General features: G+C 42.3%; 8 protein-coding genes across 11 annotated transcripts; 4 read left to right on the top strand and 4 right to left on the bottom strand.

Moving 5' to 3' along the window:
• The first annotated feature begins 213 nt into the window (after positions 1–213).
• LOC130374945 (uncharacterized protein C16orf52 homolog B) lies at positions 214–11,332 on the top strand. The gene is made up of 3 exons (XM_056581929.1): positions 214–1,199; positions 6,987–7,199; positions 10,613–11,332. The coding sequence occupies exons 1-3, from the start codon at positions 1,094–1,096 to the stop codon at positions 10,795–10,797; spliced, it is 504 nt and encodes a 167-aa protein (XP_056437904.1). The 5' UTR covers positions 214–1,093; the 3' UTR covers positions 10,798–11,332.
• A 5,446-nt stretch (positions 11,333–16,778) lies between these two features.
• Positions 16,779–27,552, bottom strand: si:ch211-256e16.3 (kelch-like protein diablo). 3 transcript variants are annotated; one of them, XM_056581904.1, is made up of 12 exons: positions 27,460–27,552; positions 23,290–23,572; positions 22,930–23,064; positions 21,943–22,134; positions 21,486–21,629; positions 20,638–20,824; positions 20,009–20,155; positions 19,410–19,538; positions 18,844–19,020; positions 18,275–18,421; positions 17,917–18,082; positions 16,779–17,631 (listed from the first exon to the last, which is right to left on the bottom strand). In XM_056581904.1, exons 2-12 carry the CDS (start codon positions 23,551–23,553, stop codon positions 17,478–17,480), a joined length of 1,842 nt encoding a protein of 613 aa, XP_056437879.1. In that variant the 5' UTR covers positions 23,554–23,572; positions 27,460–27,552; the 3' UTR covers positions 16,779–17,477. The 3 variants fall into 3 exon arrangements, with proteins under 3 accessions (XP_056437879.1, XP_056437887.1, XP_056437894.1); XM_056581912.1 differs by lacking the exon at positions 18,844–19,020; XM_056581919.1 differs by lacking the exons at positions 18,844–19,020; positions 19,410–19,538.
• A 6,354-nt stretch (positions 27,553–33,906) lies between these two features.
• anks4b (ankyrin repeat and sterile alpha motif domain containing 4B) lies at positions 33,907–37,292 on the bottom strand. Its single transcript, XM_056607526.1, has 2 exons — positions 36,988–37,292; positions 33,907–35,811 (listed from the first exon to the last, which is right to left on the bottom strand). Exons 1-2 carry the CDS (start codon positions 37,146–37,148, stop codon positions 34,713–34,715), a joined length of 1,260 nt encoding a protein of 419 aa, XP_056463501.1. The 5' UTR covers positions 37,149–37,292; the 3' UTR covers positions 33,907–34,712.
• Positions 37,293–37,705: 413 nt separating this feature from the next.
• Positions 37,706–46,395, top strand: slc25a17l (solute carrier family 25 member 17-like). The gene is made up of 9 exons (XM_056581854.1): positions 37,706–37,970; positions 38,124–38,184; positions 41,554–41,620; positions 42,029–42,183; positions 42,521–42,637; positions 42,900–43,045; positions 43,240–43,335; positions 43,419–43,501; positions 43,980–46,395. The coding sequence occupies exons 1-9, from the start codon at positions 37,902–37,904 to the stop codon at positions 44,125–44,127; spliced, it is 942 nt and encodes a 313-aa protein (XP_056437829.1). The 5' UTR covers positions 37,706–37,901; the 3' UTR covers positions 44,128–46,395.
• dxo (decapping exoribonuclease) lies at positions 43,126–48,929 on the bottom strand. Its single transcript, XM_056581843.1, has 6 exons — positions 48,283–48,929; positions 47,774–48,000; positions 47,373–47,592; positions 46,360–46,495; positions 45,871–45,965; positions 43,126–45,543 (listed from the first exon to the last, which is right to left on the bottom strand). Exons 1-6 carry the CDS (start codon positions 48,741–48,743, stop codon positions 45,426–45,428), a joined length of 1,257 nt encoding a protein of 418 aa, XP_056437818.1. The 5' UTR covers positions 48,744–48,929; the 3' UTR covers positions 43,126–45,425.
• Positions 48,930–48,932: 3 nt separating this feature from the next.
• Positions 48,933–52,241, top strand: stk19 (serine/threonine kinase 19). The gene is made up of 6 exons (XM_056581865.1): positions 48,933–49,334; positions 49,410–49,555; positions 49,640–49,875; positions 50,395–50,492; positions 51,032–51,179; positions 51,351–52,241. Exons 1-6 carry the CDS (start codon positions 49,244–49,246, stop codon positions 51,391–51,393), a joined length of 762 nt encoding a protein of 253 aa, XP_056437840.1. The 5' UTR covers positions 48,933–49,243; the 3' UTR covers positions 51,394–52,241.
• On the bottom strand, positions 50,393–56,570 carry rac1b (Rac family small GTPase 1b). Of its 2 annotated transcripts, none has more exons than XM_056581875.1 (6): positions 56,187–56,570; positions 55,116–55,187; positions 54,577–54,694; positions 54,077–54,139; positions 53,596–53,755; positions 50,393–53,239 (listed from the first exon to the last, which is right to left on the bottom strand). In XM_056581875.1, exons 1-6 carry the CDS (start codon positions 56,219–56,221, stop codon positions 53,112–53,114), a joined length of 576 nt encoding a protein of 191 aa, XP_056437850.1. In that variant the 5' UTR covers positions 56,222–56,570; the 3' UTR covers positions 50,393–53,111. The 2 variants fall into 2 exon arrangements, with proteins under 2 accessions (XP_056437850.1, XP_056437859.1); XM_056581884.1 differs by having other exon boundaries at positions 56,434–56,542.
• A 246-nt stretch (positions 56,571–56,816) lies between these two features.
• LOC130374910 (small integral membrane protein 10-like protein 2A) lies at positions 56,817–58,674 on the top strand. Its single transcript, XM_056581894.1, has 2 exons — positions 56,817–57,222; positions 57,569–58,674. The coding sequence occupies exons 1-2, from the start codon at positions 57,043–57,045 to the stop codon at positions 57,587–57,589; spliced, it is 201 nt and encodes a 66-aa protein (XP_056437869.1). The 5' UTR covers positions 56,817–57,042; the 3' UTR covers positions 57,590–58,674.
• The last annotated feature ends 2,274 nt before the right edge of the window (positions 58,675–60,948 follow it).

The following is a 60,948-nucleotide window of genomic DNA, read 5'->3' as shown; positions in this document are numbered from 1 at the left end:
ACACACACAATATATATATTTTTTTATCATGTGTGATTTAAATGCATACATCCTAAATGTGCAATGCATTTGACTTGTTTATTCGCCCCAAAGAAGTGGGTAATCAAATATTTTTTTCCTTTTTTTTAGTGCATAGTCATGCATGCATTAAATGTCCGAGCGACCCACGCAGCTCGTGAGCGTTTAGTATCGCGATACGAGACCGAAATCCACCCGAACGTGAAAACACAAGCACTGTTGTGTCTGTGGAAGGCACTCTGCGTGGGGGTGAACGCTTGATGCTACTGGTGGTCTTGAGGGGGAGTCGTTCCGATCATGTTTGATTTTTAATTACCAACGGTTTGACGTACAACGGAAATTGAGGGAAACGCTTTGCGAACACTGTTCCTACTGTTTGCCCGTATAGCTGGACTGGACTGGCGGACCTTGTACAGATGCTGCCCCAGCGGAGAAGGTGGCATGAATAAGAAGGAGGGGAGGATGTGTTCTCGTTTTCCATACGGATAACATTTGTCTTGCGGGAAAAACGTGGATATCGTGAGGCGAACCCGTTACTTTTCCTCCCCCGTTTCGCTATGGGACAGTGTGCGCATATTGCTTTGCCGAATGGATTTTTGGGCGTCAAAGTGCCTCTGGGCCGCAGTTTGGCGTACGGAGTCCGAATTCGGGGACTAGATAGCTAGCCGTGCTAGCCGCAGTTACCCGATGCTGCTGCTATCGCGCGGATCCACACGGGAACACAAGCGGCTGGAGTCTTGGGCCCTGGCGTTGCGAGAGCTATTGCTTTATCGGAGGAAGATCCCCAGAGAAATTATTTGTTATGTGATGCTTTGCATGTTGTCTTTCAGACTCTTTTAGCCAGATCAAACGTTGCTATACAGTGGGAAAATGGGTTTTGCTGCAATGTGTGGACAAAATAGTGCAAGGGAGAACACCAACAACAGCAGTCAGAATGGGCGAGTTAAATGAGAACAATCAGCTGGTATCTAAAAGTCGCTCGTTCAACCTTTCTACGTCTATGATACACTGATCGCGCCACGCGTTTCCCCCCTCATATTATACATAACGTACAACCAAGAATTGAAGGGGAAATATGGATAAACTGACTATAATATCAGGGTGCCTCTTTTTGGCTGCAGATATCTTTGCAATAGCCAGTATTGCAAATCCGGATTGGATCAACACTGGTGAATCGGCAGGTAACTATTCGGCTAACTGCTCTTTCTCACTTTGTATTGCATTTGTATAATGTGTAACATTACTTGCCGCTGTTTCAACAACTGTCTTTTTCCGAAGCTTTGTGCGGGGTCATCTAAAGAACAAATCCACATCCATAGGTTTCGTCTGCGGCAGCATCTACTGTTTTGCCTGCATAATGATACAGTAGGACTCATGTTGTGTACTAGGAACCGTTACTCGTGATCAGTCAGAAGTGTAACATGTTTTACTGTTCTTTGAATGCACAGTCACTACTTAAGTAGTTGACTTTTAAATGAGAACCAATTATGTATTGTAATCTAGGGCTGACCTTGTGATTGTGTGTCAATTTAAGGTCAAAACATGAGACGGTATTCGCCAGTAGAGATTGTTGTCGTCGGTTCATGTTCCGGTTGACACAAGCCCAACGGTAATTGGTGATCGGCTATTTTTGTGTCGATCCGCAAAACATCCAGTCTGTTTGATAGCCTTGGCTCTCTTTTGAGTCATCTGCAGGATAACACGTTGATAAGACAGGGTTCCTTTTGTAGGTTTACCCGGTTAATCGTTATGCCATAGTCACTAGATCCAACTACAAGGACAACTACTAGTTACACAAGTGCTGGTTGTGTTTAGTCCCGGGCCTGCTGAATCTAAGTCATCTTTTGTTGGCGAAAATTCTCTTCCGTATATATAGCCTACATAAACAATCGTAACATTATGCATATTGCAATGACGAACCACTAGTTTTGTTTTGTCCTATATGGCTGTTTAAATATATGGTAGCATCAATCGATTTCAACGCCACATAATTGAAGGCAAGATTGGTACAGTGACTGTTAACATATGATGGCGCTCTTCCACTTCATTAAACCGCATGCTATGCAATGTGATCCCCCCCCCATACACTTCACAATACATTATGTACCAAACCTATTGAAAACAGTTAGGTAGGGTTACTCTGTTTTTTCCTGGGTGAAACCTAAGTTTAAATCCATAAAAATGCCACTGTTTTGCTCAAAATGTGATATCAAGGAGGTGTCTTTGGCGAGTTACCTGTGCTGCTAATAAGTTGAACATCAGGCATAATGCCATTGCCCTTACTGATCGTTGTTTAAATTCTTCTTCACACTCCTAGTCCCATGGTCTCCCCTTGCCATTGCCAACAATGGCAAGTATGCTGTGCCTTAGTTTCCACAGTGCTATACCGTTAATGTTTAACAAGTCTTTAGTTTGTGAATTACACTGGGCCCTAGTTTGTTTTGACAGTTCTCTGTGTTGTGTTGTCTTTTTTTTTTGCGTTTGCATTCTGAGGGGTAGAGTTTCATTATCCCCTCAATACTTTTTAACATGTCACACCGCAGCCCTGTTTTGCTTTTGTAAGCAGAAACTATTGCGGTCGTTTAAAAGATTATTCATTTACGGAGCAACACAAATTTGATGTATTCCCCTGACCGAAGCCACATTATTGTTCTTTGGCTTTTAATGTCCTTTTGGGACAACAGCGATGTGAGCTTTGTTGGTTCATGTACATCAATAGACTAAGGTTAAAAGATCCCCTCTCTTAACGGCTAGGTGTGTTGGATATGAAACTGGCAGAGGGACTCACTTGGGGTCTTATTCTTGAGAGCTTGCCGACGGCTGCTCAATTGTTAAAAAGTGGTCTTGAGGCATCAAATAATGAATAAGTTAAAAGGCGACTGAGATCACTGTTTATGATTATTTTACAACATTATATATTTTCTATTTAGCTATGTAGTAGGTAGTTTTCGATTATACAAAATGAAAACCATGAATGCTCCTAGTATAAATTTACTGACCTCTTTTATTGAGAATAGAAAATAAACAAACGACAACAAGGATTTATATGGGTGCCGGAAACCAGTTACAATTTTCAAAAGTCAGAGAAAGCATGGCCTTTTGTGTTAGATTAGATTGATTTTGTTGTGACTTATCTCCTAATTTTGTAATATTAATCAAGAACATTTTGCATCAACCTAAAAATACAAAATAATATAATCGGACACCACTATTGCTGATTTATTCATCTTTAAAATTCAAGCTCAACCATATCACAAAACGCTTTCTGACTCAAGAACAAAAATGTAAATGTAAATATCTGCCTTCTTTGCCAACTACTTACGCTTCTGTCATAATTGGGATTGCCTTTTAGCTTGTGATGTGATGCATTGGTAAGTAACACATGCTATAGTATACACAATTGCCAATTTGGAGAAGTAAGAAGGAAATGACACGTTGAGCGAAGCCATCTCCACACGAACAGATGGTGTGTTATAAAAGATAGGCCGGTTAAGAAAGAAAAATGTGTCCCTATTCTGGCTGCTTGCTTTTCAGTTAAACCAACACTACAGGATTTACATTGTGTACGCCAGGCCGAAAATGTTACATTTGTAAGGTTTGTGCAAAATGCGTTTGTTTAATTTTGCTAACCAGATCATTGTAGTGCCGACATGACATTGGTGTATTAATTAAACATACCATATGGCTCTTCAATGCACAGTATGCAGCATAGGGGGAACGACAGTACAATTGGACCCCACTGATTCCCCTGTGACACACTTCATAGCAGTGACCAGGGCAAGGACAGTGGAGGCTGTCTGTGATAATGTATCTGTACCCCAGAAGAACATAGGCCTTGGACTATTGCCATATTATGTGTTGATTTGTTTGCTCTTTTGTTTAAATTATTCTTGTTGGAAATAGGTGGTGAGCGATGGTCTGTGTTGGCTCAATTTCTTGGGGTTTAAAGTGGTGATTATCCCAGATAGATTGGTCTAAATTCCCACGCGTATTCTTCTCGTGGTAAATGTCCTTGAAGCTTCAGGAAGTGCTCTGGTCCGTTTCAACCCTAGAGAGAATGTTTGCTCAAGCAGTTTGTGAGTCTAAAAGTGGACCATTCTTACTCTACCTCCTGAAACCTCATCGGCCAATTTCCATTTAAGAGGAATATAAGTCTTGGTTACAAAAAAACCAAGCACGTTCTGTAACTGGGGTTATGTCTTCAGAGTTCAAATGTATTCTGTTGGGAGATTCCTACCAAAATCCTGTGCATATTGTCATTGATGAGTTTGTTTCCAATGTCAGATCACACGTACAGTTCAGTTAGAGCATATCGGCATTCTCCCCTTCTAGGGTGCTTGCAACATCTGTCAATCTATTTATTTTTGTATAATTATTAATATTCCTAAAGTCAGATACCTTCCAAGATGGCAAAAAGTGACACATTTTACAGAAATCTACTTTTATAATACTTATCAATGGCCATTATCTGAGTTATATAAAACAAATTGGTATTTTGATCTGATGTTGCTGTAGTTCATATCTTCACATTTGAAACAGTGTTGGTAGAGCTTGTCTTTCTGTTGAATTCTGTGTTCCATGTAGGCTATGTGAAAAATATACTTTATAAAATTCAGGAGCAAGAGTGCCATTGTCTGTTTGAATATACGTGTGCCCTGCCAAGGGCTGAAGTCTGCCTTGATGGGTTATTGAATGCTTTAGACGCTGGTACATTTGGCTTTATACTTGATTTCACCACTTTAGCTATCATTAACATGGTGACCATGACTGCAATAAAAAAATAATAATAATAATAATTGAAAGGGGAAGTGAGAGTTAGGAAGTGGTATAATGTCAATAGCGGACATCTCTTGCTGCTTATTTCTTATAAATAGTGTTACACAACTTTCACAGACTAAATAATGCACGATGGGAAACACTGATCAAAGTCTGGATGGTAACACTCATGGCATTGGCAAAACGTCTTACAAAACAGTTTTTGTGATTAAAATGGGTTAAACAGAATTAAACTAAACGGTTTAGTGCTCAACATTCAATATACAAACCTAGAATGAGTTGCTGTTGCTAATGCACATCTTCCATAGCCATGTTGGTGACTGTCAGACATTTTTATTAAGTTAACTTTTCTGGTCTTCATAGTACATTAATAATTTAGCTATTAGGAACGACAATCCAATGGAAACACTTCACTTTGAAGGAGCATGCAATCTTTCTGAAATTCAGACCTCTCAGGTTGCCAAGAGCTTCTTCATTCTCATCCACTTGGTTGCTATTGATCGAGGACTGCAGGGAACTGAATCATGGCTTATTGTTTTGCTTACTCTGCTAGTAATTCCTTTAGAGAAGATGCACACTAATTGACTGGCTTTCCCCATACACTGACTCCAGAATACACTTTGCTTTGCTTATCGGTAATGTAAGTAAGATAATATATGCATAGGTAATGTCATCTATAGATAAGGAAGTGTCTATATCCGGAGGTATATCTATACACATTGATAATGTATTTGAGAATCAACCTAATCTTGGATTGTGGCCATTCAGTTGATTTAAAACCGTGTGTGTGTGTGTGTGTGTGTGTGTGTGTGTGTGTGTGTGTGTGTGTGTGTGTGTGTGTGTGTGTGTGTGTGTGTGTGTGTGTGTGTGTGTGTGTGTGTGTGTGTGTGTGTGTGAGTGAGAGAGATGGAAAAGCTGAGCATCCATCACCACCATTGAACGGATTATGAAGCAATCTACCATCCATCCTGCTTTACCTCCTTGTTCTCCTTCAGACTGGCTACTCACTCACTCTGGTGTCAGCTGAATCTGAGGCCACCAACCATCTAGCAATGCACATTGCTAGAGGGTTGTTTTGGACAAAAATATAATAAATTAGTTATTGCAAAAGTAAATGGTTGACATGAGACCTCTTCAAGGTTAATAGTGGTATCATTGCTTCGTAAGCGTATATGCCAGAACACATTTATTTATTCATTCAAAATTATTAGTCCTCTTTATTTAATAACACCTTATTTCTACTCTACTATTAATCTGCTACGGTAAAAATATTATTTCCTAAGGCCCTGACCTACAGTTGACCTTGCAATGGGAATGCGTCAATCTAGGCTGATTCTGGACAGCAGTCAGAACATTGCGTCCATGAGAGAAAACATGCTGTATATATTAACAAAAATGTGAAAACGCTCACACCCACTATTGCTTTTATCACATTTGGACCCAACAAGGGTCACAAACATTTGAAAACCCAGCTGACAATTACGTTTTGATTTTATTCAGTTATATATCTGAAATATGCACACATTTCTCTTTGGTTAATTCACGAAAATCCCATCCTTTATTGAAATCCATAATTTTACTCCAACTAACAAGAGTTCTGGTGTTGTAAAGGGGGCACTTAGCAGCTGTGCTTGTGTTGACGTGAAATACATTTTGTACGGTCTCTGACCACCTCGGGTGCTATTTGTGGGTTTTCAATGTCTATTTAAAAAAACAGGACAGTCATTGTTTTCACAAACTGTGGGGGAATGTTGTCCTACCACCTCTGTCCTGACTACGCTGTTGGGTTTTCATAGACACCATGTGCAGTCATTAGTATACATCCATTAATGCACCAAGTATGTATGGGACAAGTATCCTATTATGATATTTGAAACCATAAAGTACACCGGCCATCCCATTCACATTAATCACTATTATAACCTGTGCCTTGCTGTGAAGATCACACCATCAACATATAATGCACTCGCAAATACACTTTCCGCTCCTCGTCATCCGTGTTTGTTTTGGGCATTTTAAGGAGTCATTTAGAAAGATACTTGGATCCAAAGAAACTTGGAGCAATATTCTTTTAGATAAATTTTTTCTAATCGGCAGGTTTTGGGGTTGGGGCTCTCCCAGAACCTTTCAGCCGCTACTCCAAACACTCCACACAGCTGTTCCATCTCACGGCTTGCTTGTTGTGTCCGCAGGTGCGCTGACGGTGGGTCTGGTGCGGCAGTGCCAGACCATCCACGGGCGGGACCGGACCTGCATCCCGCCGCGGCTCCCGCCCGAATGGGTCACCACACTGTTCTTCATCATCATGGGCATCATCTCGCTCACCGTCACCTGTGGCCTCCTGGTGGCGTCACACTGGCGCCGCGAAGCCACCAAGTACGCCCGCTGGATCGCCTTCACCGGCAGTAAGTGGCACGTGACGAAACGCGGTGTCGGCCCTTGGTGTTGTGATATCAGGGCTGGGGATGACTCTGAAGAGCGGGAATGGTTCCGCGTGCGGTTTGCTCAGCGATACGAGGGGAACGGACACACACTCTGGAGGTGGTTCATTAAGCCTCTGTTGGGACAAAGGACATTCTAGTGTAAATATTGGCAGGGATGGCGTGTGAAGAAGTCCCACCTAGAGGGTCTGTTTTATCTCACACAGTTTATTGGTCCTAATGTTGTTTTGACCAATCTCTGTGTGAGCAGGAAGGAGCTGGTCAGAACAGGTGTTTGCTATTCTACTGTGTCGGGTCCAATGAAGTTTTAATGTTAGCTTTGTGGTCTAATTAGGTAATGGATGAAATTAATTGACATCACTCCTTTACTTAGTCTTTCTTATCCCCTGGACTCCACTATACATGCTGCTACATATGTGCTCCACAGGGATTGGAAGCAGCCATTTCTTTGTACTTTGATGCTTTTCAGTGTTATGCAGTCGTCATTTATGAGTGAAGGCGGTGAGTGGCCGCTAGCATTCGCCGGGGGAATTGAAGCCGGGGCGACCTTTTGTTCGGACCAATGGGAGCACCTTCCGTTTACTATCACGGCAGTGTTTCCCAGGCTGAAAGTAAAAGTTGACGGAGCCCTCACACGATGCTGACGGCTGTGGTGGAGCTAAGGAGTTACTCAGTTGAATGATGGTATCCCCTTGTACACAGGCTTGGTTTGGAACCAAAACTAACAATTACACAATGGCAGTTATTTTGAAGTGGCTTCCATATTGGCTTTTTTTATACAATCAGCTCGCTGATGGAGTTGGAGCATTTTCCAATAAACACCTTTGATGTTGTTTCCTGCAGTCTCGAGACTTCAGTTTCATGGAATAGCCAAATGGAAATGACTGTGTATTATTCTCTATTTCTGGAGGGTTTTTTATTCAATCTCAGGGCTCATAATGTGTCTTCCTAAGGATGAGCCGATGAGGTTTTCTTAATGTTATCTTATTGTGCTTTTCTAGTAACCTTGTATGACTGAAAGCAATAGAGGTGTGGCGCATTCTATTTTTAACATGAAGACATGGTTTGCGAGATTCAGGATATATCAATTTTTTTTCTATTTTTTGATGGTGGTTGTAATGGAGGTTCGTCTTGATGGAACAGCCCTAAACTAACTATTACTCACATTGTTTAAGGAGTAAGCAATGTGCTTGTGTGAAATTCAGTTACAATAAATCCTGATTCTTGTGAGATCTAGAGGGTTATGAACGATGTGGGGATTTAGCTGGGCTAGGCTAATCGATGAACCGGTGTGGGTCTGTAGGGAAGGTCCGCGCAGGGGCAAAGGGTCAACCCGGTATCACGCGATTTCGTGTTCATGCGCACAAACGTTATTAATCTATTGAATCGTGTCCCGGATTACGATTGTCCGACTTTTTTAGTGCTACACAGAACGAAATGTAAACCAATGCATTCTGAATGGGAGCGTTCTCCGACAATTGACGTGCTCCACAAAACGAAACGAGAGAGAGAAAGAGAGAAAGGGAGGGACAGAGAGAGAGACCGAGAGAGAGATAAACTTCAGAAGGGGTGAGCGCAGATAGTACAGTGCACCCTCTAGTTATATATCTGTATATATTATTATCTAGTTATGTCAACATTTCTGATTTGTAAGCAGACCTCCTCAAAAACGACGTTAATTGTCGGAGAACGCTCCCATTCAGAATGCATTGGTTTACATTTCGTTCTGTGCAGCACTAAAAAAGTCGGACTATCGTGATCTGGGACACGATGCGCCCAGATTAACGTTTGTGCGCATGAGCACGAAATCGCGGAATACCGGGTTGAAAGGGTACTGACACCAAGCCGGAAGGCACCTGCTCCAACCCCCGATGTCTGCAACCTATTTGTAGTCAAGATCTCGTTACCAGTACCTGCTCATTAATGACATTGACGATGTATTTTGAAATCACTATTATATCGCTTTGGATAAAGGTGTCTACTAAATGATTTCCCATTCAAGATCCTGCACCCGGCCTGTCGTGTCTTCCTCTTTTGATAGCCATGTTGCGAACTTCTGGTGGTAAACATGTGCTGTCTTAATACATGTGGTGGTAGTGTGTGGTTAGGTTAGGTATGCTAGGTTAACTTGGTTGGCTTGTCAAGATACATTATGCTTGAGGCCTTTAGCACCAAGCAATTGAACCGGCTAAATACTAGAGAACGCAATTATTTTCCAAAGCCTGTGAAGTCCCCACATACAGTAAATGCCTAGTGGAATAGCCTCTAGTTTATTTTCTCAAGGGGCCCAATTTCTTGATGGAGCTTCAAATCTTAGTTGTGAATGCAAGACCCTAAACGTCGCTTGAAACTCTAGAGCAACCATTGAATACACTGTGACGAAAATATATGTACAAATTGGTATCACAAGCGATGCCAGGGGCTGAATTACAACGGAAAGAATGGTTGCCGTAGCTACTGGGTTGTTTTTCATCCCCATTGTCTGTGGAGTCTGTTTCATTTCGACGGCAGCCGACAACATGATGGAGGTTTTCCAGGCACATGGCGACATTTAAAGGTTAGCTTTTGATACGGGAGCAGTTGAAGAAAATAGTTACTTGTGTCCGATATGTGTTTCGGTATTCGATTGATTACAATGGGACAATGCCACCAAGGGTCAGACTGTGAGTGTGTGTATTTTACATAAGTAGCACTCCAAGCCCAGCTTACAGACGAATACCACAACAGTGAATAGTTGTTTCAGTGGAAAAATGATCAAAGGAATAAAGTGAGGAGAAAACGAACGGGACGGCCAAAACAATGGACTGAAAGAGGAAACGGCTGTGGGGAAACCGACCAGTCGTTCTTACCTGCTACACACACTCCCTCTCTGAATGCTTATGATTAATGAACGCTGTCAGCTCGCTGACAGCGTTCCATGGGTGCCAGGATGGATTTGGTAGGGATTCAGCCTACCTGGGCCAGTCAGGATGGGATAATTCATTTAGGGCTTGTTGTTGGATGACCAGGTGATCTGGTTGTAAGCAGAAACAAGTTTACCTCTGTTCTCTACCAGTACCTCCAGTGTCCTGTACCACTCCTCCTCCACCCGTCCTGCACCGTGAAGATGAATTACAGACGCAGCCTCGCCTCGCTCTCTCATCTCTCTGCTCACGACGAGACGTTAATGCTAAAGGGAATGGCAGAGGTCGAGTGGCTCAGTGTGAGAGTCATGCTTCTAAAAACAACTATAAACGACATGACCAGCATGGGTTTGTTAGGTTATGGGTTAATCAGTATGTGACACACACCGCAATCAGACAATAACCAAACTGTTTTGATTTCATCTCTCTCCCCCCGCCCCTCTCCCTCCTCACCCCCACCCCACCCCCAAACAGTGATCCTGTTCTGCATGGCGGCGCTCATCTTCCCCATAGGCTTCTACATCAACGAGGTGGGGGGCCAGCCGTACAAGCTGCCCAACAACACGGTGGTGGGCTCCTCCTACGTGCTGTTTGTGCTCTCCATCTTCTTCACCATCGTGGGACTACTGTTTGCTGGGAAGGTCTGCCTCCCGGGCTGACGGCCGTGCCAACGCCCGCCGTCCTGGAGCTACCGAAGGGGGGGCGTTTGGAGGAGCGTTTGTTTTTAGTCCGTTAATTTTTACAGAACAGACGAAAAAAGAAGAATATCAACAAACAAACGAGGAGAACAAACGAGTCGAGCCCGTCCCCGTTTTGTGGCCGGCTCCGCGGGGGGGGGGTTGGAGGGGAGGGAAACGTCTTAAGCGCAGAGGGACGTCTGCCACATCTCCCGAAGGCTGGCTCACCGTCATCGGACGTGAAAAAGGAATAAACGAACCGAGGGAGAGGGAGAGAGAGAGAGAGAGAGAGAGAGGGGGAGGGAAGGGGATCTCCGGACTCAGACCGCTGGAGGGCTGCGGGGACAGCCTAGGCCTTCCCTGCCCAGGTTTATTTAAAACATACTTTGGTCCTCTCCTTATCTCGGTCTATGTTTGTATTTTTTGGGTTGTTCTCTTTCGGTGCACTTTTTTTGGAGCGTGATCTCGGAGACAGCTGGCATTCCTGGGAGACGGGGTGGAGGCGGGGGGGAAAACAGTTGGAGCAAGAACAAGCGGTGGTGGTGGTGGGGAAGGGGGAGGAAGGGGAGGGAGGGTCGTGGGATCTGGCGGCCGCTATGCGCATTAATGCTGCTGTCATGGTTACCGTGCACCCCCCCATAGATGTTACCACCGTTGCTATTTCTGGTTCCTCAAAGCATTTTTTTCAGTTGTGTGTGTTTGTTTTTGGTACTTTCACCCCCCCCCCCCCTACTTCCCCTGCATTTTCACTGAAGCAGTTTTACTGTAGATGCTATTTTTTCATGTTATGTTCTATCCCAAACAAAACGGGAGGGAAAGCGCTGAATGTGGGAGGTCAGGGCGGGTGAGACGGGGCCTCTGACGAAACAAAAAGCAAGGCATTAACACAGGGTGTACCCCCGCCCCTCGCTTCTTTTGTGTCATGGCTCGGGCCCCACCCAAAGCGTGACCTTTTTGACAACGCATGGCAACGCCCCGCGATCTCTCTAGTGGCTGCTTGTGGGAGCTAACTACTTTTGAGGAGGGAAGTGCTTTAAACCAGGAAATGAAATTCCCCACGAGTCCGTATGGTCCGCCAGTACTCACTGGATGTCGAATGGCCAATCGCATGGCCGAACGCTGCAAGACGCACTCATTTGCATAAAGTTAACTGAAGTTCAAATCTCGTCCCGCCTCTTCAACACGCCACAATCCAACGCCCGCAATCTAGCCTTCCCATAATCCCTGGCGAATCCCACGAGAGCACGCATCCAGAACGTGAATTGGAGGTGAGAGCCATTGAATGGGAGGTGGGAGCCACACTCAAGACAAGGTGGGGCAGTGCCGTCAAGTAGACCCTGGGGGGCTCATACACCCTCTGGTGGAGAGTTGCCTCTTTATCCACTACCCACAGGATGGTTGGCCAGGGAGAGGAGTCCATCCGTGGGATACAAAGACATGGGCTGGGCAGGGGGGGGTGAGGAGAAAGGGCTTGAGCACATCTTTCCTAAGAGCCGGATCCGTAAAGTTGAATCCCACTCAATTTAAGAATCCACATGTTATTTTAAGTATCAAAATGGGGCAGCAACCAATAATGATGCGTTAGTGAACATAAACTACAACAATAAATGCAGATGAACAATGCATAGATGACTGTGAACTAAACTCATGTTACTCCAATTAGTTGTAGAGCAGTAGCATTAGTTAACAAGGTCCAAACATGGGGACCTTTGACATGTTTTTTTCTCTGCAGCTGTATACAAGTCTGCTACGGTGGTAAAAAGTGACACAGCAAACTCATAGGATCCTAGGTAGTGTGTAGAGTTGTGAAACAAGCGGGAGAGATGGGGTATGAGAATAACATAGGTACTCTCAAATTAAGTGGTGTTCTCCTGAGAAGTCTGTACACGCAGGGCGGGAAATATGGGAACCAAGAGCATTTCGGTTTGCGTTTCTTTTCTTTTGTTTGTATTTTGTTTTTTAAGAATAATAGAGCCGGGACTGCTGGGCAGTTCCATGCAAAGGGCTGGACCTTGACATGCTGTTCCTGATGCCTGTGCACACTCACATACACACACACTTTCTTTTCAATTTCTTGGATCCAATAAGTATTTCTTGCACACATGCATGGACATACATTATATCCGAGCCACAAGATTTTTCTTGTGCACTAACAGACTAATGCATGTACACGTTGTATTAGCCTAAACTCTTCAAACCACAGTGTTGTTCACAAACGCATGCATGCACACCCATCTATCTGGCTATTCTTTTAGATTCAATGTCCTACACATGAGCGCACAAACGCACGCACGTTCCTTAACTGACTCTACTCTTTGGTCCAAAGAATCGTTATTACAAACACAAACACACACACACACAAAGCCCATGCAAACATATCAGTCCTACCTTTAGATCCCGCACACAGCGGGATCTTCCTGTAAGTGTGGAGGCGGTCACAGGCTCTGGCGTCTAGTCTTTACAGAGGCTCTTGTCACCAACAGATTTTTGTTTTGTTTCACCTTTCTCCCTTTTGGCGTGTGGACGTTTACTGCTAACTGCAGCTCACAGTTCCCTTTCTTGGATTGAGTCAGTATTATGCCATGACCTTTATGATGTTCTAGTTTTTTTTCTTTTGTAATAATGTATAGAAACACAAGACAGGATTTCTGTATTTGGAAGCACTGTGCATTCATGATAGACCATCGCAAAAAGAATCACCACAATTGTATAAAAGCAAAATAACTTCTTACCTCATTGTTTTTTTGTTTTGTTTCTTATTTGTAATTTGTTTCTCATATACTTTTGAGATGGCGGTGGATGAGTGCCCCCTAATTTGTCTTTTGCCTTGATCGGATGTCTACACATAAAGCCTATGATCGTAGGGGATTATTTATCACTGAATAAAAGAGAAAAAACAACATCCGTGTCCGTGTGAGACTGACCCAACCCATCTATAGATTAAAAAACTAAAACTAAAGCTACAGAGCCATTTCCCTCATCCAGTTACCTTCATATTCATTCAGAGACAAAAAATATTGACTTGGTGATTTGAGCGTTATGTTTATTAAAGGGCGCCTATTCAACCATCAGGTGTGATGGGGATTAGCTAAAACACTCCCACGTGTGATTTCACGACCGGGTTGATTTGGAATTTGCTTCTAATGGCTAATCAGAATCACACTTGGTGGGAGTAAAAGAAACCCCCCAACAAAACAGTAGCCATCTTGGCAAATGCATTGTTTAAGAACATCCCTTGATAATATCTGTTATGTCAAACGTCATACATTGTAAGCATTTTATAGTCTTGCTATAAGGTATTTGAAAGGAGGCCTCAATGCAATGCATAATGGAAAGGGCAATTGTGTTATAAATACATACATTGAGCAAATGGCCAGTTAAAAACAAAACAATAAATATGGTTGTTAGTCGTTATGGCCTATCAAAATATGGTATCCTCCACATTTATGAATTCAACCATTTGGAATAATATAAATCATTTCACATTACATGCTCTTAAAAACAGTTTACCTGTTCTGTCATGTAACTTCAATGATAATACTACAATACCTTGAAATATACTTTGAGGAGCTGGAATACTTGTACTTGGTCTTCTGTCATTTGTTTCCCATTTTCAATGTAAAAGGATCACCAATACTGAAAAACATACACACACAGACACACACAGACACACACACACACACATTGATAAACCCACACCGACACACACACAGACACACACACACACACACAATAATGTTTCATTGATTTAATGGTAAACTTGAATAGGAAGCATATAAGTAAATCAAGATAATTAACAAATTAATGTTGCCCTGACATGTGAAGGCTATTGACTATGAAGGTGAGACTTGGATCTATGGAGACCAAACTATGGAGCATGAGATGATCCCGCTTATTCTGGCAGCTAGAATACTACAAATCGCATGAGATGTGTGGGTGCTTTACAGCAGGAGAACATTTCCCCCTACACTACCACTCTCTATAGACCTTCACTGAGCCTGTGTACATTCTGCCGATCGTAAACACAGTATTGATGACAGTGTGGTGTAGCCCTACTGCTGCTCATACAATTTCCACCAATCAATCGATCGGTCGGTCAAATGGTTAGTCAGTCAGCCAGTCATTCAGTCTGCTTTCCTTCCTTCATAATTCAGTTGAATCCCCAACATACACACACACACACACACTTACCGGCGTAGTGACGGCTGGTGGTGATTTTGGGTGGGTGGGCTAACGAATGCATTACATTTATCAATACTTCACAGGGCTCCAGACGCCATGAGGTCACCTTTATATCTCTGTTCATAACTTTCATATAATGTGAATGATTTTTAAACAAGAATAAGGTGTAGAGAAATGCGTGTCTTTATTTGAAGTACAATTATAAATAAAAATAAAAATAAGGTGTTTCAAGTGCTTCACTGAGCTGAAATTGAACATTTTGAACTAAACCATTAAGCAAAATAAAACTTTTTTTGTGCTTAAAGTATTAAACAATTAAAATTGTTGACCGGTCTCCCATTGCGCAAAATGCGGCTGTAGAGGATCACGCACTCTTTGGTATATGAATTGTATATGTATATATATATACATATATATGAGTATATGCAGCACATTAGCATATACTCACCTATGCCGCAGAGATTTGATAATACCCAAGATATCGAATCCAACACATCTCTTACTATTCCTGTGTGACTGTGTGTGTGTGTGTGTGTGTGTGTGTGTGTGTGTGTGTGTGTGTGTGTGTGTGTGTGTGTGTGTGTGTGTGTGTGTGTGTGAGAGAGAGAGATTCATGAAACGGTACCCTACAGTGGTTTTGTTAAGAGGTTCTTGTTTCCTGCTGCTCCTCCCTACAGTGGGGTATGGGGGGGGGGGGGGGGGGGGTGAGATGGGGAGGCTGCAAACACAGCACTCTATTCCAACCGCAGAGCAGTAAGCACAGGCTTGGTTTTCGTGGTTCTGGCCCCCTGCATGTAGGGTTGACTTTGTGGTATTCATGTCTGTTTGGATATCCCAATTGTTTTGATTTGAAGACATTGGGGGTCTGTCCTCTCAGAGAACGATTTACTGCCCATGTAAAAACACACACAAACTTGTTTTGTTGTAATACTGGTCTTGTACTTATTTAGTATGCATTGAAGTTTCTGTCTGCCTCTTCCTATGTCGGGACCCCTATGAGCCATTAGGGGTGCTTCATTAATCCTTGATGTGAAATTAGGGTGTCCTAACACCAGAAAGTACAGGTATTGCAATTTGAAATCGGGTATTCTTGAATTGGGTAAACAATTTCCCACTCTTAAAGACATGCAAGGGAGTTACAAACTACCGTGACCAAGACTCATAGCCAAAGTCTTTGCTCGAGACAAAACTGGAAATGAGCTTGCAAGATTTAGGCTGGCTTTGCTACCAAGCCCACCATCATGAGTCGGCCCCTTGGTGCTATGAACCATGCATATTGCTAGCAAAATTTTTCCATGGATCGTTACCCATTGTCCGCAAGGGACCAAGAATAACTAGTCTTCTTCAGACTTGATCAACCTGGTTGTAGTTGGTGGTTAAAAGAAGACATTTTGCTGCCCTATGCTGTTCCTAACTGAAAAGTGTACAATTATGGACTCAGAATGCCAACCAATGATGCTGAACAGGTTTCGGTATGGGGTTGTGATCCAAATATAATCAGAACGATAAAGTGTAGTGTACTTCTTATAGAAGTACCCTTAAAACTAGTCTTGTTTTACAGACCCTGCGGATTGAATTCATGCATGACCTTCAAGCGCATTTATAAGTATGATGACCAACATGCATTTCTACCAGCCCCATACTGAAAGGTGTAGAAAAGATTTACTGTCTACTACGGCAGGGCCAGGCCCATCCAATGCTCACAGGACCATTTCATTCCCTGCTTTGTTGAGCTTAGCCCATTTTAAGCAATCAATCATAAAATGTTTAATTGAAAAACATTAACAACCGTTTAATGCATTAAACATCTTTATTAAAATTACATAAATCCCAATACATTAAAAAACATGACACGTAACATTCTGAACATACAAATGTTTTCCTTTTTTCAGTCAAGCAATCCTCAAAAATATGAACTCACATTTCTCTAATTTGGCCCATAGAGCAACTTCTGCTATAGCAAATACTTCAAACTTGGCTAAACAACGCAAAAATAAACATTTAGATCTTCAAGTTGGATACAAATATACACTGTTGGCTGAAAGTCAGATCTAAAAAGGTGCATGAACATGCGTAATACGACATTCAGACCTCGTTCACTTTGCACAGACAATAGCTGATCACCTACACTCGTTTTGGCGTGTCCTTTCACAACGGTAACCATGGTTTCATGTGGCGAGTGCTGTCTGTTGTCGAACAGGAGTCCAGGTTCTTCTTTTGCTACTGAAAGAGCAAAACTGGAAATTATAAAAAAAAATATATATATAACAAAAATAAAGGAAAATACATAGACACACGCAGCACGTGGCCCACCAATTCCTATAAGCTTATCTTCAGTGTCCCACGGTTAGGTTTCTGGCAGCACTGCACGCCTACGTCACACGTCCAACAGACGCATGAAGCATAGCCCTCATCCCTAAAATGACAGCTTTGAAGTGTATCTCCTCTTCGTCCCCCTCCTCTTCCTCAGCTGAGAACCATTATGTATCGGTCAGTTCCATGGAGTCTTCGCTTGGCAAGTCCCTCCGCAGTGGCAGGGTGACGCAGCTGAGCCAGCTGCGGCTGGACGGCATCTCGCCCACTATCTCCCACGTGTCAGTCTTGGAGCAGTACCGCTCTATGGTGTCGTGGTACCTGAGGTGGGGGGGTAAAAAAATTAGTTTGTAAAAAACTAAAATAAAGGCATTTAAATGCTTGGTATTCGATCAAGAAATGAAGTCCATTCTTGCCACCCACTGCACCACACATTTGGATAACACATTAAAAAAAAAGAATTACAATGTAAAAATTTGTAAATAAACAATTCACATTTTTGTGGGGATCAGTGCTCTTGCGACCCGACCAAGACTGCTTTTGGTGTGAATTGTGGGATGGAATTTATACTAAAAAGTAAAGCCCCGCCCCCCAGCAGCGCCTCACCTGTCCCAGCCCTCCTCTCCTCCCAACACGTAGATGTGGGCCTCCACCACGGCAACGCCGGGCCGGTAGCGGCGCTCCTTCATGGGGGCGCACTTGGTCCACTTGTTGGTCTCGGGGTTGTAGCACTCCACCTTGTCCGTGTTTTCTGTGGACGCGTGCCAGCCGCCTGCCAAACGATGAAGACAAGCAAAGAACGTCATCGAGTTAAGAGCCTTTTCGCTGTCAAGTTCAGTCCCTGTCATCTCATCACATAAATTAATAAAAACGACGGTATTGAGTAAAACAAGTTTATGTAAGAAATCTCCCGATATGGAACATTCTTATTTTTGTACATCATTTTATTCCACCGGGCTCCTACCTATGACGTAGATCTTTCCGTTCAGAGTACATGCAGCCGAACCGGAGCGGGCGATCTGCATGGGCGCCACCTCTGTCCACATAGCCGTTTTGGGGTTGTACACCTGGGTCAGGTCTGTTCCGTCACCATCTTCCAGAACAGCGCCACCTGGGGCACAGGAGGATAAACCAGCAGTGCAAATTATAGATCTCCAGACGTCCCTTGCCTAGGTGTGGCAGATATGGATCACCCATAAAAATAAGAAAGCGGTCTATTTAAAAGTTTAACCATACATTAAAAAAAAAAAAAAGGATCACATTTCATACAAAAGTAAAAAAGTGAGAAATCGTTGAAGTATGATTTTCCAAGGGTGCTTTAAGCTTTGGATAATAGGGTCTGCTAAATAACAAATTGCGTTACTCTAGGTTAGTTTTGCAATCCAAATTCAACTAATCCCTTACTGGGTTTGGAACCAGCATGCTGACATTATGAGACATCATCAACTACAGTACATGAGCCAGATCATTGCATACCGACCAGGTCATGTTCACCGTAAATGGCTACACTTGTGTGTATTAGCCCTGTCCTACCAGTGACATAAAGAAAGCCATCCAGCGCGGCCACGGCAGGACTTGTGACTGCCAACTTCACAGACTGCATGAACTGCCAGGTGTTGTTGTGGGGGTTGTAACACTCCATCGAGTCCAGACGCGAACGCCCCTCCCAGCCGCCCATCGCAAACAAGAAGCCGTCAAGCATCACCAGGCCTGGAGGCAAGGGAAGTGAAAGCCGTCAAGACTATTCTAAAACGCTGTCATTACACATTCCCAACAGCAGGTGTCGCCATTTATCTTTCAACCACACCCCTTCCTCAGTTTCAATTGTTATTTTTATGTTAGGTGGTGGTGGTATGGGAGGAAATGCCAGTAGGTGACAGCTGAATGGACTGCAATTGTCATGGCCATTGGATTTGAAGAGAAAAGTGAGTAGTGAGTCTCCGTTTGGATTTCAGCCGATTTCCCAATAGCATTAGGACTTCTTTGGATCAAATGCGTCGGTGTCATTCTGTCCTTTGGAAGGTTAAATACCCTCCACAGCAAGATGTCCTTGTATGAGATGATGCCGTCTTGCATCTGGGTGGCGGCCGTGGCCTCACCTAGTTCAGAGCGAGCTACATTCATGTGCGCCATCTCCAGCCACGAGTCGAAGCAAGAGTCGTAGCGCCACATCTCGCGGCTGGCTGAGCCATCAGGGAACTCGCCGCCCGCAAGGTACATGGTGGAGCCTGCAGCGCCGCACAGAGGTATGGGGTAAGACGGAGCACAGACGGGGAGGGAAACACTGGGCAACAAAACGAACACCTGCCACCAATGGTGGAGAGATTTGATCAGTTGGCAGGTGAAACAATTCTGGGTCAACCCAACTGCTTGGCCGGTATATTAGTCCGCTCCGGCAGGTAAAACATTTAAAGTTAATTTGGGAGCATCATGGTTTTATCTTTGGTTGTTTTTAAGGAGGCGATCATGTCAGTTTGCCTATGCTAAATATAAATATTTATGCCTGGAGAAAATAAATGTATCTTAATTTGAACGTGGATGATGTCCCTCTAACCGTATGTTAAAGAAAATACATTTTCTTTGTTCATTTAATTGAGGAGAAGGTCACCGAGAAACAAAACATAGAAACACAACCGCCCCTTCCGTTATCCTCGTTTTAAAGACTACCGGATGAATAGTGCGCACGGCACGCTCTCACCCGACACGACGAGGCCGTGCTTGCTGATGGCGAACGGCAGGAGGGCCAGGTTCTTCCACTGGTTCAAGATGGGATCGTAGGTCTCCACGCTGCGCAGCACCACCTTGTCGTCCTCCCCACCCACCGTTATGATCACCTCCACCATCCCTGTTTCCATAGGGACAGCGCAGCGGCGCGAGCCGTAAGCGAGAAGTGTGCCACCTGCGGGCTTGGTTCGTCATGCAGTGGATTTAGCATTTAGCAAGGATGGGCTAGTAGCATTCATTTTATTTGTAATGTTGTGGGTGTATTGTGGGTGAGGTGTATACTTTAATTGTTTTACATTCTAAAAGCATAAAATACGATTACAAAGAAATATGCACTTGAAATGGAATTAAAATCTTGATCAGTACATCCAAGAGGCGTCTTTTGTATACACCACTCATAATGGGTCTGCTACCGTTGTGTACCAAGGCAGACTTATCTTTGCCAGCCAGCTACCTGTGCACTGGCACAAACAAGTAGCAGGCCCATAGTTAAGAGCGACACCAGCGTTTGTCCTACATGGGCGCCTCTGTGGTTCACCCTAGGGGTCTCTTTGTAGAGCACAACCACCCATCTACCGACCCACCCACCCACCCACGGCCCACCTGTGGAGCTGCGGGGCCGGGTGCGCGGGCACTGCAGCTCCCCGCGGCGGTCCTGGAGCAGCAGGTAGTCCTTGGCCTCAGAGATGAGCCTCTGGCAGCCCTGGTCCTCCCTCACCACGTCCAGGGACTCAATGACGTCGTGCAGGTAGTAGGGACTGATGAGGGGAAGGCGGATGTGCTCCAGCACCTTCACCGCCAAGACAGAGGGAGGGAGGGATGCGTTAGGTCCCACATCCAGTACTAGTAGGCATCTTACCAATTCCTCCCCCTATCAGTAAGGGGGGGGTGGGACATCACTCGTTGGACTTTGCATAACTCGCCCCACCTTATCCTATGTGCAATAGTTCCATTTTCAATGTGGAGTATCGCAACCACATCGCAACCTTCAATATTTAATAATTGCGCACACAACCACTTTATGGGCATGAATGCCTTTTGTGTATACATTTATTGGTATGGGTACTTCTCTGTATATGGGTATTTTCTCCTACATTTGTATGTTAGAAGTCTTTTGTGCGTCATATTTTACTTGCTACTATACTACAGGTAAGAGTTAAAGGGTGTGAGAAATGGATAATCAATGAGTGAGCCAGGATGGATCATGGGCTTGCAGACTTAACGATTACACACCAAGGCCATTGTCAAAGGTTTATGGCGCTGCTAATGACTGCTGCTGAAGGCCCATGGCCCAGATTATGCCACGCTCAAACCAATGAGCCAAAGACGTCAATCATTTGTGTGCAAAGATAACAATATTAACCTGGAAAGAGTTCCCATCTCAAGAGTAGGCTTGGCAGCCATTTAGCCCTCGTTTCAGGGAACAAATAAACACCATTTCAATTACTGACCTTATCAAAGCTCTGTTTACGGCTGCTACATTTGTTGAGCCACAACATGGCCGCCTCAAACACCATCTCCTCTTGAGGAACGTTGAGCTGATCGCTGGCTATGATCTGCGTCAATTTGTCCAGACATAGAGACAGGAACTCTTCCTGTGTTAGGGCAGAAACACATCAAGGACCGCAACTCAATGTTACTTCAACAGTCCCAGGTTGATGTTCTGCTCAGAGACGACAAGCTGTGACAAATAAAGTTTGAATCTTTTTTTTTTACTTTGTCCAAAGGACTGTGATACATTGAAGAGGAATTTGGCAGGAGGGGAGAGGGCAGGCCCTTTGCTCAAGGATGAGGTAATTAGGAATAAAAAAACACTCAACAACCTCTAGAAGATTCAACAGTCTCTGTGTTACATCACAGCTGGCACACCCCCACATGATAGCACACACAGATCCGGTACAAAAGTACCTGCTGGTAGACAGTTTTGAAGTTTGCCAAGATGTATTCCATGCTGCGTTTCTCCAGCGTTTTACAGGAGTGGGCCTCAGCAAAACAGTGGATGCCCACACAGTTGGTCTCATCCATCTGGCGCTCCATGAAACGACAGCACGCCTCCCGGACAGGCATGATGTCTAGCAAGTTGGCGGCTGCTAGCAGTCCCTATAGCATATGATGTTTGATATGACATGCTTTCTTTTTTATTAGGATCAAAGCTATTTCAGAGACAATGAAAAAAGAGACGATGTTTACATACAAGTCGGGTGAAGGTAATTGTTGAAATTGTTTGTTGTTTAACCATTGAAGTTTGATTGCTGGATTTGATATGACTGAACTACTGATGATCGATGAATGAACAACTCAATCTATGCACCTTTGTCATGTAAATACAATTTTCAAAACAATATTGACATGTATCATGGCTTATTTTGCTGTTAATCAAAAATATGCACGTTCTTTCGGGATTTAGACACGCTCGCTCCTTTGATTAGAAAATAAAGGCAGGGATCATGTCTAAAACCCACAATCCCGAAAGAACATGTACATTTTTGATTGTCGCAAAATAAGTCACGACATTCATTTAAAAAAAAAAAACTGTACGGCTTCCCGTCCATCTATTCACCTGTGGCTCCTCTCCTAAATAAATACAGGTGTGCTTCATTAACCCAAATACGGCATCCCCAACATGTCAAATGCAAAATATGTTTTTTACTAAATGAAAACAGATAAAACAAACAATTAACTCAAATAACCAAGCCAAAACCATCTTGTATATTAATAAATCAAACATTACATCGAACCGAAACTGGCTCTAACAACATGACTTTGTGGCCATGTGAGCATGCAATGCATATATACGAATACCTAACGTCTGTGCATGATTATTCAGCCTTAAACAAACAAATGTGTGCATGTAAACAAACTGAGCGAGACACCGTCCCCCGAAGTTTACACTACCTGAACGTTTGCTTTGGAGATGAAGACCTTAGATGTGTAGGCGTAGCTCACCAACATGCCAATCATCTGTGGCTCCAACCCATTGAGGGCTACCCTTTCCTGTCGGGACTCTATCAAATCGACAGAGAACATTGCCTAAAGACAAAAAGGTGAAACTTATTTTGTTGTCGTTTTAAAATAAATTGCGGCCATAGCAATGGGTTGTCGAGACTAGTAGACTAGTCTCGCTCTTGGCAAAGCTGTCAAAAAACACACAAACTCACTTTAATTATAGGCCAGTTTGAGTAGGGGAGACATTTTGACGACATTTGCTGCATGTCGTTTTTTGGACGCCTACCATAGTTTGGGAGTTGCGTTTACCTGAAAGTAGGTGCTTATTGCCGCCAATACAATGCGATGGCATGGGAACTCCTGTCCACCACAACACAGCGTGACATCACAGAAGGCGTTATTAAGACGGATGCCGTTAAGGCCCTGCAGGACTTTGTCGGGATGAGTCGCTTCCACAAACATAAAGTCTTCACACTCCGCATTGGCTTGATGAATGTCGTTTTCCTCTTCAAATGTTACGTCTGCAACCGTTGACGACGCAGCGTTGGCATTTAATGGAACAATTGCTGCCATGTCTACTTTCTAGACGAACCTGTAATGTAGAGTAAGGAAGGTATATTAATGATCGTAATTAGTGTCCATGACTTACAACAGGCGCATCGTTAGACCTGCGCATTCGAGGCTATAGCCACGGATCTTTTGGGAATAGCCCCGGATCGCGGTGCCGTCAAAAAAAACAAAAAACATAATGCTGAAAATAGCCCTGAAGAGTTTACTTCTTCGTGGTCGAATTACCAGCAGCCACAGATGCAACATTGTAGCGAGTGATGCATAGCGCACAGTGTTTCCCCTACCATTGTTCAGGCCTGGCGGGCCGCAAGGCCAACAAGCGCCCCCGCCAGGCCAACAACCGGCCAAAAAAAAAGAAAAAAAAAAAAAAAAAAAAATGTTTTTTTTTTTTTTTTATTATTATTATTAGCCATAATATCATAACCATCCAAGCTCACCACCAGCTATCTCAATATGTATTGGTGCTTTATGCTCCTGTACATGAAATTAGTTTATATTAAATCAACTTTGTTTTTAGAAAAACACTGTTTATTCTCCGGCAGAAGAACTATACCACGAACCGATCGCGTAAATGCGACGTCTGATTGGTTCAGCCCGCCGTTACCATGGACATTTTTACCGCCCCCGCGAAACACAAGCCTCGTTCTTTATATGTCCATAACTTAACCAACTTCTGATGGCTAAGCAAGTGTTTTATATGGAAATAACCAACAAATACTCTAGCATCCCGTGAAAAATGTATAACAAATCACATTATCAGCTCTTACCACCGGGCCTAAAAAAAATTCTAGGGGAAACACTGGCGCATCTCGTCGATCATGCTATTTCATGCTTCTAGCCTTTTAGGACAGTAATAAAATATCTTTGGTTAGATGGATATACCCGGTCCACTTGACATCGGGTAGGTGCATGACAGTGGTAGGCCTACCGTAAAACTTCAATAGCCCAGGCTTTTATTTGTTTCTATCACTGAACTTTCGAACAAAACTCTTGCTCAGCAACGATGGGAAATACTATCAAATGTATTATTTAGACCAGTTTGAATATTACCTTACATGTTCACCAGGCAATCCACGCGCACACGCACACACGCGCGCGCACACACACTTACGCACGCACGCACACGCTCCGTATCCAGCTTGTTCCACGCTTTAAAGGCCCACTATGCAACTTTCTTAGCCAAAATTACATTAATTATGCTGGTTGAGAGTTATTCTGATGGTTCTGCATTCCATTTCTGGGTGGTTTGGTGGGTGTGTCATTGCCCCATGTCACCTCTCCAAGGAAAAAGCGCATATGCAACTTGCTCCGTTCGGACAGACACAATCCGGATGTGACGCAGCGGAAGTATCCAATCGCGCCTCGAGAATGTAGTCAGATTGTAGTTTCGAAAATGCTTTACGGCACAGACACACACCCAAACATGGCACCGGCTGGATATAAACAGCCAGTTGCGAAGCAATTGTTGCATTCATCATGGATCAATCGACTGATAAGGGACCCAAGAGGCGACTGTCGGTGGAACAAAAGAAGAATGGACCAGAAAAGAGATCAGACACGAGTGAAAGGGGAACTATGCAACTTTTTTGGCTTGATTTACCTTAATATAACTCTCATCCTTGCCGCTTTTACCTTAATATAACTATAATATAGAGTCATTGCGATGGTTCTATTATACATTTTTGTCCGATTGTTCGTTGTTTCGACTCACCCTTGCGCATCTTGGCGGAGAAAAGGAATACGCTTCTGCCGGCGACCCGCCGCCCACTCTCGCGGGAGTCTCGGGTCTCGCGAAGTAACTAATTGCTTTACGGCACAGACCCCCAAACACGGAACCGGCTCGATATAAACACAAGTAACTAAGGGATTGTTACATTCATCATAGATCAGCCGACTAAAAAGAGACAGAGAAACCCAATGTCGGAGGAACAGAAGGGAAAAGGGAGACTGACCGACAGAGGCCAGACATGAGTAAACGTTGGGCAAGCTTTTCAGGAATAGCGTGAACTGAAAGAAAAAGAAGCATGCAAATCAGACGCCGACTTGGCCGTGTTGCTTTTGAAATTAAAAGTACCCTTGGGTGAACTTTGTCATCGTGGTATTCTTGAAGTTGATAGTCTCTGTACAAATGTGGGTGAGCCCTGTATGTTTCTAGCTTGCAACCATAAACCCCTTTGTTTCCATGGGTGTTTTGCTGTTCGTCTGTCTCGTCCCCCAGATACAGACTGAATCCCCGAATCCAGGTTCTTGTTTATTTAGATTATTATGTTGGCCAACACTCTTACACTGATTGTTCTGTTCAACCTAAGATAAAACAATTATAATCTAGGATATAAATTCTCCCCGTCAACCATAAAAAAGGATGGATTTATGTTTATTGCAATACAAATACACCATTTTAAAAATGTATAACCTTGCCTACACTTTATGAACATCTACTTCGGACATGGCTCCACGCATCCACGCTATTTTGTTTTCAAGACTCGATAAGTAGATTGACGAACACAGAGATTGTGACATCCGTCAGCAACACACAATCTCTGTGTTCGTCAATCTACTTAACGAGTCTTGAAAACAAAATGGCGTCGACGGGTGATCTACTGATGGTATTGTGTGTATAAAATTTACTTTTTAATAAACAATCTGTACACTTACAAAGTTCTCAATGAGTCGTTTTATATTTTAAGACCCATATTATACTATCAAAGAAGTGTCGGGCTACTTCTAGCCTTTTAAGTTGTTTAAAATAACGATTTCGTTTTTACCATGACAAGATGCCCCCATGGTTCCCAGTTTATAGCGTTTTGGTAGAATCGGCTAAAAACAGCCTATTTAAGAATGCGTTTACATGCGCTTTTGTGCTCCCAAACGAACATCCCATCTCGTTATCATCTTAAACATAGCCCAGATCCATTTTAAACCGGAGTTATCCTTTAAGACTGGTGATTCATGCAGACTGGTTTTGAACGGCTGATTCCGTACTTTGCGTGTGCCGTGTTCCCGTCGATGTGGCGACCTGCATGGTTATGCTAGAGCTTAAATAAATGGACTACACAAGTTGACCATGAACAATTATTGAAGTTTAACATTTTGTTCAGCAAATTTGACAACTGACAGATGTAATATTGTAGCCAGTGAGACCTGCAAAAATCTGATTTATTGGCAAATTTAGAATCATTTGTTGCATAATGTTGCAAATTGTATTCTCTATGCATAGCGCACCACGTCGATATTGCGGTTTAGTGCCATGCTCTAGTTTGCACAGATTCAGGAGACACGCAGAGTGAATTTAACCCGGTCCCATTGACATCGGGTATAGGCGCATGACTACTTGGCTACAGGCTTTTCTAATGTCTCATTTTGGCTGCTGGTGTGTGCGTTGCACTTCCCTATAAACATTAACCTACTCAGTAGGCCTGCCCCGACGTGAGTCAGACATGACGATTGGTCTTTCTTTTCCTTCTCAAATTACGTTGCAATTGTATGTTCATCAGGCCGATGTTCAAATGTCTAGCACCGTTTTAAAAAGGACTCTTAACTTCTGGGCTACAGCCCCGAATGTTTTCAATTGCTAGCGACGCTCCTGAATTACAATAAGCAATCTTTTTTTGCATTCATGCAATAACGAAACGTTAAACCTAAAGAGATAGGCCTAAGTCTACCAGCCACCAGCATCTCATTTAGCTAACAAGAGAAAACAATGCAGAAACAAAAAGACCAGGTAACACGTAGCCTGCATATAAACTACCAACTATGGATTTGAAAAGAGATGTAAAGTTAGCCATGCAAAGCATCGTTATTCCTTTCTTGGCTGTCAATCACAAAACGTATCTGTCTCACTAATACCGCGTGATGGGATTGCAGGGAATTATTCTAGTGAGAATTTGAATAGCATTCAATACAACCTACCTGTAACGCATAACCCTGTTCACACCTCTGTCAAAATCAAAACACTCTACAAAGTCGCACAGCAGACACGTAAATGCGAGGGCACGTTAAATACACGTCTTTCAACTCCGCCCACCTTTACCCAGTCGTACTTGGATAAACGTTTACGCAAACTTTTAAATTACTCCTAAACGCTTGTTTTATTTGTTATGACATAGATAACCTGAAATGACCACCATTTAATAAAAAGTATGTAAAAAAAAAAATTCAATTGTTTTTCTTTTAATTTAGTTCTAGGTTTCAAACAGATCTTTAGCTCGTTCACATCGCTGGGAATTATGGGGAAAACGTTTGCGATGTCGGAAAGTACTCGTGAACGATACCCCATGACACTCTTATGGTTATATTTCCGTTCGGCCACTAGGGCCAGGTTTTGATAACAGAGTTGCCCAGTTGGTGACGTATGGTTTACTAGTGTTTACTCAGTTTTAAACGTTGTGTACTGGTAAACCAACTCTAGATAAGGGCAAGCATAGCCTTCCATACAGTGGCAATATCATGTGCTTCTCATAAATAAAAGCAAAAGGATAGGAGATGATACACGGAATTAACGTCATTTGGACTCGAAACTGATCCTACTTAGTTCTCTGCAAGTGTAGCCTTCCATGCAATAAAATGTGCTTCTCATAAATAAAAGTAAAAGGATAGGAGCAGTGGTGTAGTGGTCCTTGGAGAAGTGGGTATACTCGAAATGTTTGCCCTTTTTTTTAACGCAGCCCAGAAAAACTCCCTGTTTTAGAAACAGTGACATGTGAGACTATAGTTTACCCGGAAATCCGTCAGTAGTATTTTCTCATTGTCGCATAATTTCTGCTGCTTGATCTCAGGGAGGAAGGATTATATAATTATAATTACTAAACCAATACTGGCCCACCTACTAGTGAGAGACAACTATGCATTTTGAGTGAACTATTCCTTATTCCTGGAATTACATCTATTCTCTCACTTGGCAAGTCAGTAATTTATTTTGTAAACTGTGTCTTTGAACAGCTGATTTGCAACACATTGGAGAGTGTGCCACTATTATTAAATTAACATGACCTGACCAGGAGCAGTTTGTAGGTATTACTGGTCACACAGGCAGCCTGCATGAATTTAAAATATAGATGAGGCAAAAATGTGTTTCAGTCATTATTTGAACATTTATTTAAATAAAATACTTTAGATCTGAATTTGACAATGCATCCATGTTCATATTTCACCTTAGATTAAAAAAACGCACATCATTCTCTTCCACATCAATCATCTCTTTTGATATATATAATATCAATATATATGTAAATATCATATGACGATTGAACATCATCATTCAAATTATTCGACAAAACAATATGTAACAAAACAACAATATTTAGTTTACAAAGAAAAAATATATATGCATTTACAACACATCAATGGAGTGGCGAAGTCACGCCCTTTCCGGTAGAGCTCATGGGACCTATGAGATCGAAAAATATGAATGGGTGTCAATGGAGAGAAAATAATTATTTTCTGGTCCCAGTCTTTATATGCCCTGGATTACACATATGTTGTTTGTGGATTTAAATGATAATTTTCCATGCAAAGAAAACTAAAAATGTTCGTGAAGAAGTTTGATCATTTTAGGTTTTATGTGAGGCCGCTTTGTGAACTACAGCTCTTCGATGCTCTCGACGCATATGATATACGTCACCACACCAGCACTTGGAACTCGGCACAGAGATGGCGATCTCTCTGCTCCACTTCACCACTTTTTTTCAAGGCGATAAAAGCATAGAAAGAGGTGAAAACCACTATAAGTCGGGGCATGTGGAGAGTTTTAGTTATGTGCCATCTCTATGTGCCATCTCTGTGCCGAGTTCCAAGCATGGACATAAGGTTCCAAGTGCGGGTGTGGTGACGTATATCATATGCGTCGAGAGCAGCGAAGAGCTGTAGTTCACAAAGCGGCCTCACATAAAACCTAAAATTATCAAACTTCTTCGCGAACATTTTTAGTTTTCTTTGCATGAAAAATTATCATTTAAATCCACAAACAACATATGTGTAATCCAGGGCATATAAAGACTGGGACCAGAAAATAATTATTTTCTCTCCATTGACACCCATTCATATTTTTCGATCTCATAGGTCCCATGAGCTCTACCGGAAGGGGTGTGACTTCGCCACTCTATATATACTCTCTGAACCCAGTACTTCTAACCTTGCTCACAATATATTCCAGACAGACTTGCTTTATGCAGGAGTTTTCACACTGCACTGCCTAGAACGCAGAGAAGAGGCAGCACGATGGCTCTTCAAGCAGGTCCTTGTATAGGATCAAACTTGGAAGTAGGCGGGCCGTTGATATGAATCATCATTACGTTTGATATGTTTGAGATCAGTAGGACAGCCCTTTTGTCTGAGCTTATATTGTTCATAAGGCTAAAGTTCCTCTCACACTCTGCTGTACTGAAAGGGAATGTTTTCATACAGTTCATGAGTGGTTTTAGAGCCTTGGGCTCACTAGTGGGCTGTTCCAGTAGGTCCCGCATCCCATTCAGTGCTTAGGTCTGTGCACAGGTTAAATCGCTTGCACAGTCGCTTAATTTATTCTTCACCATGGTGGATGCTGGGCTTTGATGGCCATTTACTCTGATCAAGGATGCTGAGGTCCTTGAAGGTCTCATCCTCAAAAGACAAGCGTTTCTGATGACTGGATTCAGTCACTCTGATTGAGCGTTTCAGCAGATGCTCAGCTCTGAGCAGAGTTATCGAACGAGACTGAAGCTCCTGTGACAGGAGATTTAGTTCATGGATTGTGTCATACCTGAGCCCAAGGTCACAAATAAATTCTGGACTTTGAACACGGTCTAGTAAACCTGTACATTTGCCTGTCTTTGGTGGACCTCGTCTCATCACAGCAATCATTTTTAAAGTGCTGCACAAGAGCTGGATGTCCAAACAGCACGCACAGTCCGACAGCTACTGGCCGCAGCATACATCCAAGATTCTGCCAATGCAAAGAAGTTTTGAGCCTACTTCAGCTGCTGAATTTATGAGTTCACGCTCATTTTTGTTTGACGTACTATACAGAGAATATAGCTTCTGGATAAAAGCTTTGAAGTGATTGACAGAGTTTACCGCATCAACTGCATCTGACACAGCGAGTTCAAGTCTATGGTTCATACAGTGCCATACAAAAAGCTTGGAATCTCGAGTTCAGCCTGGTTGCTACTCCTGACTTCTTTCCTAACATGACACTGGCTTCATCAGATACAAATGTTACCCAGTTTTCATGTAGCCGCTCTTCTGTAAAGCCAGCATTAGTTAAACAGGTGAGTAACGCCTGTTCTCTGCCATCTGCTCTCTGATTTTCCAGTTCAACAAGTTCAATGAATATGAACTCAGGGCTTTCTTCTTGAATTTATGCTTTAATAGAAACTGTCATGACAGCTTTGTGACTTAAAGAAGATGCCTCGTCAATTAGGACAGCCAATTTACTGGATGATGCAATAATGTTCCTGACGATTTTGCTCTGCATCTCACTGGCAACAAGTTGTATTATTTGTGTTGCACTGTAACGTGAATGAAGTATTGTGCCCATTTTTAGACAATTCATTTCCTGCAGCTCGGTGAGGCTCTCATGGTCAGAAAAGGGTCGGTTTTTTTGGCAATATGGTAGGCTGTTCGAAACACAGCTTCAGTTTCCTTCATGTAGGACTCAGTCATAGCATTGCTCAATTGCAGCTTTGTCCTGTTGCTCTGCCACGTTCAGTGTGTGGGCCTTGGACAAAGCATGTTTCCTCACCTTATTTCTCAAGGCAGACAGACTTGTTGTTCTACTTCGCTGGCCAGACACTTGAATTTCAAAGTTCATCCATTCTCTTGAGAGTGATACACCTTGCTCCTTGTTGATCCCAATGGAGTTCACACTGCTACAGACCAGACATCCTGTGAAGCATAAACAAACAATGCAAAAATACATACAGACAGTACAAAAATGTATTACTACAGTTTCTATTGTCACTGCTTTTTGTCCCCCATCGTTGCTGTTGTCATCGTCATCATCTACTATTAGTGTAGTTTTTGCTAGTGTCGTTGCTGTGCAACTCTCTCTCTCTCTCTCTCTCTCTCTCTCTCTCTCTCTCTCTTCTCTCTCTCTCCCACCTAGAGCCGTAGGATCTGTCCTAGGTTTCTGCCTCTTAAAAGGCAGTTTTTCCTTGCCCCTGTCGCCAAGTGCTTGCTCATGGTGGTACTGTTGGGTCACTGACCTTCTCTATTTGAAAAGTGTCCTGAGATAACTTGAAGTACTTTATCCCCAACTGTATGTGTGCATGGTCCATTTCTTCCACATACATCCAAGGATCCAAGGACGCACGCACGCACGCACGCACGCACGCACGCACGCACGCACGCACGCACGCACGCACGCACGCACGCACGCACGCACGCACGCACGCCCACACAATATTTCTCTGTGTCCACTGTTTCAGAAGTTACCCAAACTAGCAATCAAAAATTACCCCCCCCCCCCCAAACAGTCAATTACAATGGAGCCCTGGAGGTGACATGGATGCTGTCATTGTTTAACTCACGCGCGCGCAAAAAAAAATAAGTCATGTAACTTACACATGAAGTAGCTGTAGCTATAACCGTGACTGTCGAGCCCTGATATGTTATTAACATCATTTACAAGGTCCAGCAATAAAATAAAAAGGGCCCAGGCCCACCTACCGTAGTTGACGTCTTCATCCGAAGTTGTACCGGCATCTTTGTCTGTGGGCAGAGAGGCAGCATCTCCTTCACTGACAGCATCCTCTCCGGCGGGGGTGGGGGGCAGAGCGGGCGTCAGCGTTAACTGTACCGGTGTAGCATCGCTGACATTAGCTGAGCTGCTGGCTGATATTGATTCGCGAGGACGTTTGAAATCGTCAAATTAAATTTTTGTTTGGATAGCTCACTTCATTTGACCGGATTATTATTATTATAAATCCTAAAGGCAAATTATTTAAAGTAAACTTGTAAAAGTAAATTTGACTTTAGCAATATTTACCTCGGCATGACCCGCCCTTCTCTCCCTCCGATTGGCTCTTTCATCTTCATGCCTACAGTTAACCAATCTAATCAGTAAAGGCAGCGAGTATTAGCCAATAAGAGGCAGAGTAGCGTGGGTCATGGCTTCACCATCCTAGGGAAAAAGTGGGCAATTTGGCTTGCAGATACTACTGAATGGTGCGCATCTGGGGGGATTTAGAAGTGGGTATACGCAATGCTGACTGAAAGATAAGTGGGTATACGCCATATACCCGCGTATACCCTGGACTACACCAGTGGATAGGAGGTGATAGGCTACAAGGAAATAAAGGCATTCGAACATGAAACTGATCCTACTATGTTCTGTTTAGTTCTGACTGAGGAACTTCTAGATTCCGAACGCAGTGCACATGAACGGTCGCTTTCGGGAACACGCGGAAGCGTGAGCGTCATCACTGACGAGGTGTCTCATTATTACCAGGACCATGAACGCGTCTTTAGATTTGCTAGAACTTTGCGCGCGGGTGACGCTCTTGTGACGTAATTTCCTGACTTGTAGCACTTTGCTTTCCATTTGTATGGTACGCCCACCCGTACGAGTCGTAAGGTGTAAATCTCCCAGCTTTCTTGCAGCATTTCAAGGAGGTTATACTCAGGATTCTGAGTATAACGAGTTCAGTGAGGCTGACCATACGACTCGACAACATAAATGGTTAACAATTTTAATATCGATTTGAAATGCTCTTACACACTTGATTATATTGCTACTCTATTCCGGTCACCAATTTATGCATTGCACGGTCTACAATGTAAAGTTGTGTTGTTTGTTTTTGAGCTGGTTTGCTAAAGAGGCTTATTATTTTATTGGTTTATTTGAAACAGGGACCATGTACAATGTTCATTAATTACGTGGAGTAAAAAAATGGCCTGTACCAGATTATAGCTAAAAGCTCATTTCCATCTGCAGTCCCTAGCTTATGTAGCTATCAATAACAATGACTAACCAATGACATGACACATCACAAAGACAAACGGGAACGTAAAGGTGCTATCCATTTGTATGGTACACCGGTACGTCCGACCTGCTCTAGCGAGAATGTAGTTTCCTGGTTTGCAGCACTTAGCGTTCCCATTTGTCATTGGCTAGTCGGGAGGGTGCCTATGTTCCCACAGCCCTATGTTCCCACATTTAAAAGTTTTTTTTTCAAAATGAGTTCTTATGTTCCCAAATTTCACTGGCACCGTTGGATCCTGCCTCATTTGAGCCAAAAACATCTTGTTGAAATTGAGCTAGGGTTACCCCTAACCCTGTCTGCTATGCTTTTCACCAAATATTGACGGAAAAAATACACATTAATTTACTATAAAGTGCTTCCAAAAAATCTTGTGAGAGGATAGGGCATGAATTGAAGGGAAATATAAGGAAGGCAAGACCTCATTTTGAAAATGTCCTAGAAATGTGGGACCAAAGGGTTTAATTTTGAGAAAAAACTTAGAAATAAGAAAAATCATAGAAATCTAGGAACTTAGGGCTGTGGGAACACTAGGGCCTAATTTACAAAATTTTCATTGAAAAGGAATCCTTAGAAATGTTGGACATTGGGCTGCGGGACCATTGGGCTGTGGGAACATAGTGCTGACCCCGTTTGAAGATACACTCCTAGTTGTCGATGTTCTTTGCTATCAAATAATAACTTTCTTAAATTGTAGCCATAGCAATAAAGTAGATTATGTAGAAGTTCTTGTAGCTTTTTACCGTCTGTTATGCTTAACATTAATGCAAGGTGTAATGATGTACGATATTCATGTCATGGTTTAACCTCCTGGGTTCCTGACCTTATCAACATAATCACACATTTCACAAAACATCTGTGAAATACATTTTATTCAATAATAAATCAACACGCAATCAAGTCGATTATTTCATTTTACTTGTATGTGGCTTTTTGCCATATGTTGTGGTTAACCTTAATGCCAGGTATAATAATACATGACATTCATATTGCGGTTTAAACCCTCCTGGGTTTCTGACAATATCAACATCCTCACACATTTGACAAATTATCTGTTAAATACGTTTTATTAAATGAATTGTGTCACCAACTTTCACTATTTTATTAAAATACAGACACATGGGTCATGCCGAAAAACACAGCGGTTGATTTGTTTTTTATATTTAAACAGCATTGCTAATCAACAGTTCAATAGTTCCGATCCTATCACAGGACGGTGACTTTCATTTTGCCAGGACTTGAAAGTGCACTTGTTCTGCGAGCAGCCGCCTCTAGAATCTTCTTCCTCGGGCCCAACTGGATGCGAATGCCCTTGAGGTCATCGTCGGAGCAGAGCATGAGTGCCTCCAGGTCCAGCTTCTCCCGGTTAAACGCCATGGTGAACTCCTGCAGGGAGAGGGTCGACAAGAAGGTGTCCAAAGGGGACGTCTCCTCGTCAAGCTCGTCGTCCAGCCCCAGCTCGTCCTGCTCCCAGGGAACGTCGGCGTCAAAGCCGCCGGCTCCTCCATCGTCGTCTCCCGCCCCGAAGATCTCGTTTTGGACGAGGAAGCCCAGGTTCTCGTTGCTCTCGTTGGGCATGTCGTCGGCATCCGAACCCAACTTTTTCATGAAGGTCAGACCCCCGAGGCCAGGTCGGTTGAAGATGGAAAGTTTGTTTTGGGCGCCTTCCGCGTCATCCTCGCCCCTGTGGGCGTCCTCCGTTTCCTCCTCGTTCTCTTCCTGCTCGCTGAAGACGCCCAGAAACTCTGGGTTCCCCTGGGTCCCGAAGACGACATTCCCGTCCCCTCCCCCTTTTGGTAAGGTGCCCCCCTTATCTTTCTTCCCAAATCTCTGCAGGGTTCCCATGACGCTTTTTGAGAGTGAACCAGACGGCTTGGAATTGATGAGCTGGGAGAACTGCTCATTGGACAGGGAGCCCGTGGTGGATGTCTGCGCCCCGGTGCCGTGTTTGGATATGGACCCGCTGTTGGTCTGGTACATCTTGTCCATCTTGGTCTGGTGGCGTTTCTTGACCTTCTCGCAGAGCTTCACTCGTTTCTCTGCCTCTTTGGTGGCCTCCTTCTTCAGGTTCGCCACTCGCCTAGGGTCCTTGGTGGTACGCTGGGAGGCGGAGGCGTCCAGGAAGCGCACGCAGTCCATGCGGTCGCGCGACGCGGCCACATCCATGGCCGTGTGGAACTCGTTGTCCAGGGCGAAAAGGTTGGCGTTGAAGTTGACCAGAAAGCTGAGGATGTGCATGTGGCCATTGTTGGCAGCGTGGTGCAACGGTGTGTTTCCCCAGATGTCACACCTGTCTGGGTCTCCGCTGCAAACGAAGAGGAAGAGGAAGCGGAAGAGGATGATCAAGAAGAAGAAGAAGAAGAAGAAGAAGAAGAAGAAGAAGACGAAGACGAAGACGAAGAGTTATCAGTGAGCTCATGTAGCACCAGATAACTGTGATGGTTGACAATGGTTTATTTCATTCCCTTTCTCCTTCAACCTACTGTCCTATGAATGAAGGCTAAGAAGCCCATCAAAATACATTATATATATTATGTATCAATATATATTCTTTTTTCTGCATCTACATTTGCACTAACATTCAGTTGAGCAGAGATGGAGTATACTATTTAAACTAATAAAAGGTCAAGAAACAAAATAACACATGACACTGAGATCTCAACATGACGAAGGTTAATGAGTGAGCTATTAAGAATGAAAGTCCTGCTATACCTCTTGCAATAAAAATAATTTAGTTGGTATCATAGCAACATTGTGGATATCACTCAACAAACAGAAGGTATTTATGACCACAGGCTATAACTAAAATATGGTACACAGAATTATGCCCCCTGGTCATCCACGTTGTAATATATAAGATTTAATTGATTTATTATTTTGGGCCTCATCGCAGTAAGACTTTGGAGAACATATTTGTTATATTGAGAGAGACAGAGAGGGGGGTTGGGGGAGGTTATGAATGAAGGGGTCTTTTGTTTAACAGGCTTTGGATGATTTAACATTTGGCTCAGTGCATGAGAGAGTCCATACAGTGGAGGATTAGTTTACTTTCTTACAAAGTAAACATTAGAGATTAAACTTAAAGTTAAGCATAGGACCAAACATACAGGTTTATAGTATGGTGATGACAACAGCTCAATAAGGCCACATCCTCAACTTAACATGACCAACAAGGACAAAATGTAGGATTACTAAACATTTAAAGTTCCATTTTTTATTTCTAAATTCTAACACTCAGTTTATTACAAAGTAAACATTAGAGATTAAAGGCCTAATTACAAAAACAAAAGCCGTCTATCTATGAAGGCTAAATATTAGGCCTAAAGCATTATTGATAAATAGGTGCAACATAGCCTATATATTAAAATGGACATATATTTAGAGGAAGAGGAAAATAATGATGGTTCTGTGTGAAAACCGAACTATCATCAATCTGTTGTTCCTAGATTTTTTTATTTCTCAAAGGGGGGCTTTAACTCACCCCCGACTGCATATCAGCTGAAGGGCATCGCCGTGCCCGTGAAAGGCAGCCCATAGGGTGGGTGTCATGCCATCCTCGTCCGGTGTGTTCAAGTCCTTTTTCGTGGCCTCCTTCAGTAGATCCAAGTACCCGTCAATCGCAGCTTTATGGTACCTAGACATTGTTAATCTCCCCTTCTAAATATTTATATCCTATATATCACAACTGCCTTAAAAAAATAAATAAAACAGTAATAATTTAAAAGTCCTGGAAGGAGCCCGTCATTTTGGGTAATTGTTCTGACTGGAAGCACACAAGAGAATGGCAAATAGAGTAGGACTGGGCGTGAACGTAATTGCTGCATTCCCTGCCCGCTATAAAAAAGAGGCAAAGTCCAGTCTCTGCGTGGCATCCAAGGAGCAAGCCACACGCCATGGACCTTTGATTCCAAGCGTCATTGTGTGCTTGAAAAGTTTTTTTTTATAAAATATCTTGTTGGTAAACAAGTTATTTTCTTTTTAAATGTTTTTCATAAGCTTAATATAATTGAAAGATCAAGTTCACGTTCATTGCATCAGAAAAAGATTGATATTGAACTATATTTTAAATTTAACAGTAAAAGTCAAAGAAATCAAAAATGTTTAGAGTGATGAGAACTACTACTGCTTATAGAATGACACAACAGACTCCTCCTCAATAGATGGCGATGTCCCCGCCTATCGCCTTGCACTCTCGTCTCGGACAGGGGAGGGTTACCACAGAAGGACTCGCCAGTTCTCACAGTCGGGATACTTCAGATCATTCCATTGTTTTGGTTTTGCTTAACTCAACACAAAGAGGGACCATATCATATATCTACCTAGTTTTCATAAATTGCTCTGTACCCATTTATTTATATATTGTTTGCTATTTATCCTAGTTTAGCAAGTGCAGAAATGTCAAACACCGGTCCATCTAGTATCTTGTCCTACGAGACGCTCGTTCATGCGGTAGCGGGGGCAGTGGTGAGAAAACACATTCACACACACGAACCATTTAAAACATTTTTATTTGTACTTTTTGTTCGAATGTTTCATCCATTAGTGATGTCAACAACATTGGTTGACTTATTATCTTGTCCGTCAGTTAAACATTACACTTGATTGTCGCCAATTTAGGGAAGCGTGACAGCAATGAGCGTCTTCTTTCCTTTGGACACAGCCAGGCTTCGACTACAGGGTGAGTTGGGGGTCTTATCTAGGGTTGCCAACCGTCCCGTAAAATACGGAATCGTCCCTTATTTGGCAATTAAATTTTGCGTCCCGTATTGAACCAATACGGGACGCAATTTGTTCCGTATTTCCATAAATGTCCAATACACATGTCTGTCACACACACAAATACTAAATCTAACAATAATGATCAAAACAAAACACAGGGAATACTACGGTCAGCAAAATTGTCGCGGCGGGATCTACGCAAGACCCGCTCCGGTCATCTGTGTGTCTGCGCATGCGTGTGGTGGTCGCGGTTGCCTAGCGACAGACACCACACACCGGCGCTGCTCACAAAACCCGCGCCTTTTAAAAATGCCCGCTACACCCGGTACTCCACCACGTCCTCAAAAGCGTAAACGCTTGCAGAAGTACGGACGTGAGTGGGAAGACGCACATCCTTGGCTGGACAGCGTCAATGGAGATGTTTACAAGGCAAGTTGTAAAATATGTCGACGAGTGTTTTCAGTGGCGCACGGTGGGCTGTCTGACATCAGACAGCATGCAACAGGAGAGCAACACTGCAGACACGAAAGATCACAGAAGACCCAAGCGTCAGTGTCACAGTTCTTCATACCCCAATCATCTCCTGAGGTTGATACGGTATGGGACATTATGTTGTGATTGATTTCCTATCTGGTTGTGCTTTTGCCAGAACATCGCAGTGCATGGGCAGAGCCTATTTTAGTAAACTGTTGTGGTTTGATTGATTGTTTAGGATGTTGAGTTTTAAAAGTCGAATGAACGACCATTTATTTAATATACAGAAGTATATAAATATTATATATGGCCATTTAAAGAACAAATCATACTAATGGATTAACAGTTAATAAATAAAAAAATACATTTGTTAAAAGAAAACCTTTATTCTTTAATATACATACATTTCCTAGAATAAAAATGTTTGTAGAGCTTTCTGTGTATTCTTTTATATTTTTGAGGAATGCAGTGTTCAGTGATCATTACATCAATTATATTATTAGTGTGGTTTAACTGTTTGGATGACCTGACTTCTTTTCAAGTCATAAGACAGGCAGCAGACAAATGTTCAATTTAATCAACAATATGTCATCCCACTCTTCCTCTCTATTACCGCAGCTGAGGTGACACAGGTGTACCACGCAGTCACACAACCTCAGCTACAACAGTGTTGACTGTGCACATAAACTGAATCAAAAGGTTCTCCTGGATTCAAAAATTGTAAAAAAAAATGTATAGGGAGAACAAAGGCAGAGGCAGTGGTTAAAGATGTCCTTGCTCCAAAGGCAGTGGCTGATGTTCTCAAGGCCCTAACATCAGATAAACCCCTCCCATTTTCCATTCAGACAGATGCATCAAATAAAGGCAACAGGAAGATGTTCCCCCTTGCTGTTCAATACTTCAGTCCAGAATGCGGGGTCACCAACAAAATGCTGGATTTCATTGAAAATGCAGATGAGTCCGCTGCTGGGATTGTAGCTCTCATAGAGCAGTCGCTTGACAAATTTGGCTTATCGTTGGATCATGTGACAGCATTTAGTGCACTGCAGACAACACAAATGTGAATTATGGAATTCAAGACTCTGTCTTCACCAACTGGAAGAAGTAATAAAAAGATCTGCTGCAAGGAAACTGCCATGCCCATATTGTGAACAACACAGTGAAGCATGCTCTTGACCAGCTCACTGTAGATGTGGAAAATGTTGTGCTGAAGGTCTATGCCTTCTTTTCCACATCTGCCAAACGAAGAGAATCACTCAAAGAGTTTTGCAGGTTTTGTGATGTTGCGTTCCAGGAAATTCTGCGACATGTCACAACCAGGTGGCTCTCCCTTGATCCAGCCATCACCTGGCTAATGCAAACCTGGATTGCACTGAAATCGTACTTCATCAGCCTGGGGGGAGGAGTGTCCCAAACAACTTCGAGCATTGTTAAATTTCAGTGAGGACTCAACTGAGGAAGATGGAGACATTGTGGAGGTTTACCTTCTTTTCTGCAATAATATCCTCTCTCTCTTTGAGGAAGTTGTAAAGAAGCTGGAGAGTGATGAAACCACCTGTGTTGAGTTATATTCCATCATGGAAAACTTCAAGCAAAAGCTCACACAGAGACGAGATTAACAGTTCTATGGCTACTTAACTAAATTGAAGCTGCAGCGTCTCCGTCCACTTGATGCTGACATGGCAAGGGCAGATTTTACTGTATTCCTCAACACAGCACTCTCATATGTTGAGAAATGGTTCAACTTTTCGGAAGACTACTGGTTGTTCTCACTGCAACCTCTCTCTCTGCACCATGGCACCATGACCTTTGCTGACATTGAGAGGGTGACCACCAAGCTCAACGTCATCCATAAAGTCAACATGGATGAACTTTATGATGAATGCTCCAAAGCAAAACCCATTCTGAAGAAGCTCAAAGAAGATGCTGAAGATGAATGGAAGTCCAAAGGTGTGGCTGCCAGGTGGGTGGCTCTCTTTCGAGTAGCTGACCTGCCAAACATGCTGTCTATCACCAGACACATCCTGAGCATCCCAGCATCCACTGGATGTGTGGAAAGGATCTTCTCCAGAATGGCCAACAAATGGAGTGACTGCAGGAATAGGTTCTCCACAGAGCTCATGAGAAGTGAGCTGCTGATCACTCTCAACTTTGAGCAGTCCTGTTCAGAGTTTTACAACAGCGCTTTGAAAGACAAAGAGTTACTCAGTGCTGCAAGGAGTAACAAGAAGTACACCTGTAAAAAGAAGTAACAGTTTTGAGGGGAGGAGTAATGTTGAGGGAAGGAGTAATGTTTTGCACTTTCTTTTTTTACATAAGTTTATAAGTGTTTTTGTTGTTTATTTGTACTGTTTTTTTTTGTAAAAATGTTCAAAGAGAGTCCCTATAGTTATGCACTTAAAAAGTAACATGAAGTTCTCCGTTTATTTAGTTTATATTTTAAAAGTTCATTGCTGCACACGCCACACAAAGAGATTTCATTCAATATTTAATTGACTGCACTTTATAAGAGAATGTTATGTGATAATAAAGCATTTCAAGCTTTAAGTATGACTAATTCCTTTCTTGATCAACCCTTTACTAAAAACACCAGCACAAAATAAAACATACCACTGCTGCGGGCGCCCCGCCCCACAGGAGTCGGGCCCGTGGTGAGCGTCCCTTATTTTAATTTCTGATAGTTGGCAACCCTAGTCTTATCGGAGAGACCAAAAGATAGCAGCCCTGCTGAGCTCTAAACCTATTGATTGTCTATTGATTCAAAATCTCTTGTTGGTATTATTAAACACCTTATTTAATGGTGCTCTACTTTCAGATTGTTGTATATAAAGTTTCACTTTAAATGTGTTCTCAGTTGATGAAAATCGAAAATCGAAATCAACCCCAGTCATCCTGGCTGAGATAGCAAAGGAGGAAGGCGTGTGAGTAGTGTTTCATAACACATAATCTCTCAGCAACCATTTTTTCCTTCGGGGTCAGGGCTTTAGTTTTTGTGCTACAGTGCATAGTCCAAATCCTTAGCTTTATTTGAAAAAATCTACTGCAGTTGAAATTGCAGTTACACATAATACACTGCAATAAACACACCACACACTTGAACAAAAACACAAGCATTCATTTGAATCACATTTTCATTATTTATAATGCACTACATACAGTACATTTAAAAATGAATGACAAAATATGGTCGAACAAAAGTAGGATACCAAAACCCTCATTGAACGTAATTCCAGTTGTTTAGACACATTGGAAAAAAGTCTATAAAGTAAACGTTCAACATATGTCATGCTCAAGGGACACGACATGTATAACCACTGCTTGTTTTCCAGACTGTCTCTATACAGGGGATGGTTCCCAGTCATCTCCAGTCTCTGCTGCTCCAACTTTGTCTACTTCTACACCTTCAACACTCTGAAGAAGCTGGCCAGTGCAGGCCCGGGGAGGCCAAGGCCGGCTACAGACCTGCTCATGGGCGTTGTGTCAGGTTAGAAGACCCTCCAGAAGGGATCAGACTCAAGATAGTCCGATAGTGTCTAACCAGTGGCATATATTACCCCAATTTCTGCCGCCAAACTGCAGGCATCTTTGAGACAAATGCCCAATCCTCTTCCTGCTCCTTATAGACATGTATCTAAATTTCACTCTTTACGAGCAAGTCCATTTACTTTACAAAGTGTCTACTCATTAGTACATTTTTAGATGCATCTTGGGGCCTTGATTCAGTCTTTTGGAGAGCATGTGGTGGTAGGAGTACAGCAGATAGCTGGGAGTCGAAAGGGGCTTGCAGTTAGATGGCTGACATCTGTATGATCTTCATCCAGGGGCAGTTAATGTGATCCTGACCACACCCATGTGGGTGGTCAATACGCGGCTGAAGCTACAGGGGGCGAAGTTCAGAAACGAGGACCTCCGCCAGACACACTACAAAGGAATCTTCGGTGGGTAGCTTGGTCCCATTGTTTCATTGCTTGGTTCCATCTTAGCATTATTATAGTGTTATTTTCAATAATGTAGCAGAGACCTAATGCCAAGTCTATCACAGCTGTCAATGATCTCTATCATGCGTAGATATTGGTAAAGAATATTTTTGTTCTTAATACTGTATTATACTTTGTGCTATGACACATGAGTTTCCCATCTGGGATGGACAAAGTATATCCACTCTATCTTATATTTGACCCCCCCTCCCTTGCCTCCCAGATGCCTTCTACCGAATCGTATCAGAAGAGGGCGTGGCCACCCTGTGGAACAGCATGCTGCCATCCCTCGTCCTGGTCTTCAACCCAGCTGTGCAATTCATGTTCTATGAGGCCATGAAGAGGAAGGCGGGCAAAGGGGGACGGGCGGTGAGGAGAGAGAGAGACAATTTCCCCCTGGGATCCTTGTTTACTTTCCTTGTTTATTTTTGAACCAAAGGTCAACAAGTCCTCAAGCTATTTGTTGTTAGCTATTATTCTAGCTGTAGGTTTATTGATTTTGGTTTAAGGCTATAACATGAAGATGTGTTCATTTACGTATTGAAAAAGTGTGTGTGTTACAGATAACATCGGCAGAAATCTTTGTGATTGGGGCCGTTGCCAAGGCTGTTGCTACCACGGGAACCTATCCTCTGCAGACAGTGCAGGCCATTCTCAGGGTAAAACTAAGACTGCATCTAAATTAAACAATATCCATTATCTGTAACCATGGAATCCTGAAATGGACCTGTTTGTTCACCAGTTTGGCCAGTATAAGGGCGATGGTAAGGGAGGAGCATTTGCAAGTCTGCGAAGCATAGTGGCTCTGCTGATGGATAGAATAAAGTAAGTCAAGGCTTTTTTTTTACTTAGCCCAGGGATCAGGGATCTTTGGCCCGCTGTTGTCATTGTTTTATCCATGAATCACACCTGTGCTTTATGAATCAAATTGATAATTCAATTATAATGAACATTACCTTTGTGTTCAAAACTTCAAATGTATGGGACTGTAGCTATGGTTACATAGTGCTGGCTCACTCAAGCCTGTTGGTAACCATTAGCTCAGCATGAGAATCAAGTCATTATTTTCTTAACATTTAGAACGGCTTCAACTTTTTTAATATGGTTCAGGTTAGTGAAGAAAGCAGATGTAAATCCCACGTGACCGTAGTATTTCAGACCCACGATAAAACGAATGAGCTACACCTTTTTTTGCCTCCTACTATAATATTTATATTGTGATGAAAGCCTATTAGTGCCATAACACACACATATTACAGGATAGCTTTTTGAAGTTGCCTGAAATCTGTCCTCTTAAACACAGGAAACATGGTTTCCTTGGCCTGTACAAAGGCCTGGAGGCCAAGCTGCTGCAGACGGTGCTAACGGCAGCCCTCATGTTTGTGGTGTACGAGAAGATCACCACAGCCACGTTTAAAGTGATGCGCATCAACAAGGCCATGAAGCACTGATGACCATTACCCCTCTGTCCGCTTTAATTGCTTCCCTGGGATGTGCTTGCCAGTGGCGTAAATATCGACGGTGCAACCGGTGCACTGCACCGGGGCCCAGACGCCTTGAGGGACCCATGGAGGAAGAAAAAATATAATAATCGCCTAGGGCGGCAAATGTCTAGGGGCCGCCCTCTGGTGGCACCCTCAATTAATTAACTAAATTATACGATTACACCGTAGTAAGCATTTTTATTAATGAAATCTGTCGTGGTGATGAGTTTGGGGTTGGAGAGCTGATACAGTCTGCAGATTATCATTCTTTATCCATAGCCAATGAGAAATTAGCTCTAGGGGTTGGCTTTTAATAAAATAGTCCCTTTTGTCTTGGGATTTTTTTTTACTAATGTCAATATACATTTATGATGTAAATTGAAAGGAAAACACTCCATGTGGTTTCTTATTAATAACAAACATCAAACAAGAGTATTTATCCTAATTCAACTAAAAAATTGTTAATTTATTATTTCTGTGTGTTGTCTTTTGAACTATCTTACTGCTTCACGAGTTGTCACTCCAACGTTAACTGTTATGTTGGGTGCAAGTCAGCCAATGGCTTTACCCAATTTCATAACTATACACTGGGTATAGGAAAAAGACCAAAGGGTTATGTATTTATGTTCTGATCTTCTGTAAATTCGCTCTCCTCAAATTATGTCTTACGTTTGGAGAGAAAATGTTGAGTCGATTTTTTTTACAAAAGGTATTTCTCATTACACCTCAGGCAACCTCAACAGTAATAATCAAATAGTTAGAAAAATTCACATATAATTTATTATAAAATTCAGTACACAGTCGCATTATGTTATTGTAATATTCCACAAACCTTTTTTACTAACCCTTTCACATTTACTGATATTTAATCATGTTAACGAAATAAGTACATGAAGAGTTATTGTAATAATCCATGTGCCTTTGTTAAGGTTACGTTTACTAATGTCTTGATGATTGTACAATTGTTTTGGAACAGAAACATATTGCTTGAGAGCCTGGGATTAAAAGGGGAGAACCAAAGCATACAGTGGCATTGTTCTGTTATTACGGTCCTGTTACCTTAATAAAATAATAATTTCATTCTTGTGGAAGTCCACAACATCACATATGACTAGTGATGCCACATCTAGCCACCTCTGCTAAACAGACCAACAAATTGGTGATCAAAGTCTCTTGGTAATAGTAGGCTGGCATTGACAGACAGTCTCTTGGAGGACAACCAGTTGGGTTTGACCCCCAAGGGGAGGGGCCTAGTTCGGCTGGGGTCAGTGTGGGGACCCCATCCCCTCCACATACCAGGGAGGGAGGAAGCAGTAGCTGGAGTCTCTGTGAACGGTGTAGGTAACGTCTTGGTGGGGGTCCCAGGAGAACAGATGCACCACCCTGGGGGGGAAATGATTCACTCGCTTAAAGGACTGATCAATCACAGGAGGATCAATGCAGTGAACATTTTAAATGTTCCCTCTAAAATGACTAAACATTGTATTTTTTATATTTGCATCATTTATGTATGTTTTTATAAGGTATGTCTTCAAGCTAATATAACCTGATCTACAGTCCAACCCCATATCCGTCCGATTTATTTTCTTTGCCAATTTTACCTGATAATTCTTATCCCCTGACATTTGAGCTAGGATTTGGGTGATTATTTAGGTATTATGGTTCTGGCCTTCAGCACACCAAATATCTCTCCACACCACTGTGGCTCACCTGGGGCTGTCCTCTCTGACCACCGTCCGGACGAAGGACAGAAACTCACAGCAGAAGTTCATACACACGGTGGGTTTCCAGCAGTTGTATTCATTCTGAAATAATGTCATAAAACAGAATACAGGGCCATGAAGTTTCCATTCTGACGTGCAGTCGATTTAGCGCAGAGACCTTCCTAATGAGCCAAGGTTAAAAACCAGCCATCAATGGGTATGACAGGCTAGGCCAGTGTTGGGGCAGTGATCAAGCATCTCTAAATAAAACCTTTTAATTCAGTTATATTTATCTTACCATACCTCTATATATCTTATCCAAAGTGATTAAGAATAAACTGCTTTGAATAATACATAAAGAGTGTTAGGAATCGTGCAAGGAGTCCTACAGGTAGACTGCGGACACAAGCGATCTAATCAAAAACCCTTAAGCTGGGAGTCAAACACCCTAGTTGTCAATATAATATGATCAGGCCCTGGCTGGATCAATCAGTACCTTGATAAGATGTGAAATCTGGGAGATGTGAATGGTCTCCGTCCCGACAACCAGGCCGTCGGGATCCCGGAAGCCTGCGACGATACGAGGGACTCCCGGGAGGAAGGACTGGGCCCACCACTTGAGCAGCTTGAATCTGAAGACAAAAGCAACCACCAAGAATGGGGAAGGATATGGTTTATAAACAACTTGAAATTCAAACACATTTCTTTGTTGGCCTATGTGTTATGATTCAGACCCTGGGTTGCCAGATATTTAAAAAATGGGCACGCATACACAGCATGCTGCAGCCATGGAAGCAAGCAAATGAACGGGATCAAATAACTAGAGATCCTTCCCGACCTGAAAAGCCTTGTTCGCTTTGGGGCTATTCCCCACTATTCAAGGAGCCTGAGGTAAATAATTGTTTAGTATATATTACACGTGAACACTTCAAAAAGAAACAAGATAACACCTTTTGCCAAGATTTATTAGTTTTTATTAGAGGTTCATTTGTTTCTATTAGCGTGACAAGATGACTGTCACGCATGCTGAAAACAATATCCTGAGTTTGAGATCTCAATCATTAGATATTGCCCAATATTCGAGATAGCGAACAAATCAAATTGCGCCATCTTAGGAGGTTCACGTTTAGCATACACTAAAGTAAAATACTTTACTAATCCACAAAGCACGCACAGATATTACACTTGCATTACTTTCTACCGTTGTAATATGAATCAGTGATCTAGGTGAAATGCATGAGTTCAAATGACCTATAAAGCGTCTGAATAAACTGCCCAAGTGGTTAAAGAGTACTCCTAGCCGAAAAGTTCCTGGTTCAAACCCTGACCTCCACACTCACCCTGTAGAGCAGATAAAGCAAGACGCCCAACCGCTACCTGCTCATAAAGGTATCAAAAATCATTCATGACTATGGATGCTTCTTGGAAACCTGCTTCTGCTAAATGACTGAAAAGCAACAATAGAGTGCAGCTCTCCTACAGACAGGAAGAGCAGCAGAAACCGCCTACCTGTGGAAATTACTCCGTTGTTTGGGCGTGCAGATCTCCGCCGAGGTCTTCAGCTCGATGTAGCAGGCAGGGGCGGCAGGGGACTTGGGCCCTCTGTCCCGGCAGTCTACCTCGCCTGAGAAGAGCAGCTTGTGGTCGGCCAGCTTGGTCTGGACCACGGTGCAGAAAGCCTCGTTGGTATTTACCACGCCGCCTGGGTCTGGGGAGGCCTTCATGTCCTCTACGGAGTCAAGATTACACATATCACATGTACTCATCATCATAATTACTATCTATTTTAGCATAACCCTTTATCAAAAGGGAAAGCAATTCCTACTTTGAGTGGTCTAGCGTCTAGCAATGGCGGGTTTTGTAGATTATGCAGAACCATGTCCTAAACCTACAGGTGTACGTTGGCCTACCTGCACATAGATACTGCTCAAACTTGTAGCCCCAGTACATCATCTCTTGGTGCCGCTCCGTGCGGTTTTCTGTATCGCGGCGCGAGGCCTCCGTCTCCACCTCGCTGAGGTAAAGGGTTCCTCTGAACAGGGTGGCTGCCAGCAGCCAGCCCTCCCGCGTCTCGTATGGCGTGGTCAGAAGCTTGGTGAGATGTCCGCGCCATGTGACAACGTCCACCCCCAACGCCCTAACAGCATTAGAAAATAGACCGATATCACACAAGTCAAGCTCCCAACGACCATTAACATAAACCTTTAAAGGTGACATATTATACCACCAGGTGTGAGTGTGATTAGCCGCTACAAGTCGTTTTGAAAATATGCCTCTTCTGACATCACAAGTGGGCGTGTCCTACTAGGTTGCTGTGCTTGGAATCTGTGTGATTCTGTTTACTGTAGTGTTGATCCCTTTTATAGTGTGAAAGAAAATTGGACGATACAGACGTCTTATGAGTAGTCAGAGCACTTACGGTGATGATGAGGCTGCAGCCACACGGGACTCGAGCTTTGATTTGTTGGCTAGAATCCACCGAAGGATGTGATCCAGTTTCTCCTTTATACTGTCGTCTCTCTTTACAAACCGGTCCTTGTAGCCATCCCTTAGGTTAAAGTCAGGCCTGGAAGGCGGCTCCACAAAATATCTAATTTGCCTTGCGTCATTGAAGAACCTACGTTCAGAGTCCAGTGAAAAAGACCCCACTTCAACAGGCTGTTTGTAAACTGGAAAGGGTTTTTCATATAATTGCCGCCTGGTACTCAAAGCCCGGCATGAAGATGCTGAGGAGGAGAGAGGTGCTGGATCAGCTCGGTCCGGCGAATGGCTTGGCCTAAAGCGTTTAGGGTTTACACTCAAAGTGTCATTATCCATGTTTCTTCTGTGATTTTTGTAACCGGAGGGTGGAGGGTTCACTTTGCGTCCATGTTGGTCCATTGCAGCGTACAGTCAACCCACAGTATTGCATGAGTTCCAACCCGAAAAGGCTACTTAATACGAATTGCGATCGTATTATTAGCCCAATGTTTTTAGCTCATGCTACCTGGACATGTTCTAAAAAAACACTTCCGGTTGTGTACGGAATGCAGAATTCATGTTGACCACTAGGGAGGGAGTGTGTGAAACGCAAACTTCATTTAACACCACAGAAGAAGAGCTTCAATCTGTTTTGTAACTGTTTGTTTTGAACACGTTGTTTTTGCTTTTATTTATAATAACTAAGTTATTTAAAAACGAATCGACCCAAATTACATCATAAATTAACTTATGGTCGATCTTAATACATGGCTTTACATTATATAAGCTACGACCTGATGAAAAGTAGAACATTTGTGTTTTGGCGTTAGCAAACGCTTAAGAGGGACCAGCTGATGCTCGGGTGCTTGATATTGTATTCTTGAGGCCACGTCAACGGCATTGTACGCCATATTATAGCTATGAATCGAAAACGAGCCCTCATTTCAGATACGTTTAAAGTGAAGAAAAGAAGAGTATTTACAGAGAAGTTTGGGGCTACCAATAATAACGGTAAGAAAGAAATTGGCTCGTTTAAGTTTTATTTCACTTCTCATTGTTGCTATGCTGACTTGTATTCGTTTTTAGATGGACCGATGGACATCAAATCCACCCTGCTGGACCTTATGACGCTGTTCCCCAGAAAGATATTCAATGACACGTTGCCTCAAATTGTGCTGAAGCATCAACTTTACAGCATACATGACGACAAGACTATAGTGGACAGGCAACTGGTAATATTAAGATCTCCTTCACCCCCCCCATCAGTAGCAACACAACAAATATTGAAACACTTTTTTATTTATCTTCTTCTACAGAGCGAACTTCGGGAAAAGGGAGAGCTTTTGATGTTTCAACTGGGCTTTGACTCTGATGCATTTGGACTTGTGTTCACTTCGGACTATAAAGCCAAAGTTTTGGCATCACAAGAGGGCCAATACACAAAAGGAACGGTTGAGAGGTTCCTCGAGAGTGTGTTGCCTGCCTGTACGGATCTGAGCTTCAACAAAGACCAGATGCTGAAAGAGTTCCTCTTCACAGACTCTGCAATAACGTATGGATGGAATCGCTCTTATTTCTTTTTATAGGTACATATTGTATGATATTGTAGTGACAACTAGGTTGTTTGATTCCCAACTGAAAGGTTTGATCACCTGTGTCCGGGGACTATTTGTAGGCCTCCTTGCACATGATTCCTAACAATGTGTATCCATTATACAAAGCGGTTTGCTGTAAATCGCTTTGGAAACGGATATAGGGATATCGTAAGATAAAGATAAAAGCTAAGCATGATTTAGAGTTGCTTCCACAGCGCCCAACCACTGGGCCAGTGGGCCATGCACATTAATGGCTTTGTTTTTTAACCTGTGCATTCAGCATTGGCCAACATTCTATAGTGTTTGGATTAGTGTCCAAGCATTTAACATTATATTCTAAAGGGTTTTGTCCAAATAAAGGATTCCACCCAATGCTAATCCAGCTATAAACTATGACCAGTATTGAAACTGCTTGATGGGTTATAAATGTTTTTCTTTCGGCCTCACAAATGGTCTGTATGCTTTTCTCTCCCCAGGCAACTTGTGAAGTCGGGGGTCCTTACTGTGAGGGATGCAGGCAGCTGGTGGCTCGCCATCCCCAACTCTGGGAAATTCACCAAGTACTTGATACAGGGTGGGTGTTGTGACCTAAGGGACCACCATCTGGTTTTTCATGTCATTCCAGCCTGCCTGTCTGACCGCTTTCAGTGAATCTGTCTTCCATATGACCATGAATGTAGTGATAAATGGATGTAGGAATAATGCGATCTTTCAGGTATTAATGGGATTGTGCCAAAGTCATTGTGCCATCAGTCCATGTAGCAATGTCTAATCGTTGTTGGGCAGCCAGCTTTATGTAACTGGGAGCTGTGAAGAAACGCATGGACATGTTTGCCATCACCATTTCATAAAGTAGCACCAAACAGCTCAGCATTTCAGTTAAAATGTAGCGGTGTGTAAATTAATCACAAGGTAACCCTATCAGCCATTAAGTGGTTACGCATGCAATAGCCTGTCAACCTAGGAGGATTCAGCTAATAAACAATAGTACAAGAAGTATAGTATTAAGACTTGGATGCAAAATGCCATACTTTGTTGAAAAGGTGAATGTGTTCCTCCTTCATTGTGTGCTCGGTTCCATTAACCTGGATCTTAAATATTTTTTTTCATCAGGCCGTAAAGCAGTGCTCACCATGATAAAGAAGTCAAAGTATAGCGAAGTATTAAAAGAACAGCTGGAAGAAAGGCGTACCAATGCTCAAGTGAAGTTCCAGATGAAATACCACATCCATGATATTGTAGGTGCAGAGTTGGTTCAAAGGTAAGTCTGCTTCAAAACAAATTATTTATTTCCCCTCTGAGATTAATAAAGTATATCTTGTAAACAAGAACTGAAGTGGAGCAATATTTAACAATTGTATAAAGTAATATAACTTCATACAATTACAGTATAGTATATATTGTAAATTGGATGTGATTTTATTTTTTTAAGGATTCCAACAACTTCAGGGACATTGCTGCGCTTTGTTGACTGAATAACTGGGACCAAACATGTGGATGATCTCCTTTTGCCTAAAGTGAATGCATGTCAAAATGAAGGCATATGAATATGTATGATTTTTTTTATTATTTTCATAAAACCTTGTGGGTTTATACATTTTAAAAGGAACCTTATTAGGTTTACAGAATAGTTTGTATTAAAGTTGACATGTTAAGCATTTATTTGCCTTTGCATTGTGTTCTAGTCTGCCAGACAAACATGATCCTGATCTGGAGATATCTTGATCACTCAACGCTTTCAAGTGTTTCACATTCATTCTGAATTTACATGACCAATACAACATAAATATCAAGAATTAAAAATGCATGTCAATCAATACATGGGCTTTCAATTACTATAGCCATAAAACTTAAGGTCACAACATGGGTGTAAACTGGAGTGTGAGGCCTCATTACATACAGTGGGCATGTACCCTGATCGAGTAGTTAATACATTTGTAAATATGCAACATGAACAGAAAGGCATTCTAATCATAAATTTCAGCATGACGCACATACACTTTAAGAATTGCAAAAAGCTAAGCTCTTAGGGAGATTAAGGTAGTGTTAATTGTAGGAGGTAAACAATAAATTCATAGTGTTAATTTCACGGTACAGTGAGTGAACTTAGTGAAGGAACAAATAAACCAAACAATGAAAAAAATGTATATTACACCATAATTGACAGGAGCTTGGATGCTGTCAATGGGTGACGACATCACCAGCAATGGTACTGCTATAATCAATTGTGCTACGAAAACAAGTAAAAAAAATGCCCATGTTTAGACCAAAGGCTACTCTGGTTTTGTTACCCTTCACCCAAATATAGTTAAATAACCTAATACAGGAACTAATAATACAGTATGCTGTAGTGTACAGGGCCCAAGAGGCATATCCAGACAATACTGGGAACCCCCTGTTCCCAGGTTGAATTAATGAAACAATTGTGTTCTAGATCGTATAACATTAGATCTGAGACACCTCAAAAGATGCACTTGATGATGTTATTGTGCTTGGAATGGGGCATAAGAAGCACTCATGGTTGTACATTAATGGTAGATTGAGAATAATATGGGCACATTCATTTCATATACATTTACTACAAGTTAGCCCGTTTTTTACTTCGGTGACTGCACTCATAAAATCTTAATGGGACCAATAAATTCCCTTCAATCTCAAAGCTGATCCACCATCGGCAGAAAGTAGTGCAGCAAAAAAAATATTCACTACACATGGAGGTGTACATTTGAGACATCAAAGCGTCTACTTAAAAACAGCATTTCATGTCTGCAGAATGTATTTGGCAACATCTGTTTCGAATCAAAAGAAACCACTACGACTGTAAACAAACAAAATGGAATCCCAGTGGGTGAACAAATTCAAACATTCCATGGTCCATTAGTGCACTACCTACTAAAGGCCACAGGAATTTTTATCACATAGTCATCCCCATTTTATGGCCGCTACTAAATGCGTGTGTGTGGTAGCAATACAGGGTCATGTCCTGGAAACTAACTACACTACGTCAAAAACTGATTGGAAGTGTTGGTACTGCTACCGAGTCATGAAAGAGGGTTGTAAAAGGCAGAAGAACATCATAGCAGTAAAGTCTGTTAGAGGAGTATGGTATTCAGGTGTAATTTCCTAACCTGGCGACTTGCAAACCACTCACTACGCCCCCATGACACTGGGCAGGGCTGGTGAGTGCGGACGCTTAGAGGAGTGAACACTTCTTCTTCTTCTTTTTCGGTGGGGGGCACAGAACCGCCCGGATGGCTTCGTCAAACACCGTTTTAAGGCCGCGCTGGGTCAGGGCGGAGCACTCCAGGTACTTCACCAACCCTGGGAAGGGGAACACGGGGCTGATGTGAATTGGGGATTCCCATGCTACAGACAGAATTATCATCTCTTGGCGGACATACAAGATGCAATTAAATAAATACAAACAAGGCCTTTTCAAAGGATTTTTTTGAATCTCAAAATAAACTATGCAACTTGACTCATTTAGCCCTGGTGTTGTTTACGATGGAGTCACTTAGCAAATTTAGATACACAACATTAAGTTTACACTTCAGGTAGGGGAGTGGACGTGTCGCTCAGAAACCCCAGCACTTTTTGGCTTCGAGTCAAACAGGGCACTGTCCTTGAACAGGAATACAATTCCCAGTGAGAACTCATCAGCAGGGACATCAGCTTACCGATCTCTTTGGCCATGGCCAGGCCATGGGGATAGGTGATGGGGCTGAGCTTCTTGTCCCTCAGCTTATCGCATGTCTCCTTGTCTTCCCTCAGGTCCAGCTTGGTTCCCACCAGGATGATGGGAGTATTGGGACAATGGTGATTCACTTCAGGGAACCACTGCATGGACAAAGATTACGTCTAATGTCCTTATTGAGATAATCTGGTGGACACGGTCAAAAGTGTACAAATGAAGTGACAAATTGTCGACACATGCGTTGGACTCTAAAACATATGCATATCAACAAGAATGTAATGGCCCATTTGGAGAAAATATTGTTTTCTGATAATTCTTTCACGGCTACCTAGTGGATTTAACCAGCTAGGCTGCTCTATCGGACATCTGGATGTCACTAGAGGATTGTTTTTTTTTCCATAATGGTTAATCAAACTCCCCCTGGTGGTTATTGCCATTAGCCAAGAATCCCCAGGACAACTCACCTTGACGCGAACGTTCTCAAACGACGCTGGACTCACAAGTGAGAAACAAATGAGGAACACATCCTGGTGGGTAGAGACAAGAAGTAATCAGAGCTCATCAATGAAAAATAAAAAAACAGAAACATTACCAAACAACAAAATTATCCACATGTTAGTTAGTGCAACATACATACATACATACATACATACATACATACATACATACATACATACATACATACATACATACATACATACATACATACATACACACACACACACACACACACACACACACACACACACACACACACACACACACACACACACACACACACACACACACACACACACACACACACACACACACACACACACACACACACACACACATAGCCCTCTGTCTCTGCCTGCTGAGCAGTGCTTTTCGTGTGATAAAAGTGGCTCCAAATCTCTCACGCAAAACACCACCTGCTTGTGCAATCATAGGTACAATAGTAGGTTATTATCAAGTGTTGTACCGTCTGTGGGTAGGACAGTGGGCGGAGTCGGTCGTAGTCCTCTTGTCCCGCTGTGTCCCAAAGGCCCAGGTTGACCGGCTTCCCATCTACCATCACGTTTGCTGAGTAGTTATCAAACCTTTAGGGTGAGATGGTGTTTGAGTTAGTTTTGGACACACACACACACACACACACACACACACACACACACACACACACACACACACACACACACACACACACACACACACACACACACACACACACACACACACACACTATTTAAGGATACAACCCAAAAATAAAATTGGCAAATTAATGCGATATGTGTAATGAACCCATACTTCCATGTTTTCTATTTTTTGGGGGGGAAAGTGACCTTGGTTTAAAAAGTACCTGTTTGACAATAAGCTAATGTGAGGACTTAATGGAATGACATGTCTATGCATTATCTTATATGTATGCAAACTTTAACATTGCATACATATTTAACAGCGTGGTAATGAAAGGCTAAAAAAAAACTCCACGCCACCCCAACTCCAACCCCAACAGATACTCACACAGTGGGGATGTACTCTCCCGGGAAGGCGTTGGTGGTGTAGCTGATGAGTAGACATGTTTTCCCCACAGCTCTGAGGTTGGGAGGAAGAAAGACAAGTTTCAGCATTCCAGAACTTACTCCCCCAAAACACAGAAACAGTAACGCATTACATTAGTCCAAAGTCTAAAGTTTGGTCCCTTGGGACTGCATTGTTCACTCCCAGGAGGGATCAAGTCATCCAGTAACTTTAGTCAGTGAACAGACTTTTGTGTTTTTAATTATGAAAAAAAAAAAGGAAAAAGAAAAGTACCGTTAGCCCACCACCACACAGGAAAAGGTTGAGATTACATCACAGGTTTGACAACCATAATCCTGGTGTGTTTAGAATGTCTGAACAGAGTTAACATACTTTAATTGCATGGTAATTAAAGCATTTTTGCACCTACATTTCTTTCATGGCCATTGGCCAGCAAGGTTGCTAGTGGGGTTGAAGTATGCCAGTAGTGACTCTCCAACTGTGGTATTTACCACACCCACAAGACCAAGTTGAATATTACGACTCAGTCAACAGAGTACTGGCTAAACAGCTGTAGCTCCTTCTAACCTCGCCACCGTTTGCTCTACAGGGCGACAACAACAGTTTCCCCATATGTTTCTTCACCTCTCTATATCTATATCTATAAATAAAACACAATACCCGACCTGTTTTCCATTCAAAATATCTGGAGAACAAAAGTTACACGCACAAATAAAATGATTTGGATTAACTGGATTCTTTCAGTACACTACAAAGGATTTCATAAATCGTTTTTTTCCTAGCTCCTTGGTACATAAAAATCTATTGGTACTGGTCTGGTGTGCAATCCAGTCAAAACGAGTCTCTCTGGTGTGGTTATACAAAGAAAGCAGGTAACTGTTACAGGTGGAGACAGGTAACCTACATAACCATTAATTGTGGCTCAAATTGGCTTCAATTAATCATAAACACCATGCACAACGACCTGCACTTTATAAACATTTTCTGGCTGTCCCTGATACATTATAGTCCTTCATGTAGGGGGATAAAACAACATAACTGGCTTGTTCTTACCCGTCCCCTACAACGACACACTTTATGGCCTGCATCGCGCTGGGTGGAGGAATGTCTTCTGCTCGGCACCCGGCTAACGATAGCGCACGACTCTTTTGTCCAAACTTGGTTGCTGTTAAAACTCCCTGAACAGCCTTGCGGATCACAGTGTAACTCCACAGAATAATAACATCGGGGGCAGTGTACTTCTTTTAGATAATACAATAACTTATGAATTAACTTTCGAATTACTTTGCGGAAAATTCACCTCCCAACATTCCCATGCTTTGGAGAGCTTGTCATGCAGAGTGGAGCAAAACATCAGCGGCCACCACCCCTGACAGGAAAAAAAAAAACCTGAGGCAGCCACACACACTATATGCTGTATCCGGTACACCTATACAACAGCTAGCCGGCTAGGCTACGCCCACACAGACCTTTCACATGGGGCAATTTAGAGTAATTTCGATCACACGGCCTTCGCATGTTGACATTATAGCCGTCATCCTAAATGAATAATTTAGGACCATCAGAGGAAAGGATGCAATTACAAATACTCGTTAAAACATTTTAATTCATTATAATACATTTATTGCGGACCGCTTTGGTTGTGACACACCCACAAGTGGAGGAAGTGACGTCTCTTAAACAAACTGAACTGACATCCGTGTGTCCCTGTAAAAGTCCTCGGAATGACCAAAACGGGAGCAGCCGTCGATTTTGGGTGGAGTAGCCACTTCAATGTACCAGCAATAACGACAATTGATAGCATGTCAATGACATAAATATGAACTCGAACGTACCGTATTTCTGTTAGTTAAGTGGGCACACCTTAACAATACGGTAGCATTTGCCATTGTGTTGCTGACTTCGTTTTATGGCGGGTCTGTCGTATTTAGTTTTAAGATTTTCGGGATCCGCCGGTCGGTCCTATGGAGTGTTTTCCAAAGGGTTGACGAGGACTTTGTTGATATTTTTTGATCTTGCATGGCGTCTGAGAATCAGGTTCCCCTATATCTACCTCATCGCGTCGATGATGTTCAATGTGAGATTACAGGTAATCCTGATGTTTAAATTGACATCAAATGGAAATACTGACCAGGCGCATCCTATGCCCACATGCTAACCATTACTAACCAACCGGTCTAGACATTGAGTCAAGATCGTCAAGTTTATTGTGCTGTGCCACTCTACTAAAGTTGTCGAGTCACAAGTTGTTATTTTCCTAACGTACAACAATTGCATTATCCTAAACACAATTGAATATTTTCTTTGGGGTGAATAGTTGTGGGAATGACATGTGTTTAGTTATTCATTGATGAATTGCCTAGTCATCTGCTTGTTGCTTTTAGATATAAGAAAAGGTTTTCTAAAGATTCACATCGAATATGTTCTATCCATAGGTCCACATCGAAATCCACTGATCCACCCTCATTCAGAGTTGAGGACCTCTGCTTGGCGTGGCTGGTACCTTGAGGACGATCATGTGGACAAGGATGACACTACTATCAAAAATGAGTATGTCAGTGCACAAAATGTCAGGAATGGTGTCCAATTCAGCTTGCGTCACTGAGGCACGGTGCCTTAGTTTGGAAAGGACACATCCCAAAAGTGACCTGGGGCGGGTGTTGATCTGTGAGTGTTGTGAGACACACCCGTCATAGTCCTACCTTTGCTGTAGACGTTGGGCTACCTGTTTGGTCAATGGAAAAAGCAGCAGATGGAGAGTGGGATGTGACACACTGCCCTATGTTTTTATTCAAATGGCGAGGACCTACTGACATTTGTGATGAAGTTTCCTAAAGAGAAAGAAAGCTGATGTTTCTCTGGGACTTTCTATCCACTCTTTATTGTCAAAGGTTGACATCTTTGTTAATTTGGATTACCATGTTAACCTGTGAAATGATGACAAAAAAAAAAACTGGAACAATTGTTACGGATGTGTAGAATTATATAATTATTGACACTGCATGACACCTTCTGGCACGTTTATTTTATTCTGTTTACTGGACACTTGAAATAAGAAGGTTGGCAAAATGAATGTTTGATAACCAAGTTATCTGACAGAATTATCATATAGCATATCAACAGCCATTTAGAGCATTCAATGAGCTCGGCCAAAATCTCAATGGCCATATATGGTACGTTAAAAACTGATATTGCATCTAACTCTATTTCCAAATAAAAACATTTCCAACCAAATGTGATACATTTTGGGAAATATGTTCTCATCGTAATCTGCGTTCCATTTTTCTCATGATTATTTAATGTAATTTTGTTGGTTCTGATGATTGTTGATTATCTCACCTCATTGGATGATCCAAACTCATCCAATGAGTTTGGATCCCTAAAGACAAGCTACTTTTACTTTAGGACTCCAACTAATGGATATTTAACATGACATCAACAATAAACAATACAAACAATACAATTTCTTTGTAAGATCACAAAGCTATTATTCCATTCCTTATTAATCTAACATTAAATTGGATGACATATATATAGTATAGTAGGTAAACAACTTGAGTTCAAAGTGTTAGATTTAAATAAAAAATATGCTTCATACTCATGCTCAAATCCATCATAAATTTCTCTTTGTTATTGATGTAAGGGAGCAGAGATGGAATCCCTAGAAAAATAAAGGGTTCCTGGAATTCTTGGCAGGAGTTCTGCCTACTGGCACTACCTCTGTCTGGAGTCAGAGACAGCAACACATTTTCAAATATTTTGCAGATTAGCTCATTCTATTGTCCAACAATCATTTGCTGGATGGCTAAATTCCATTGGACGACCCACTGAAAAGTCGTTTTCAGAAGGACAAATATGACAAAATGGCCCTTGTAATTACAGGGCTATCACTTTTTACAACCCACTATCATGTTTATCTATACAGAGGGAACTGCAGAACAAGCAGCGCTATGGTAGGAGGTAACAACAATGGGTAATATAAATGAATCAGGATTGTACCCAAACTATTATAGAGAACTAGGCTCTATAATAAATTACCTTAGAACTTCTAAATAAGTCTATACATTTCCTTAAAATTTAAGCCTGTTGTCTCCTACATGAATGAGCCAAAACATGATTTTAAATATGTGCAGGACCTTTCATCGATGTCCATTCTGAAAAGTGCCAGTCTTTCTTACCCGGGTTTAGCTTTTTCAGGCGCAGTTCTTCACATATCCACACGAGGGATGCACAGTATAATATTGTAGGAAACTCCGTTGGCTGGGAATGCGCAACCATCAAAAGACAAATGATAAGATACTATTGCTCCGGTTTTTTTATTTATCTTTTGATCTTTTGATCTTGATAGTCAATTAACACACGAGTTCTGATCGTCTGTGTTTGATCATTTGATACAGTTCATAAAAAGACAGCAAAGCAATAATTCAAAGTGACGCAAAAAAAAGTATCTAGCCTACCTAAAAGAAACCTATATGTACCGAGCAGAAAGACATTGCTCAATGAATTACATTCCCAACTCCCCTTTCATGTATTTGGGAATATAAACGACTAAATAATTATGATGTGAATTTCTAAATCACCTACCAACTGTGTTTTATTTAAAAACAAAACGTAAATATATTTGTATTTTAAGGAGGTAATAACACCTACATGTAAAATTGAATGTGCCTCCTAGATGTTTGATGCATCGTCTTCAAAACGAGAACTGCTGATTATCTTAACTTGCAAGCATTATGTAGTGTATCTCGGCACAAAATGTCCCCCACTAAACTAACCAGTCAGTACAATTCCCTGCTGCTATGTAAAAAAAACTCAACGAGTTGCCAAGGCAACAGCATTAGATGATTCTCCATGTGAGATTATTACATCCCTCCCCCTTCTACAAAAAAGGGGATTCATTTGTGTGGGGTTTTGCCATAGGAAAATGTTTTAATAGGGTTATGAGAGACAGGCTAGAAACAGATAGATACATAGATAAGTCAGGTCACTGTCTTAAAACCAACTGCCATGTGTGTCGGCCTCCCAACAGAGAGAGGGGAGAGAGCTGTGAATGAAAAGATTAGGCCTACGCAAAATTGGCTTAGCCTTCGGCATTTCTGGTAGCAGTTTGCGTGGATTTACTTGATGAAGTGTCGAAGACTGATAATCTTAATGCGGGAAAATATGACCAGGGTGCATCAACCCTGTATTTCCTGCACCCTATTTCTTTAGAGGCCCATATTATCTTTAGCACACGTATATAAACGTGTATGAGGCAATGAAAGCTCGTAATGTTGCTTGCCTTCACCTCCTCCTTCAAAATCCATTTTAATTATAGCTTTTTATTATGGATGATAATGATAATGTGGTCGATTTTATACAAAGTTTCTATCTTCTAATCTATCAAAAGTGAGTGTAGAGACAGAGACAAAGGCATCTGAGCTGATAACATTTTGTTGGTAAAGTATTATTCCTTCTGACAGTATTCCGGTCCTTTTATGCATTTTCTTTAACATATATGTGTTCAGTATTTGTCTACTATCTGCTGACAGTTCAAGAGGGTTAAATAACTAAATTAATGAATTAATTAATGAGATAGGCCGCAATCACTCTCATTAATTGGTTAACTCTCATTAAAAGCCTAGACGATTTCCAGCAGGTGCCCTATTATAAAATAATGAGTAAAAGCTAACTGAACTACATTTCAGAAATAACACAACACATAGAAACACAATCAAATAAATTCATCCACCGAATGGATAACTGTTTCAAAATGTAATCAAATGTTAATCCATGCTATATTTGTTGTTCTTCAGCCTAGGATGCATTAGTCTCC

The sequence above is a fragment of the Gadus chalcogrammus genome, chromosome 2, assembly GCF_026213295.1.
Source record: "Gadus chalcogrammus isolate NIFS_2021 chromosome 2, NIFS_Gcha_1.0, whole genome shotgun sequence".
Lineage (NCBI taxonomy): Eukaryota > Metazoa > Chordata > Actinopteri > Gadiformes > Gadidae > Gadus > Gadus chalcogrammus.
The sequence above is the reverse complement of the archived record's forward strand: the minus strand, read 5'-3'. Positions and strand labels throughout refer to the sequence as shown.

Bases quoted from the DNA above. Each gene is read 5' to 3' on its own strand.
- LOC130374945 (XM_056581929.1), top strand. From the start codon at position 1,094: ATGGATAAACTGACTATAATATCAGGGTGCCTCTTTTTGGCTGCAGAT. The intron at 1,200-6,986 runs GTAACTATTCGG...TTGTGTCCGCAG, and splicing joins CAACACTGGTGAATCGGCAG to GTGCGCTGACGGTGGGTCTG. The intron at 7,200-10,612 runs GTAAGTGGCACG...ACCCCCAAACAG, and splicing joins CTGGATCGCCTTCACCGGCA to TGATCCTGTTCTGCATGGCG.
- si:ch211-256e16.3 (XM_056581904.1), bottom strand. From the start codon at position 23,553: ATGGCAGCAATTGTTCCATTAAATGCCAACGCTGCGTCGTCAACGGTT. The intron at 21,630-21,942 runs GTACTTTTGTAC...GCCCTAACACAG, and splicing joins TCAAAACTGTCTACCAGCAG to GAAGAGTTCCTGTCTCTATG. The intron at 19,539-20,008 runs GTGAGAGCGTGC...GCGGCGCTGCAG, and splicing joins GCACGGCCTCGTCGTGTCGG to GCTCCACCATGTACCTTGCG.
- anks4b (XM_056607526.1), bottom strand. From the start codon at position 37,148: ATGTCTAGGTACCATAAAGCTGCGATTGACGGGTACTTGGATCTACTG. The intron at 35,812-36,987 runs GTGAGTTAAAGC...CTTCGTTTGCAG, and splicing joins CAGCTGATATGCAGTCGGGG to CGGAGACCCAGACAGGTGTG.
- slc25a17l (XM_056581854.1), top strand. From the start codon at position 37,902: ATGTCAAACACCGGTCCATCTAGTATCTTGTCCTACGAGACGCTCGTT. The intron at 41,621-42,028 runs GTGAGTAGTGTT...CTTGTTTTCCAG, and splicing joins ATAGCAAAGGAGGAAGGCGT to ACTGTCTCTATACAGGGGAT. The intron at 43,502-43,979 runs GTAAGTCAAGGC...TCTTAAACACAG, and splicing joins CTGCTGATGGATAGAATAAA to GAAACATGGTTTCCTTGGCC.
- dxo (XM_056581843.1), bottom strand. From the start codon at position 48,743: ATGGACCAACATGGACGCAAAGTGAACCCTCCACCCTCCGGTTACAAA. The intron at 46,496-47,372 runs GTAGGCGGTTTC...TTTTGTCTTCAG, and splicing joins CAACGGAGTAATTTCCACAG to ATTCAAGCTGCTCAAGTGGT. The intron at 45,544-45,870 runs GTGAGCCACAGT...TTTCCCCCCCAG, and splicing joins GTCAGAGAGGACAGCCCCAG to GGTGGTGCATCTGTTCTCCT.
- stk19 (XM_056581865.1), top strand. From the start codon at position 49,244: ATGAATCGAAAACGAGCCCTCATTTCAGATACGTTTAAAGTGAAGAAA. The intron at 49,335-49,409 runs GTAAGAAAGAAA...ATTCGTTTTTAG, and splicing joins TGGGGCTACCAATAATAACG to ATGGACCGATGGACATCAAA. The intron at 49,876-50,394 runs GTATGGATGGAA...TTCTCTCCCCAG, and splicing joins TTCACAGACTCTGCAATAAC to GCAACTTGTGAAGTCGGGGG.
- rac1b (XM_056581875.1), bottom strand. From the start codon at position 56,221: ATGCAGGCCATAAAGTGTGTCGTTGTAGGGGACGG. The intron at 55,188-56,186 runs GTAAGAACAAGC...TCCCAACCTCAG, and splicing joins TGTGTCGTTGTAGGGGACGG to AGCTGTGGGGAAAACATGTC. The intron at 54,140-54,576 runs GTACAACACTTG...TCTACCCACCAG, and splicing joins CACTGTCCTACCCACAGACG to GATGTGTTCCTCATTTGTTT.
- LOC130374910 (XM_056581894.1), top strand. From the start codon at position 57,043: ATGGCGGGTCTGTCGTATTTAGTTTTAAGATTTTCGGGATCCGCCGGT. The intron at 57,223-57,568 runs GTAATCCTGATG...TTCTATCCATAG, and splicing joins TGTTCAATGTGAGATTACAG to GTCCACATCGAAATCCACTG.